Source organism: Heptranchias perlo, chromosome 20 (genome assembly GCF_035084215.1).
Source record: "Heptranchias perlo isolate sHepPer1 chromosome 20, sHepPer1.hap1, whole genome shotgun sequence".
Taxonomy (NCBI): domain Eukaryota; kingdom Metazoa; phylum Chordata; class Chondrichthyes; order Hexanchiformes; family Hexanchidae; genus Heptranchias; species Heptranchias perlo.
In genome coordinates, this window is record NC_090344.1 from 5,075,205 (window position 1) to 5,126,527 (window position 51,323).

A 51,323-nucleotide genomic window follows, 5' to 3' on the forward strand; every position below is an offset into this window, starting at 1 on the left:
AACGTAACGGTTCGCACTGCCGTTTTCCCCAAGACACTTCAGATTCATGTGGAATGATTTCGCTTTGGGGGTTAAAACCATTCCCTCTTCACAAATCCGCGTTTGACCCCGTGTCTTTTAATATTTTTGATAAGCGATACCAAATCGGTTTGCCCCGTAGTGTACATTACTTTTTAAATATTACAGATAAGCGGAGCACTTGAGCTGTCACAGCTGTGACTTTGACTTTTCTCCCTCTCCTCTCGATCTCACCGGCAACTGTCACGAACCACAATCTTCTGTCACACTGCTCCATCAGAAAGTTCCGAGCCTCGGTTTTCAAATGAAATAACTCCCATCTCTTCAATCAACGACATCCCAGGGAGAGTTTCCCAGTTTCGTCTCACACTTTCCCCAAATCCTCCTTAAAGTACCATCAAAAATTGTCCCAAGTTAATAATAATACAATTAAAAGTTCTTATCTTCTGGGGTTTTGTTTCAGATTCCATGGCTTTTAAAGGTCACTGCGGATATTTATCGAAGTGCATCTTGATTGGAGGCTTCTTGGAGAAATCGGAGAAAGATCTCGAAGCTCTTGTAGCGCAAGCGGTCAGCGTGCGGCACTTTTATCAGCTTCAGAAATGCCCAGGTTGTGAGTTTCAGCCTCACCGAGAACAGACGAACATTTTACTCCGAACATTTTGACCGGAGTTCAAGGTACAACTGGTATGTTCCATAAAGCATCAACTTCTTAGTGTTCCCATGTCGGCACTTGGGTTCCTCTGGCCTACCGTCTTACAACAGGAGGTGCGAGTTTACTTGTTTACAGGGGAAGAGGGGGCGATTAGCGTCAGCTGATATGGCAAAGGCGCCGGTACGAAATCTTTAAATCTGAAGAACCAAACACACAATTCTTTTTTTCGTTAAGCGGATATTCATCGGTTGGAAGTTTCGTGTGGGGAAAATTTGGAAGGGAAATCTGCTGCCTGGTGTCGCTGTGCAACGGGTGAAATTATTCAGCTTACAGATGTTAATACATGAAAGGTCGAGAGGCCTTTTCCAGCTCCAGAGTGGGACAAGATTAGCTTTTGAGCCACTGGGTAAAGTGTTATTTTAATTGTTGCTAACGAATGACAAGACATTTGGCACAAACAAGAAGAATTGTAAACTCACGAGTTCACTGTCTATGTTTCTTACATCATGTTCAACAGAAACAACGATTCTCCTCAACACGTTACTGAGAATTTTATAAAAGGGAACTTCAACTCAGTTCGACGTTCACGAAGGATAATTCAGAGTCCTACCATAAATCTGTATAATGGATCCTTTTCGTATATTGAGCCTGGGTAGCTCAGTCGGTAGACTCTGAGATTTCTATAAGCGGCTCGTGATTTGAGTGTGCAGAAATCAAATTCTTGTTCAGGCAATAAACTTTGAAACAGCTGGCAAGTGTCGATGTTTGCGGGACAGATGATGCCTGCGATGTGTTGTCAAAGCTTCGGTGGTATATTGTTTCCCAGGGATCGGTAGTATTTCGCTGTCTGAGGCGGGATTTGCTGCTTTCCGCCAGCAACCTGTGATTGGAGGGAGCGGGGCCGGACAGGCGGCCTGAATGTCGTTGCTGTCGTGGTCTCACTCAATCCGGGAACCGTAGGAACATCGAACTTCGAAAAACGGATGTGTTTGTTGCCGCGGCTGCCATGCTGTTTAGAACTATAGTTATTAACCGAGGCAGCTCTTCAGGGTCCTTTAATAATCTCTCACAAATCAACAAAAACCAGTCGCAATGAGTAGCTTTGAGAGGAGATTTCTGCACTGGCAGGGCAGGAAACTGAAGTGAGGGAGAGATATTTTCGGTATCTGTGTAATGTTTGAGTGTGTGCAGAACTGGACAGAGAAAGGAAAATATACCGGTTCTGTATTTTATTCATATTTCACTTCAGAGTGAAATCTTGCGTGTTTTCATATTTATTGATTTTTAGTGGATGGCGTTTTGAAAATGTTTCCGCCCGGTTTCGAACCGGGGACCTTTCGCGTGTGAGGCGAACGTGATAGCCACTACACTACGGAAACTCTGCTGTGCAAACAGTCATAGGAAATGCTTGGAAGATAATTGCCGTCTTCAAATGTTCTCAGTGCTGGGAGACGGGGCCGGGTTCCCTTCGGGGGATTAAGTTTTACAAAATAGTTTGTTGTATTAATTTCGCAAAACTCATTAAACTCAGTAAAAAGACGAATAGTTGTTCAAATCGCCATTAATCAACCAATAACTTTCTGTTTCAGACTGACGGAAATCCAGCATGTTTTTCATTCATTCATTCACCAGGCTGAATATGGAAAGTTCAGAGGGGAAGTGAAAAAGGAAATGACGGGCAAAGAGAGAGTGTGAGAATAAACTGGCGGCCAACATAAACTGGCATGTAAACATTAAACGGGCAGTAGGAGCCGTACTCTGATAAGGGACCATAAAGGAGAGCTATTCATGGAGGCAGAGAGGATGGCAGAGATATTAAATGAATACATTGTACAGGTCTTTACCAAGGAAGAAGATGCTGCCAGAGTCTCGGTAAAGGTAAATACAGTTGAGATCCTGAATGGGCTAAACATTGATAAAGAAGAGGTACTCGGAAGGCTCGCTGTACTTAAAGTACATAAGTCACCCGGTCCGGATGGGATGCATCGTAGGCTGCTGAGGGAAGGAAGGGTGGAAATAGCAGGAGGTACTGACCATAATCTTACAAACAGCCACAGATACGGGGGTGGTGCTAGAGGACTGGAGAATTGCAAACGTTACATCCTTGTTCAAAAAAGATGTAATGATAAAGCCAGCATCTATATGCCAGTCAGTTTAACCTCAATGGTGGGGGAACTTTTAGAAACGATAATCCGGGACAGAATTAACAGACGCTTGGACGACTGTGGATTGATTTGGGAAAGCCGGCATGGGTTTGTTGAAGGCAAATCGTGTTTAACTAACATGATAGAGTTTTTTCTTGAGTTAACTGAGAGTGTAGATGAAGGCAAAGCAGTTGATGCGCTGCATATGGACTTTCAAAAGGTGTTTGATAAAGTGCCGCACGGTAGGCTTATCAGTAGGATTGAGGTCCATGGATTAAACGGGGCAGTAGAAACATGGATGCAGAATTAGCTAAGGGACAGGAAGCAGAGAGTAGTGGTGATTGGTTGTTTTTTGGACTGGAGGGAGGTGTACAATGGTGTTCCCCAGGGGTCAAAGCTGGGACCACTGCTTTTCTTGATTTATATTAATGACTTGGACTTGGGTGTACAGGGCACAATTTCAAAATTTGCAGATGACACAAAACTTGGAAGGGTAGTGAACAGTGTGAAGGATGGTGACAGATTTCAAGAGGTTATATATTGGCCTGTGGCATGGGCGGACACGTGGCAGATGAAATTTAACACAAAAAATGCGACATGATACATTTCGGTAGGAAGAACCAGGAGAGGCAATATAAACTAAAGGGCGCAACTCCAAAATGGGTACAGGCCCAGAGAGATCAGGTGGTTTATGTGCACAAAGCGTTGAAGGCTTCAGAGCAGGTTGAGAATGCGGTTGCAAAGGTATACGGGATCCTGGACTTCATAAATAGAGGCATCGAGTAAAAAAGTATGGATGTCATGATGAACCTTTATAAAACACTGTTTCGGCCACAACTGTGGTATTGTGTCCGGTTCTATGCACCGCAGTTCAGGAAAGATGTGAAGGCCTTACAGAGGGTGCAGGAGAGATTTACAAGAATGATTGCAGGGATGAGGGATTTTAGTTACTTAGACAGACTGGAGAAGCTGCGGTTGTTCTCGTTGGAACAAAGAAGGTTGCGGGGAGATTTGATAGAGGAATTCAAAATCATGATGGGTCTAGACAGAATAGATAGAGAGAAACTGTTCCCAATGGTAGAAGGGTCGAGAACCAGAGGACATAGATTTCAGGTGATTGGCAAAAGAACCAAAGGTGACATGAGGAAAAACGTTTTTAAATAGCGAATGGTTAGGATCTGGAATGCACTGCCCGAGGGGGTGGTGAAGGCAGATTCAAAGGCAACTGGATAAGTGCTTGAAAGGAAAAAATGCAGGGCTACAGGGAAAGGGCGGGAGAGTGGGACTTGCTGGATTACGATTGCATGGAGCCGAATGGCCTCCTTCCGTGCTGTAAACATTCTACGATTCTATGAGATTTGAGCGTCGCTGGCAAGGCCAGCATTTATTGGCCATCCCTAATTGTGCTTGAGAAGGTGGTGGTGATCCAGCTCCTTGAACCGCTAAAGTCCGTGCGTTGAAGGTTCTCCCACAGTGCTGTTAGGAAGGGAGTTCCAGGATTTTGACCCAGCGACAATGAAGGTACGGCGATATATATCCTCGGTAGGATGGTGTGTGACTTGGAGGGGAACATGCAGGTGGTGTTGTTCCTATGTGCCATATGCCCTTGACTTTCTAGGTGATAGAGGTCGCGGATTTGGGTGGTGCTGTCGATGAAGCCTTGGCGAATTGCTGCAGTGCATCCTGTAGATGGTACACACTGCAGCCACGGTGCGCTGGTGGTGAAGGGGGTGAATGTTTAGGGTGGTGGATGGGGTGCCAATCAAGCGGGCTGCTTTGTCCTGGATGATGTCGAGCTTCTTGATTGAAGCTGGAGCTGCTCACATCCAGGCAAGTGAAGGGTATTCCGTCACACTCCTGACTTGTACATTGTAGATAGTAGAAAGACTTTGGGGAGTCAGGAGATGAGTCACTCGCCGCACAAGACCCATCCTCTGACCTGCTCTTGTCGCCACAGCATTTATGTAGCTGGTCCAGTTAAGTTTCTTGTCAATGGTGACCCCCAGGCTGTTGATGGCGGGGAATTCGGCGATGGTAATGCCGTTGAATGTCTAGGGGAGTTGGTTAGGTTTTCTCTTGTTAGAGTTGGTCATTGCCTGGCACTTGAATGTTACTTGCCACTCATCAGCCCAAGGCTGAATGTTGTCCAGGTTTTGCTGCACGCGGGCACGTACTGCTTCATTAGTAGAGGGATTGCGAATGGAAATGTACACTGTGCAATCATCAGCGAACATCCCCATTTCTGACCTTATGATGGAGGAAAGGCTATTGATAAAGCAGCTGACGATGGTTGGGCGTCGGACACCGCCCTGAGGAACTCCTGCAGTGATGTCCTGGGGCGGAGATGATTTGCCTCCAACAACCACTACCATCTTACTTGGCGCTAGGTAAGATTCCAGCCACTGGAGAGTTTTCCCCCTGATTCCCGTTGACTTCCAATTTCCTAGGGCTCCTTGAAGACACATCGGTCAAAGGCTGCCTTGATGTCAAGGGCAGTTACTCTCACCTCACCTCTGGAATTTAGCTCTTTTGTCCAGGTTTGGACCAAGGCTGTAATGAGGTCTGTCGCCGAGTGGTCCTGGCGAAACCCAAACTGAGCATCGGTGAGCAGGTTATTGGTGAGTAAGTGCCGCTTCATAGCACTGTCGACGACACCTTCCATCACTTTGCTGATGATTGAGTGCAGACTGACGGGGTAATAATTTGCCGGATTGGCTTTTTCCAGCCTATTATGAACAGGACATCCCTGAACAATGCTCCACTTTGTTGGCTTTCCACCTTGGTTAACAAGTGACAGTCTAAACTTAAATGAGTTTGCTGTGTTTTCCCTGTGTTGAATTGTCACCCGTTCTCATCTTACAGGCGGTATTTTAGGACTTGGTTAAAAATGTTCCGTGCTTGTGATACAAGTAGTCTGGATTCCCACCTTAGTAATACAGAAGGGCAACGGCTGCTACACTCTATCATACAACCCCAACTAGTGCCGCCTCAGTTAAAGTACATTAACTAGTGCCCCCCACTCTTGTACAACCTCAAGTGAGTAGATACAAAGAGTGTGTGTTTGTTTGACTGTGATGTTTATGCAACAGCATCCGCCATTCTTTCCGTTGCTATGGAAATTTTGTTAGAGACGAAAATCGAATCCCACCCTGACAGTCCTGAAGCATCAATGTCCGGACTCAGTGCACTCGGCCATGCTCTATGTCAGTGTTGTCCAAGAGAAATTGCTGACTAGCCGCAGGTGTGGCTATGGTGGCATTGTTTTAGTCACATGAACGAATTTTAGCAGAAAACATCTTGCACACGCACAATATACAGTGAGATATACTTCATATGTGTCTGTTTCATAACAAACATCTCCCACCATTCAGTAACCGAGGAAGTAAAGGACTCACAACGATCAAAAACATTCGCACTCTGCTTTTCACCATTTTATCAACAACACACAAAAAGTTTAAAGTCCACATGCGAATATGAGTATTGAGACCATAGGCCTAAAGGCCGTGTCCATGACTCATTTTTATTTAATAATCGCAATTGCAATGAGCCACATCTGGATTTCCATTTCGCCAGATGAGTCTCGTGGCAAAGGAATTGGAATAACTGGTCAATGTCACAGTGGATTGATTCCACGGGCCGTGTTCTACTGACCCCAAACACTACACATTCTTACAACCAATAAAAATAAACCTGACGGGGACGGATGTCGGGTTGGTTTTCTGGAAGTAGCAAATCAACTGTGCAGAAAAAAAACACCTCCAGCCTAAGGCACAAGAAAGAATTTCGTACAAGCAAAGGACTGATTGTGAAGATTGAGGATTCAAAACCACAACACCAGGGAAACTGCGATCTGAATACAGCGACCTCAACCGCTGGCTCATCCTGACTCCAGAATCTCTAATTTACTGACCCCGATTTTCTCAGTGAGGCCCAATGGCAGTTTCACTCTCTCTGATTCTCGCTAAATCCTGCTGGAAGGCCGAGTGATCAGTATATAAACTCCCCGGAGTTTCCTCTGCCTGTGCTCGGTGTATGGGGACGTTTGGTCGGGCCGTGGTATCCAGTTTCCCAGGGAAGGGCAATATTGCTCGGTCTGAGACTGCATTCGCTGCTTTCCATCGGCAGCCGGTGATTGGAGAGGGCAGGGCCGGACAGGCGGCCTGAATGGTGCTGCTGTCACGGTCTCGCTCACTCCGGGAGCTGGGGAACAGCAAAAAACTGATGGGATTGTTGCTGCTTCTGAGATGCGGCTCAGAACTGCTGTTGCTAACGGAGGCAGCGCTGCAGGATCCTTTAATGACCCCTCACAAATCAACTGAAACCTGTCGGAATGTGAATACCATTTTACTTTTCTAAAGTAAGGGGAGCGACATTCATCACGGAAAAATGGGAAACAGTTTGCCTCTCGCTCACTGCAGAAATATCCACGTCACAGCGAGACAGCTCTCCGGCAAACCGTGAGCATTCTCTTCGGATCTGGTCTGTCACGAAGAATTCTGATTACCTTGAAGCCAATCTCGGTTTTTTATTTATTGTTCGTGTGCCTGCTCTCCAACCGCAGGCGAAATGTTGGAATATCAGCCGTGCTCAGCTGACAGCAGCACTTTAGAAACCCGGCAATGCGAGACAATGAATGTTCAGGTAACAGTCACCCTCTGTGAGTGGAATTGAACCACCAACCATTATTAATTAACAGGAACCAATTGCGCTATAGAAACACGATGTTTTGCGCACTGAACCATTAATTCACCGAGCGAAAGCTTCAGCTTGTCGTGATCAATGTAACAGCGGTCTTACCATCAGTTTACTTTTCCAAAATAAAGGGTGTGCAGCTTGCACGAGTGAAAATCTGTGTTGTGTTATTTCTGAACTTCAAACTCCCCTTGCCCCGAAATGTCTGTATGTCTGTATGTAGGAAGACTCAGTCACCCAATGATAGACAACATTGATTTTTCGAGCTGTTATTTACCATCCTCTATTTCAGTAACGTTCTGGTTTGCTGAAAATGAGATGAGTTGAAATGAGAAGGTCCAACGAGCCGGTGTCTACAAAGTTGTCTCTTGCACTTCCAGTGAAACGGACGGCAGTTTTCTCTTTTAAACCAGTGGTTATGATGTTAATGTGCCCGAGAAAGACTGGATTACAGCGGGTGACTCTGGGCCAGAGTAAAGTTCAATTAAAATTTATGATTGCCGAGTGGCTGGACGGTGGATTTATCCCAGTTTGAACTCGGTGAAGTTACAAATCTAACGACAAGAGTTTGGGCTGGAGACGGAATAGACTAAATAAGCAAATTTAATTACGCTGATTCCATAAACATTGCACACCACAGCCCTTAAAAATTGAGACCTGTTTCTATATAAAACTGGAGAGGGTCTAAATAGAAAGTTACAGAAAAAACAACATTGAGGTATCAAATTTAATTACACTGATTCCACAAACATTGCTCAGCACATCCCTTAAATACTGATATCTGTTTCCATATAAAACTGGAAAGGGTCTAAACAGAAAGTAACAGAAAAAAAACATTGATGTATGAAATGTAATTTTGCTTTACTGCGCAAATGCTGAACAGCCAATCCCTCAAACACTGTCCCGACATAAAATCAGTCGCAGAGCCCTGAGCCGCAGTGAAAATGCTGCGACCCAACGTAATTCAAACACTTAGTTTTCGGATCTGAAGTCAGATGCTGCAGTTCTGCCACCAGCTCCACAGGAAACTTGTGGATCCTAAATCCATATGGATGGCGATCGGTACTGACCACCACCGCGCTTCTGGGAGTGCAGGGGACGAAAGCAGCAGCCAACCACACTTCCTCACCAAAAGCGCAGGAATCCTACTCCTGAGAGATTCACTTCTTCAAACGTTGTTTGGATTCAGTGAATTGCGATATAATTCAATCTTTAATTGCCCTCCGCTCTGTCAGTTCAGGATTTTATTTAAACCGATAATTGGAGTTCTGTTTTACAGAGTGCCGGTTGTTTAAGCATTTCTCAGTCCCACCATTACCATTAATAACACTTTTTGCTGCTAACTTCTGTTTGATACAAAGCACCGGTCCTGTGGAATTGATCAGCGGTTGCACCAGGTTACTGGTGTGATAAACACTGAGCATTTTTTAAAATACTTACCGTGTTGCGGTTTCTGTATTATCGCGATTATTACGTTTGCCTCACACGCAAAAATCCCCCGATTCGATCCCGGGCAGAATTTTTTCATTATATTGGAACTTGCTCCAGATGTACCTCCAGGGGGCGAGTTTCTTCTCCTGTGTTGATAGGTCGACAATTGGCTGTTCCTGTTCAATTTAACAACGGCTGCACCAAACTCCTGGTCTCACACACACTGAACATTTCCAAACAGTCTCCTAAAATGCAGTCGGAAAAGCGTTTCAAATACAAAACAAATCATTATTAAACTAGTGAGTGTCATTCGGTAACCATGTTAGGGTTTCTTTCAGTCTGCAACAAAATGTTATAGGTTGGTTAATGGTGTTTACAGAAATATTCCTCTGTTCGTAGAGTTTATTTGGTTTCATGTAATTAATTATATCAGTGTAAGCGCCGAATCATAACCACGAGCCCACCAGGCACCTGTACGGACAGTTCACCCAATCCGTTTACTTTGATCATCTGCCCTAATCTGGCAGAAAAACAATAGGATGAACAGCCCTTGCCTGTGAAAAGGTGTCCTCTCCCCTTGATCAAACTAATATCTGCAATTGATGGACTGGAGCGAATTGCGCTCGAAGCAGATCTGGAAAATGCGCAATGCAGCAGCACAGGAATTCCAAATGAACTCTCCGTGGAGGAAACGGAGTGACAGAAGCCGAAGGAGATGCCACGTGAAAGATTTGGGCCCAGAACTGCTGCATGAGACTTTAAATGTTGTCAGCCTTTAACTGTAGCTCACAGTGTGAGAACAGTCATTATTATCATTAGCCTTTTATGTATCTTCTTGCACTGCATCTCCTCAATAGCCCCGGGTTATCACAGCATCGCTTTCTGCAAATTAAATCCCAGTGTGAAAACATATACGATTTCAAACCTAAGCAAAGTGTTTGAGATTGGTAGGAGAGTGCGAGTGGGGATCATGGGCCTGGGGGGCAGTGAGATCATCTCTGAATGCTAAGATATTCCGCAAAGCAAAGAAGCAGGGAGATGAGACATTTGCGTCTATTTTTCCCGGTATGTGCAAAATCCATCCCTTCTCAATGGCCAGCACCATCCTTTCCCTCTCCCTGCTGACCAGGTCAAGATGGGTTTCATGTATTCGCTGTGTTTGCATCAAGCATCTAATTCAACTGGCAGCTGGAGGTGCAGATGAAGCAGGAAGGAAAGAAGATTCAGAAACAGGAGATTCCACGTGAAACGGGCCGAATCTTGTGTGTGCCAGTTGCTTCAAATGATCCACGGCAGCCCTGCGTCGCCTCACAGATTTCCCAGGAGCTGCATCGATTCGGCCCGTGCGTGCGTGTATTTTGGAAATGGAAACAGAGACACCCGCTGCTTGTGGGAGTATTTCACCTCAATTTTCCATTTCACGCGCAGGCCTATCCGCACTCGGTACTGTCATGGCCTGAACACGTCTTTCGTGTTCTCACAGAAAATGCCACTTTTGCGAGCAGCTTGTCTGGACTGGACTGCAATGAGCTGGGACACTGGGAGTATTCAATTAATGAAATCAGTACTTCAAACAGCAAACATTCTTCACTCACTCATCCTGATACATTCGGGTCTCCATACTTGAATTATTCTTTCATTTATTGGAACATAGGAACAAGAGTAGGCCATTCAGCCCCTCGAACATCCAGGTTCATGCATCCTTCCTGAGGTGGGGTGCCCAGAATTGAATGCTGTCCTCCAGATGGGGTCTTGCCAGAGCTCTGTGCAGCTTTAACATAACTTCCACCCCTTGGTATTCCAGCGCTCATGAGATAAACGGGGAGAGTGAGAGCTCAAGATGGAAAGCGAGAGTGAGCAAATGGGAGAGAGAGAGAGGACTATGCATTGCACAAACCGTCGCTGAGTCGCTTTCTCAGGAGCTGCTTTGAATCTCCACTGAGCTTTTGAACCACTTACTGCACCGCAGCAAAAGTTCCAAAGCAGCATATGGGTAACGTGAAATAACCTAATCGATAGCCGATTTGTGGCGCCATGGGTAGCACGTGGGACTTCTTCTTATCACTGCAAAAGTTGTGTGTCCAAATCGCACCATCGTTGAATTTTAGCTCAGAGTTCGGTGATTTCGGCGCTGGGAAGTGAAATTTTGCATCAAAACCTCAACAGGATCATTAATGCCCTTCAAGGAAGGGAAACAACCCCCTACACTTCATCTTATACAAGTGGCTCCAGTCCCACCCGAATTTATAATGCTTAATCCACTCTGAGTTGGATTGGCGAAACACTCTCAAGAAGGAGGCTCATCATGTGCTCACCGCAAAAGTCAATCTGCTGGACTTCCGGTTCTATCAGACTGCATGTTCCATCAGACAGGTTTCCAACTGGACAAATGCATCCGGCTGCCGTGCAAGCATTGGTGCTTCAGGGGTAGAATTCTTGCTTGCAGTAATTCTATGCTGTAGAAGTAGCTCCTGAAGATCGCAAGATGAAAATTATCGTGGCTGAGCGGTCTAACGCGCTGGTTTAAAGCTCAAGCTAAATCCCATAATTTACAGATGGATCAAAATCATCGTGCGTGGCTCCAATTCCGCAGTCTACCTCCTGTAAACTGATAACACTAAATATCACATCTGCTATTGCAACAAGAGGAACCACGTGACGATACAAATAATTGATGCATTTTGGAACACCTCAATTATTCCTTTTGCTCCGTTCGAAATGTTCAAAAGGAAAAAGATTCGTTTATCTAGATGAGACTCAATTAACAACCTCGCCATTTCCCGACCCTGTACATTCATATAAGGACGACGCACTGACTGATTGCGCCGCTAGAGCCCGGTCACTCTGATCAACTGTCCCACTCTGCTGGAAAGAATCTTAAGGTGAGAGACGCTTACCTGTGGAAACGTGTCCTGTCCCCTTGATGAAAATAATATCTGCATTTCACTTTTAGCTTCTTTCACATCCTCTGCTCCATCGCACGACAATCGGGTTTTCTGTGAACAGATCAAAATAAACATTGCCAGAAATTCTAGCATCAGTGGGATTCAAACCCACGCCTCCATCGAAATTTGACGGAACACTTTAGACCGCGAGGCCACGCTACCATAATGTCACAGTAACGTTTAAAGAGCTGTTTAATGCTCAAATTAATGAATTGAAGCTGATTGATCGCATTTACCCCGTGCTGGGGTTGTTCTCCTTCGAGCAGAGAACGTTAAGAGGAGATTTGATAGAAGTGTTCAAAGTCATGAAGGGTTCAGATAAAGTAAATAAAGAGAACCTGTTCCCATTGGCGGAAGGATCGAGAACCAGAGGACACAGATTTACGGTGATTGGCAAAAGAACCAAAGGCGACATGAGGAAACACTTTTTTACCCAGCGAGGAGTTATAATCTGGAATGCGCTGCCTGAAAGGATGGTGGAAGCAGATTGAATCGTGGGTTTTAAAAAGGAATTCGATAAATACTTGAAGGCATAAAAATATAGAGCGACCGGAAGGAGCGGGGGAATGGGACTAACTGGATTGCTCTTGAAATGACCCGGCACGGGCTCGATGGGCCGAATAGCCTCCTTCTGTTCTGTAACCATTTTATGATTGTATGATTCTATTGAAAACCTATATTCTCTTTGCATGCATTTCTCTTTCTCTCCCTATCTCTATCTCTTGTGTTGTTGCCTGATGGGCTTTTTAGGCTTCTAATGAGACCCTAATGTATCAGGATGAGTGAGTGAAGATTTTTTTCTGTTTGAAGTACTGATTTCATTAATTGAATACTCCCAGTGTCCCATCTCAGTGCAGTCCGGTCCAGACAAGCTGCTCGCAAAAGTGGCATTTTCTGTGAGAACACGAAAGACGTGTTCAGGCCATGACAGTACCGAGTGCGGGTAGGCCTGAGCGTGAAATGGAACGGCGACGACTGATCGAACCTGCAACACCAGCAGAGAAGATTAAAGAAAGACTGAGACGGTAGGAAAAGTAAAGGTGCAACCCAGCTGCTGCAGCCAATGTCTACACATTTATGTATCGTCGCTCTCACAGTGAATCAAATCACCAATTTGATTAAAGTATTCTTATGGTAGAGTGTATGTTATCACCATGCCGAGACAGACGGCAATCATATCAGAGAATCAGACAATCTGAAAAATTTACGCCAGTGGAGGCCATTCCGCCGATCGTGTTTGTACCGGCCGGAAAAGAGGTATCCAGCATCGCCCGACTTACCAGCGTTTGGTCCGTAGTCTTGTCGGTTATGGCTCTTCAAGTGCATATTGAAGTGCTTTTTAAATCCGATGAGGGTTTCTGCTTCTCCCACCCTCTCAGGCAGTGAGTTCCAGACCCCCACCACCCGCTGGGTGGAAAAAAATCCCCTCTGCTCCACTCTAATCCTCGACCAATTACCCTAAATCTATGCGCCCTTTTTATTGACCTCCCTGCTAAGTGAAACAGGTCCTTCCTTTCCACTCTATCCAGGCCCGTCATAATTTTGTACACCTCAATTAAATCTCCCCTCAGCCTCCTCGGTTCCAGAGAAAACACCCTCAGCCTATCCAATCTATTCTCATAGCTAAAATTCTCCAGTCCACTAAACATCGTCGTAAATCACATCTGTACCATTTCTCGTGCAGTCGCATCTTTCCTGTAATGTGGTGACCACAACTGTATGCAATACTCCAGCTGTGGCCAAACTAGTGTTATATTCATTTCAAGAACAACCTCACTGCTCTTACATTCTATGCCTGGGCAACACATGTAAAGTAAATAAAATGTCTCAAGATGATGAAGAGATTAATGCTGAATGTGAATTTCCCCAAGGTCAGGCGGTCTAATTGATATTGTATAACGGGATAGAGAACGACATATCGAAGTTTGCCGATGGACCCAAAATGGGAAGCGATGTAAGCAGTGTAGATGAAAGCATAACATTCCAGAGAGACATTAATATAATAAATGAATGGACAAAACCGTGGCAAATGGATTTCAATTTTGGCAAGTGTGAGGTCATCCACTTTGGACTTCACAAAGATAGATCAGAATACTTTACAAAAGGTGAAAAATTCGAAACTGTGGAGTTCCAAAGGAACTTAGGTTTTCCCTGTACATAGATCAATAACATGTCATGGACAGGTACAGGAAATAATCAAAAAGGATAATGGAATGGTGGCCTATATATTTAGAGGACGAGAATACAAGGGAATAGACATTATTCTACAGCTACAAAAAGCTCTGGTTGGACCACACCTGGAGTACTGTGTTCAGTTCTGGGCACCGCACCTGAGGAAGGATATTCTGTCCTTGGAGGGAGTGCAGTGTAGATTTACTAGAATGATGCCTGGGCCCGATGCGTTAAATTACGAGGAGAGATTACACAAACTATGGTTGTATTCCCTGCAATTTAGTAGATTAAAGGCTGATGTGATCGAAATTATCAAGATATTATTAGGAACTGATGGGGTAGTTACAAAGAAACTATTTCCGCTCGTTGGGGTGTCGAGGACTTGGGGGCAGAGCCGAAACATCCGAGTCAGGACTTTCAGGAGTGAAGTTAGGACACACTTCTACAAGCAAAGGGAGGTAGAAGTGTGGAAATCTCTTCCACAAACGGCAGTTGATGCGAGCTCAATTGTTAATTTCAAACCCGGATTTATAGATTTTTGTTAACCAAAGGTATTTCGAGATATGGGAGGAAAGCGGGGACAGGGAGTTCGGTTACAACTCATTGAGCAACGGGACAGGCTGGAAGGATCAAATACCAAACTCCTGTTCCGAAGTTCCTCCTTGGTGCAGAATGCAAAACGATCATGCATTGGCCGGGAATCGAACCCGGGTCTCCCGCGTGGCAGGCGAGAATTCTACCCCTGAACCACCAATGCTGGCTTGTGTAGAATTTGCATGTTTCTAAATGGAATCCTGTCTGAACTAACATGCCGTTTCCAGCTGCGATGGACGAGTGGTTAAAGCTGTTGTCTCAAAACCCCAATGGAGTTTTCCTGCCTTGGTTTGAATTCGGCTCGCAGTGCTCCGGTTTAAAGATCTCTTCAATGCTCAAATACATAAATTGGAATTAATTGACCGCATTTACCTCTGTCCCAGCATGAGAGATACTTCAACGTGGCCGGTACTTTTAATTGGGCGTCCAATCTTCTCTTCCAAGATTTCAAGACCGAGAAGCAATATTTCCCAATCTGTAACTTAAATTCCGCTAGTTTTCAAAACCTGACATTTATACTCTTTATTTTCTTTGCATGCATCTCTCTATCTTTCCCTGTCTCTGTCTCTTGTCTCTCTGTGTGACCCCTGATGGACTTCTCAGGCTTCCTTGAACGGCAAAGGCTGACCGAACCTGCAACACCAGCAGAGGAGGGGAAAAAAATGGGCTGAGACGGTAGGAAAATAAAGGTGCAACCCAGCTGCTGTAACAAATGATTACACACTTATGTCTCTGCTCTCACAGTGAAACAAAGCACCAACTTGATTAAAGTATACTTATGGGAGAGTGTATGTTATCACGATGCCGAGACAGACGGCAATCATATCATCGAATCCTAGAAAGTTAGGCCACAGAAGGAAACCATTCTGCACATCGTGCTTGTGCCAGCCGAAAAAATCGATACTGAGCCTTATCTCACTATCCAGCGTTTGATACCTAATACTTTTAGTAACGGATCTTAACATGCAGATTGAAGTTTTTATTTTTTCAATGCGATGAAGGTTTCTGCATCTCCCACCCTTTCGGGCAGTAATTTCCCGACCCCCACCGTCCACTGGGTGGGAAAAAAATCTTCCGCTCCCCTCTAATCCTTCTACCAATTACCTTAGATCTATGTACCCTGATTATTGACCTCCCTGCTAAGGGAAATAGGTCCTTGCTATCCACTCAATCTCGGCCCGTCATAATTTTATAAACCTCAATAAAATCTGCCAACAGCCTCCTCATCTCCAAAGCAAACAACCTCATCCTATCCAATCTAATCTCATAGCTAAAATTATCATGTTCTGGCAACAGTGTCGTAAATCTCCTCTGCACCATCTTTAGTGCAATCACATCTTTCCTGTAATGTGGTGACCACAACTATATGTTGCTTTCTTGCTGAGGCTGAACCATTGTTTTATAAATTTCTACCATAACCTCCATGCTCTTACATTCTATGCGTCAGCTAATAAAGGAGAGTATCCTGTATGCCTTTTTAACCACTTTAACTACGTGTCCTCTTCCCTTCAGGAATCTGTGGACATGCACTCCAACATCCCTCTTTTCATCGATACCTCTCAGTGTCCTCCAAAGCAATGTAGTTTCAGAGCAACTAATTCTGAAACGTCTTGCTTGATAATAAACGTCGCACAGACGAAACCAATTTAGCAAAGGGAAAGTAATATTGGCGACAGGAAATAGTTAGTGTACAGCTTGATATTAGTGCACACCGGAATGGAAAACGAGATTGGATGCACAGAAGAGGTCTGAAAGGATGGCCGATCGGCTTTGGAAGACAACGAAACTTGTCACTGGCTGCACAAAGCAAGTAACAGCGCCTGGTTGATCCAAATGCATGATTCTCGCTTTGGGGCTTTAGTTAATTAAAGTCCGAGAAGTTCCGCGTTCAAATCCCGGATGAGCCTTGCTATTCCACAACTTTGAGTGAAAAGATACCAATTGGCTTCTGACATCTTCTCAGTATTGCTGTTGGTAGGATTGAATTGCATGTTTGAGCTCCAGAAGACAGAGTGCTGAGTTTCCCAAGGCGCAACACATGTAAAGTAAATAAAATGTCTCTGGATGATGAAGAGATTGATGCTGAATGTGAATTCCCCCAGTTCAGGCGTTCTCATTAATATTAGATGACGGGTTCGAGAACGACATATCGAAGTTTGTGGATGGCTCTAAAATGGGCAGCGTTGTGAGCAGTGCAGATGAAAGCATAACATTCCAGAGAGACATTAATATAATAAATGAATGGCCAAAACCGTGGCAAATGGATTTCAATTTTGGCAAGTGTGAGGTCATCCACTTTGGACTTCACAATGATAGATCAGAATACTTTACAAAAGGTGAATAATTCGAAACTGTGAAGTTCCACAGGAACTTAGGTGTCCATGTACATAGATCAATAACATGTCATGGGCAGGTACAGGAAATAATCAAAAAGGCTAATAGAATGGTGGCCTGTATATTTAGAGGATGAGAATACAAGGGAATAGACATTATGCAACATCAACACAAAGCTCTGGTTGGACCACACCTGGAGTGCTGTGTTCAGTTCTGGGCACCGCACCTTAGGAAGGATACACCGTCCTTGGAGGGAGTGCAGTGTAGATTTACTGGAATGATACCTGGACTCTAAGGGTTACATTACGAGGAGAGATTACACAAACTTGCAATTTAGTAGATTAAAGGCTGATATGATCGAAATTATCAAGATATTAAGAGGAACTGATGGGGTAGTTACAAAGAAACTATTTCCGCTCGTTGGGGTGTCTTGGACTTGGAGGCATAGCCTAAACATTAGAGTCAGGACTTTCGGGAGTGAAGTTAGGACACACTTCCACAAGCAAAGGGAGGTAGAAGTGTGGAAGTCTCTTCCACAAACGGCAGTTGATGTAAGCTCAATTGTTAATTTCAAACCCGTGATTGAGAGATTTTTGTTTACCAAAGGTATTGAGAACTATGGGACGAAGGCGGGGACAGGGACTTAGGTCACAACTCAGCCATGATCTCATTGAGTTGCGGAACAGGCTGGAAGGACCAAAAACCACAATCCTGTTCCGAAGTTCCTCCTTGGTGCAGAATGCAAAATAATCGTGCATTGGCCGGGAATCGACCCCGGGTCTCCCGCGTGGCAGGCGAGAATTCTACCCCTGAACCACCAATGCTAACTTGTGCTGAAATTGCATGTTTCTGAATGGAATCCTGTTTGAACGAACATGCCGTTTACAGCTGGGATGGCCGAGTGGTTGAAGCGGTGGTCTCAAAACCCCTATGTGGTTTTCCTGCCGAGGTTTGAATTCTGCTCGAAGCGCTCCTCTTCAAAGATCTCTTCAATGCTCAAATATATTAAATGGAATTAATTGACCACATTTACCTCTCTCCCAGATGCTTCAACGTGGCCGGTGCTTTTAATCGGGCGTCCAATCTTCTCTTCTAAGATTTCAAGACCCGAGAAGGAATCTCTCCCAATTTGTAACTTAAATTCTTCTAGTTTGCAAAACCTGACATTCATACTCTTTATTTGATTTGCATGCATATCTCTATCTTTCCCTGTCTCTGTCTCATGTCTCTCTGTGTGTCCCTTGATGGACTTCTCAGGCTTCCTTGAACGGCGAAGGCTGATCTAACCTGCAACACCAGCAGAGAAGGCTGGAGAAGAGGACTGAGACGGTAGGAAAAGTAAAGGTGCAACCGAGTTGCAGCAGCCAATGTCTACACACTTATGTCTCTTCGCTCTCACAGTGAAACAAAGCACCAATTTGATTAAAGTATACTTATGGTAGAGTGTATATTATCGCGATGCCGAGACAGACGGCAATCATATCATCGAATCATAGAAAGTTAGGCCACTGAAGGATGCCATTCTGCACATCTTGCCTGTGCTTACCGAAAAATCGGTACCGAGCCTCATCTCACTTTCCAGCGTTTGGTCCCTAATCTTGGATGTTACGGATCTTCACGTGCATGTTGAAGTTTTTATTTTTCAATGCGATGAGGGTTTTCTCCTCTCCCACCCTTTCTGGCAGTGAATTCCCGACACCCACCGCTCACTGGCTGGGAATTAAATCTTCCGCTCCCCTCGAATCCTTCGACCAATTATCTTAGATCTGTGTACCCTGATAATTGACCTCCCTGCTAAGGGAAATAGGTTCTTGCTATCCACTCTATCTAGGCCCGTCATAATTTTATACACCTTAATTAAATCTCCCAAAAGCCTCATCAGTTCCAAAGCAAACAACCCCAGCCTATCCAATCTATCCTCATCGTTAAAATTCTCCAGTTCCGGCAACGTTGTCGTAAATGTCCTCTGTACCCTCTCGAGTGCAATCACACCTATCCTGTAATGTGTGACCACAACTGTACGCAGTATTCTGGCTGTGGCCTAACTATTGTTTCATACATTTCTTCCATAACCCCCCTGCTCTTTTATTCTATGCCTCGCAAATAAAGGAGAGTATCCTTTGTGACTTCACAACCACCTTATCTACCTGTTCTACTACCTTCTGGGATCTGTGGACATGGAGCGTCTGTTAATGAAGGAGAAATGGTGATCGGTCAGGGAGCGTCTGTCAATGAAGGGGAAATGGTGATCGGTCAGGGAGCGTCTGCAGATGAAGGAGAAATGGTGATCGGTCAGGGAGTGTGTGTAAATGAAGGAGAAATGGTGATCGGTCAGGGAGCGTGTGTAAATGAAGGAGAAGTGCTGATCGGTCAGGGAGCGTCTGCAAATAAAGGGGAAATGGTGATCGGTCAGGGAGCGTCTGCAGATGAAGGAGAAATGGTGATCGGTCAGGGAGTGTGTGTAAATGAAGGAGAAATGGTGATCGGTCAGGGAGCGTGTGTAAATGAAGGAGAAATGGTGATCGGTCAGGGAACGTCTGCAGATGAAGGAGAAATGGTGATCGGTCAGGGAGTGTGTGTAAATGAAGGAGAAATGGTGATCGGTCAGGGAGCGTGTGTAAATGAAGGAGAAATGGTGATCGGTCAGGGAGCGTCTGTAAATGAAGGGGGAAATGGTGATCGGTCAGGGAGCGTCTGTAAATGAAGGGGAAATGGGGATCGGTCAGGGAGCGTCTGCAGATGAAGGAGAAATGGTGATCGGTCAGGGAGTGTGTGTAAATGAAGGAGAAATGGTGATCGGTCAGGGAGCGTGTGTAAATGAAGGAGAAATGGTGATCGGTCAGGGAGCGTGTGTAAATGAAGGAGAAATGGTGATCGGTCAGGAAGCGTCTGTTAATGAAGGGGAAATGGTGATCGGTCAGGGAGCGTCTGTTAATGAAGGGGAAATGGTGATCGGTCAGGGAGCGTCTGTAAATGAAGGGGAAATGGTGATCGGTCAGGGAGCGTCTGCAGATGAAGGAGAAATGGTGATCGGTCAGGGAGTGTGTGTAAATGAAGGAGAAATGGTGATCGGTCAGGGAGCGTCTGTAACTGAAGAGAACTGGTGATCAGTCATGGAGTGTGTGTAAATGAATGAGAAATGTGATCAGTCCGGGAGCATATTTGAATGAAGGAAAAATTGTGATCCGTCTGGGAGCATCTGTAAATGAAGGATAAATGGTCATGGAATCATAGAATCATAGAAGTTTACAACATGGAAACAGGCCCTTCGGCCCAACATGTCCATGTCGCCCAGTTTATACCACTAAGCTGGTCCCAATTGCCTGCACTTGGCCCATATCCCTCTATACCCATCTTACCCATGTAACTGTCCAAATGCTTTTTAAAAGACAAAATTGTACCCGCCTCTACTACTGCCTCTGGCAGCTCGTTCCAGACACTCACCACCCTTTGAGTGAAAAAAATTGCCCCTCTGGACCCTTTTGTATCTCTCCCCTCTCACCTTAAATCTATGCCCCCTCGTTATAGACTCCCCTACCTTTGGGAAAAGAATTTGACTATCTATCTTATCTATGCCCCTCATTATTTTATAGACTTCTATAAGATCACCCCGAAACCTCCTACTCTCCAGGGAAAAAAGTCTCAGTCTATCCAACCTCTCCCGAAAAGTCAAACCATCAAGTCCCGGTAGCATCCTAGTAAATCTTTTCTGCACTCTTTCTAGTTTAATAATATCCTTTCTATAATAGGGTGACCAGAACTGTACACAGTATTCCAAGTGTGGCCTTACTAATGTCTTGTACAACTTCAACAAGACATCCCATCTCCTGTATTCAATGTTCTGACCAATGAAACCAAGCATGCTGAATGCCTTCTTCACCACCCTATCCACCTGTGACTCGACTTTCAAGGAGCTATGAACCTGTACTCCTAGATCTCTTTGTTCGATAACTCTCCCCAACGCCCTACCATTAACGGAGTAGGTCCTGGCCCGATTCGATCTACCAAAATGCATCACCTCACATTTATCTAAATTAAACTCCATCTGCCATTCATCGGCCCACTGGCCCAATTTATCAAGATCCCGTTGCAATCCTTCTTCACTGTCCACAATGCCACCAATCTTGGTGTCATCTGCAAACTTACTAACCATGCCTCCTAAATTCTCATCCAAATCATTAATATAAATGACAAATAACAGCGGACCCAGCACCGATCCCTGAGGCACAATGCTGGTGACAGGCCTCCAGTTTGAAAAACAACCCTCTCCAACCACCCTCTGTCTTCTGTCGTCAATCCAATTTTGTATCCAATTGGGTACTACTGCACAGCCCTCATCTATCTTCTTGGTTACCCCTTCAAAAAACTCAATCAAATTCATGAGACGTGATTTTCCTCTCACAAAACCATGCTGACTGTTCCTAATCAGTCCCTGCCTCTCCAAATGCCTGTAGATCCTGTCTCTCAGAATACCCTCGAACAACTTACCCACTACAGATGTCAGGCTCACCGGTCTGTCGTTCCCAGGCTTTTCCCTGCCGCCCTTCTTAAACAAAGGCACAACATTTGCTAACCTCCAATCTTCAGGCACCTCACTTGTAGCTGTCGATGATTCAAATATCTCTGCTAGGGGACCCGCAATTTCCTCCCTAACCTCCCATAACGTCCTGGGATAAATTTCATCAGGTCACGGAGATTTATCTACCTTGATGCGCGTTAAGACTTCCAGCACCTCCCTCTCTGTAATATGTACACTCCTCAAGACATCACTATTTATTTCCCCAAGTTCCCTAACATCCATGCCTTTCTCAACCGTAAATACCGATGTGAAATATTCATTTAGGATCTCACCCATCTCTTGTGGTTCCGCACATGGATGACCTTGTTGATCCTTAAGAGGCCCTACTCTCTCCCTAGTTACTCTTTTGCCCTTTATGTATTTGTAGAAGCTCTTTGGATTCTCCTTTGCCTTATCTGCCAAAGCAATCTCATGTCCCCTTTTTGCCCTCCTGAATTCTCTTTTAACTCTACTCCGGCAATCTCTATAATCTTCAAGGGATCCACTTGATCCCAGCTGCCGATGCATGTCATATGCCTCCTTCTTCTTTCTGACTAGGGCCACAATCTCCCGAGTCATCCAAGGTTCCCTGCTTCTACCGGCCTTGCCCTTCACTTTATAAGGAATGTGCTTACCCTGAACCCTGGTTAACATACTTTTGAAAGCCTCCCACTTACCAGACGTCCCTTTGCCTGCCAACAGACTCTCCCAATCAACTTCTGAAAGTTCCTGTCTAATACCATCAAAATTGGCCTTTCCTCAATTTAGAATTTTAACTTTTGGGCCAGACCTATCATTCTCCATAGCTATCTTAAAACTAATAGAATTATGATCACTGGTCCCAAAGTGATCCCTCACTAACACTTCTGTCACCTGCCCTTCCTTATTTCCCAAGAGGAGGTCAAGTTTTGCCCCCTCTCTAGTCGGGCCATCCACATACTGAATGAGAAATTCCTCCTGAATACACTCAACAAATTTCTCTCCATCCAAGCCCCTAATGCTATGGCTGTCCCAGTCAATGTTGGGAAAGTTAAAGTCCCCTACTATTACCACCCTATTTTTCTTGCAGCTGTCTGTAATCTCCTTACATATTTGCTCCTCAATTTCCCGTTGACTATTTGGGGGTCTGTAGTACAATCCTATCAAAGTGATCTCTCCCTTCTTATTTTTCAGTGATGGGTCAGGGAGAGTCTGTAAATGAAGCACAAATGGTGATCAGTCAGGGATCGTCTGTAAATAAAGGGCAAATGGTGATCGGTCAGGGAGCTACTCCAACCCCCTTGCAATAAATTCCAACATTCCATTTGCCTTCCTGATTGCTCGCTGGACCTGCAAGTTAACTTTCAGTGTTTCTTGTACGAGGACACCCAAATCTCTCTCAACGCCAACATTTCATACTTTCTCACCATTTAAAAAGTATTCTGTTTTTCTGTTTTTCCTACCAAAGTGAATAACCTCACATTTCCCCACATAATACTCTATCTACAACCTTCTTGCCCACTCACTTAACCTGTCTATATCCCTTTGCTGACTCTTTGTATTCTCCTCACAGCTTATTTTCCCACCTAGCTTTGTATCGTCAGCAAACTTGGATACATCCTTGTGGCACCCCACTGGTTACACGTCTAAGTCATTAATATATCTCAAAAAGAGTCATGGTCCTAATACCAACCCCTGCGGATCATCACTGTACACTACCTTCCAGTCTGTGAAACAATGGTTCACCACTGATCTCTACATTCTGCAAATTTTGTATCCATGCTGCCATCGGCTTCAATTTTACCAACAGGTCCATTCGGTGGTACTTTAGCAAACGCCTTTTAAATGTCCGTGTACACAACATCGAGTCACTACCCTCATCAACCCTCTCCGTTATTTCATTGAAGAACTCAGTCAAATTCGTCAGACATGATTTTACTTTTAACAAATCTATATTGACTGTCATTTATTAACCCACGTTCTTCCAAGTGAGAATTAATTTTGTCCCGGATTCTGGTCTCTAGAAGTTTCCCACCACCGACGTTAGGCTGATTGGCCTGTAATTGCCGGGTTTATCCCTCTCCCACATTTTTGAACAGGAGTGTAACACTTGCAATCCTCCAGTCCTCAGACACCACTCCCATACCAAGAAGGATTGGAAGATTGTGGTCAGAGCCTCCGCTATCTACACCCTTACTTCCCTCAGTAATCCAGGAGGCATCCCATCTGGACCGAAAGACTTTTTTACTTTGAGCACTGCCAATCTTTTAAGTACCTCCTCTTTATCTATTTTTAATCATCTCCAATATCACGACGACCTCCTCCTTTACTGTACAATGGCAGAATCCTCTTCTCTGGTGAAGACAGATGTAAAGTACTCATTTAGAGCCTCAGCCATGCCCTCTGCCTCCACAAGAAGATCTCCTTTTTTGTCCCTAATCGACCCCACCCTTCCTCTGACTCCCCTTTTACTATTTGTATGTTTATAAAAGACTTTTGGATTCCCTTTTATGTTAACCACCAATCTATTCTCATACTCTCTCTTTGCACCTCTTATTCCCTTTTTTAGATCTCCTCTGTACTTTCTTTGTTCAGCCTGGTTCACTACTGTATTATGAATCTTACATTCATCACAAGCCTCCTTTTTCTGTTTCATTTTAATCTCTATCTCTTTAGCCATCCAAGGAGCTCCAGCTTTGGATACCCTTCCTTTCTCCCCCGTGGGGATCTGTCTGCTCTGAACCTGAACCAACTCCTCCTTCAAGGCCTCCCATTGTTCAATTACTGTTTTGTTGCCAATTTTTGATTCCAATCCACCTGGACAAGATCCCTTTTTAACTCACTGGAATTAACCCATTTTCACATTTGTTTGTTCCTTGTCCTTTTCCATAACTATTCTAGACCTAATGAGATTATGATCACTGCTGCCCCACTGAAACATGCTCCACCTGCCCCACTTCATTCTCCACACCGAGCCCACTGCTGTACTCACATTCACTCTCTCACATTCACTCTCTCACATTCACCCTCTCACATTCGCCCTCTCACATTCGCCCTCTCACATTCGCCCTCTCACATTCGCCCTCTCACATTCACTCTCTCACATTCGCCCTCTCACATTCGCTCTCTCACATTCGCCCTCTCACATTCACTCTCTCACATTCGCCCTCTCACATTCGCCCTCTCACATTCGCCCTCTCACATTCACTCTCTCACATTCACTCTCTCACATTCACTCTCTCACATTCACTCTCTCACATTCACACTCTCTCACGTTCACTCTCTCACATTCACACTCTCTCACATTCACTCTCTCACATTCACACTCTCTCACGTTCACTCTCTCACATTCGCTCTCTCACATTCGCCCTCTCACATTCACTCTCTCACATTCACTCTCTCACATTCACTCTCTCACATTCACTCTCTCACATTCACTCTCTCACATTCACACTCTCTCACATTCACCCTCTCACATTCACTCTCTCTCACATTCACTCTCTCTCACATTCACTCTCTCACATTCACTCTCTCACATTCACTCTCTCTCACATTCACTCTCTCACATTCACTCTCTCACATTCACCCTCTCACATTCACCCTCTCACTTTCACTCTCACTTTCAATCTCTCACAATCATTCTCTCACATTCACTCTCTCACATTCACTCTCTCACATTCACTCTCTCACATTCAATCTCTCACATTCACTCTCTCACTTTCAATCTCTCACATTCACTCTCTCACATTCACTCTCTCACTTTCACTCTCACTTTCAATCTCTCACAATCATTCTCTCACATTCACTCTCTCACATTCATTCTCTCACATTCACTCTCTCACGCACTCTCACATTTAATCTCTCTCACAATTATTCCCTCACATTCACTCTCTCATGCACTCTCACATTCACACTCTCTCACATTCACAATCTCTCACATTCACAATCTCTCACATTCACAATCTCTCACATTCACAATCTCTCACATTCACTTTCTCAGTTTCACACTCTCTCAGTTTCACACTCTCTCACTTTCACTCACTCAGATTCAATCTCTCACAATCATTTTCTCACATTCACTCTCTCATTCACTCATGGTTTAGGACCACTGAAAGATGATGCGATGTGTTTGGATTTCAGCACAGGGAGGAGGGAGAGTGTGTGGGGCGGGGATTTACAGCTTTGGGGAACAAGAGAGGAAAGAATGTTCCATAGCATCTAGAATTGTCTGTTCTGAATTTCTATCCTGTATTTACAGTGATGACTTTTATAAACACCTTTTACAGGGTATGAGAAGGGGAGGATTTGCAGACAGGAAACTCAAACCAAAGATCACGTCAAGATCTGACAAGAGTCATTTGATTCATCAGGACTTGAATATCATCGGCCTTTGAATGTGGAAGGAGAAATGTTTGTCTGTTCTGTCTGTGGGAGAAGATTTCAAACATCAGTGTGAGTGGAAAAGCACCGAGACACACACACCCGAGTGAGAGTGTTCCAGTGCACTGACTGTGGAAAGAGCTTTAACCAGTTACACAGCCTGAAAAATCACCGCACCATTCACAGCGGGGAGAAACCGTACACGTGTTCTGTGTGTGGACGAGGCTTCAACTGATGTGTCTCTCCAGGTTGGACTAAGGACACCCGGACCATGGAGAAACCGTGGAAATGTGGGGACTGTGGGAAGGGATTCAATTACCCGTCACAGCTGGAAATTCATCGACGCATTCACACCGGGGAGAGGCCATTCACCTGCTCCGTGTGTGGGAAGGGATTCACTCAGTCATACGACTTCCTGATACACCAGCGCACTCACACTGGGGAGAGACCATTCTCCTGCTCTGTGTGTGAGAAGTTATTCATTTGGTCATCCAACCTGCTGAGACACCAGCGAGTTCATTCTGATAATGGACCTTTCAAATGTTCTGACTGTGAGAAGAGGTTCAAAAGCAAATGTAATTTGCTGGAACACCAACGCACCCACACCGGGGAGAGGCCGTTCATCTACGCCGTGTGTGGGAAGAGATTCACTCAGTCATCCACCCTGTTGACAAACCAGCGAGTTTAATCTGATGAGAGACCTTTCAAATGCTCTGACTGTGGAAACAGCTTTAAAAGCACAAACAAACTGCTGACACACCAACGCACTCACACTGGGGAGAGGCCATTTACCTGCTCCGTGTATTGGAAGGGATTCACTTGTTCATCCCACCTTCTGACGCACCAGAGAGTTCACTCTGGTCAGAGACCTTTTAAATATTCTGACTCTGAGAAGAGATTTAAAAGCACAAACGAATTGTTGGAACATCAACGCACTCACACTGGGGAGAGGCCGTTCATCTGCTCCGTGTGTATTAAGGGATTCACTCGGTCATCCCACCTGCTGACACACCAGCGAGTTCACACTGATGAGACCTTTTAAATGTTCCGACTTTGGGAAGAGGTTTAAACGTAAAAGGAATCTGCTGACACACTAACCCACTCACACTGGGGAGAGGCTGTTCACCTGCTCCGTGTGTAAGAAAAGATTCACTCGATCATCCCACCTTCTGTCACGCCAGCGAGTTCACTCTGATGAGAGACCGTTTAAATGTTCTGACTGTGAGAAGAGATTTAAAAGCAGAAACGAACTGCTGAGACACCAACGCACTCACACTGGGGAGAGGCCGTTCACCTACTCCATGTGTCAGAAGAGATTTACTCGGTCATCCCACCTTTTGTCACACCAGCGAGTTCACACTGGGGAGAGACCTTTAAATGTTTTCACAGTGAGAGAGCTTTAAAAGCACAAATGATCTGCTGAAACACCAACACACTCACGCTGGGGAGAGACTGTTCACCTGCTCCCTGTGGGAAGGGATTCACTAATTCATCCCACCTTCTGAGACGGGTTGCACCAAAGCAGAACCGGGACCAATATCCTCGAGGGGGCATTTGCTAGTTCTGTTGGGGAGGGTTTAAACTAGTATCGCAGCGGGATGGGAACCAAAGGGCAGGTAAAGATAGGACAAATTCAGAACAGGAAACGGTAAGTAGAAAAGCAGTTAGTGACGGAGTTAGCGACTCAGAAAGGCAAAAGAAGCAAAGGTTAAATAGTGTTCAGCACAGGAATTTGATGGGGTTAAAGGGTATATACGTCAATGCAAGGAGTATTACAGACAAAGCAGATGGGGTGATATAAATCGTGTACAAAATTATGAGAGGCCGAGATAGAGTAGACAGGAAATACCTGTTTCCCCTAGCGGAGAGATCAAGAACTGGAGGACATCGATTTAAGCTGATTGGCGGAAGGATTAGAGGGAACATGAGGAAAACCTTTTTTACCCAGAGGATGGTGGGTGTATGGAATTCGCTGCTTGAATTGGTGGTGGAGGCAGGGACCCTCAACTCATTTAAAAAGTAACTGGACCTGCACCTAAAGTGCTGTAAGCTGCAGGGCTACGGACTGGGTGCTGGAAGGTGGGATTAGAATGGGCACCTCGTTGTTCTTCGAGCCGGCGCGGACACAATGGGCCGAATGACCCCCTTCTGTGCTGTATTTTTTCTATGTTTCTATGGTTCTATGAGCTGAGGGCATAGATAGACACATGGCAGCATGATACCGTTGCTATAATGGAAACCTGGGTTAAAGAGGGGGATAATTGGCAGCTCTGTATCCCTGGATATAGAGTTTTCAGGCAGGATAGAGTGGGTGATAAAATGGAGGGTGGTAGCATTATTGGTTAAAGAATCAATTACAGTTGTGAGGAGGGATGATATGCTAAATGGATCATTAATCGAGGCCATATGGGTTGAGCTAAGAAATAAAAATGGGGCAGTCACACTACTAGGAGTGTACTATAGACCCCTGAATAGTGAAAGAGAGATAGAAGAACAAATAAGTAGGCAAATTTCTGAGTGCAAAAATAAGAGGGCGATAATAGTAGGGGACTTCAACTATCTTAACATCAACTGGGATTCAAACAGTGTGAGGGGCACAGAGGGCGCAAAATTCTTGATCGGTGTCCAGGAGAACTTATTAGCCAGTACGTGACAAGCCCAACAAAAGGGGATGCAATTCTAGATTTAGTCCTTGGAAATGAAGATGGGCAAGTGGGTGAAGTGACAGTGGGTGACTATATTGGGGATAGTGACCACAATTCAGTTAGTTTTAGCATTATTATGGAAAAGGACAGAGTTAAATCAGGAGTAAACATTTTAAATTGGGGTAAGGCAAATTTTACAGCACTAAGAGGTGATTTGGCAGAAGTGGGCTGGACACAACTGCTTGAGGAGAAATCAGTTGCAAGCCAGTGGGAGGCTCTAAAAAGTGGAATTTAACGGGTACAATGCAGACACGTCCCCTCAAAGAAAAAGGGTGACACTGCCAAATTTAGAGCCCCCTGGTTGTCTTGAAGTATTCGGGGCAAGATAAAGCAGAAAAAGAAAGCTTATGACTGTCACAGAAAACTAAATACTGCAGAAAGAACATAAGAACATAAGCAATTGGAGCAGGAGTAGGCCAATCGGCCCCTCGAGCCTGCTCCGCCATTCAATAAGATCATGGCTGATCTGATCCCAACCACAAATCTAAAGAACACAAGAAGTCGGAGCAGGACCCGGCCACATAGCCCCTGGGCCCTCTCCGCCACCCACAGGGCATTGACCGATCCGAACTCAGCTTCATGTCCAATTTCCTGCCCGCTCCCCATAACCCCTAATTCCCTTTACTTCTAGGAAACTGTCTATTTCTGTTTTAAATTTATCTAATGATGTAGCTTCCACAGCTTCCTGGGGCAGCAAATTCCACAGACCCACTACCCTCTGAGTGAAGAAGTTTCTCCTCATCTCAGTTTTGAAAGAGTGGCCCCTTATTCTAAGATTATGCCCCCTAGTTCTAGTTTCACCCATCTTTGGGAACATCCTTACTGCATCCACCCGATCAAGACCCTTCACAATCTTATATGTTTCAATAAGATCGCCTCTCATTCTTCTGAACTCCAATGAGTAGAGTCCCAATCTACTCAACCTCTCCTCATATGTCCGCCCCCTCATCCCCGGGATTAACCGAGTGAACCTTCTTTGTACTGCCTCGAGAGCAAGTATGTCTTTTCTTAAGTATGGAGACCAAAACTGTATGCAGTATTCCAGGTGCGGTCTCACCAATACCTTATATAACTGCAGCAATACCTCCTTGTTTTTATATTCTATCCCCCTAGCAATAAAAGCCAACATTCCGTTGGCTTTCTTGATCACCTGCTGCACCTGCATACCAACTTTTTGATTTTCTTGCACTAGGACCCCCAGATCCCTTTGTACTGCAGTACTTTCCAGTCTCTCGCCATTAAGAAAATAACTTGCTCTCTGATTTTTCCTGCCAAAGTGCATAACCTCACATTTTCCAATATTATATTGCATCTGCCAAATCTCCGCCCACTCACCCAGTCTGTCTATATCCCCTTGCAGGTTTTTTATGTCCTCCTCACTCTCTACTTTCCCTCCCATCTTTGTATCATCTGCAAATTTTGATATGTTGCACTCGGTCCCCTCCTCCAAATCGTTAATATAGATTGTAAAGAGTTGGGGACCCAGCACCGACCCCTGTGGAACACCACTGGTTACTGGTTGCCAGTCCGAAAATGAACCATTTATCCCAACTCTCTGCTTCCTGTTCGATAACCAATCCTCCACCCATGCCAGAATATTACCCCCAATCCCGTGATTTTTTATCTTAAGTAATAATCTTTTATGTGGCACCTTGTCGAATGCCTTCTGGAAGTCTAAATACACTATGTCCACTGGTTCCCCTTTATCCACCCTATACGTTATATCCTCGAAGAACTCAAGCAAATTTGTCAGACATGACTTCCCCTTCATAAAGCCATGCTGACTTTGTCCTATTAAATTATGCTTATCTAAATGTTCCGTTACTGTCTCCTTAATAATAGACTCCAAAATTTTACCCACCACAGATGTTAAGCTAACTGGCCTATAATTTCCAGCCTTCTGCCTACTACCCTTTTTAAATAACGGTGTTACATTAGCAGTTTTCCAATCTGCCGGGACCTCTCCTGAGTCCAGGGAATTTTGGAAAACTATCACCAAAGCATCCACAATCCCTACTGCCACTTCCCTCAAGACCCTAGGATGGAAGCCATCAGGTCCAGGGGATTTATCCGCCTTGAGTCCCATTATTTTACTGAGTACCATCTCCTGAGTGATTTTAATCGTGTTTAGCTCCTCCCCCCCGAGAGTCCCCTGTTTGTCCAGTGTTGGGATATTCTTAGTGTCCTCTACTGTAAAGACTGAAACAAAATATTTGTTCAGCATTTTTGCCATCTCCATGTTTCCCACCATTAATTTCCCGGTCTCATCCTCTAAGGGACCTATGTTTGCCTTAGCCACCCTTTTTCTTTTTATATAACTGTAGAAACTCTTGCTATCTGTTTTTATATTTTTTGCTAATTTCTTTTCATAATCTAACTTCCCTTTCTTAATCAATCCTTTAGTTACTTTTTGCTGTCTTTTGAAGAATTCCCAATCTTCTATCCTCCCACTAAGTTTGGCTACCTTATATGTCCTTGTTTTTAGTCGGATACTATCCTTGATTTCTTTACTTAGCCACGGATGGCTGTCATTTCTTTTACACCGTTTTTTCCTCAGTGGAATATATTTATTTTGAAAGTTGTAAAATAACTCCCTAAATGAACACCACTGCTCATGTACCGTCTTACCCTTTAATCTATTTTCCCAGTCCACTTTAATCAATTCCGCTCTCATACCATCATAGTCTCCTTTATTCAAGCTCAGTACGCTTGTTTGAGAATCAACCTTCTCACCCTCTAATTGGATATGGAATTCAACCATGTTGTGGTCGCTCGTTCCAAGGGGATCCTTAACTAGGACATTATTAATTAATCCTGACTCATTACACAGGACCAGGTCCAAGGTTGCCTGCCCCCTTGTAGGATCAGTTACATACTGCTCAAGAAATCCATCCCTGATGCACTCAATGAACTCGTCCTCAAGGCTGCTCTGCCCAATTTGATTTGTCCAGTTAATATGATAATTAAAATCCCCCATAATTATGGCTGTTCCCTTATTACATGCCCCGACTATCTCCTGATTAATACTTCTTCCAGCAGAGTTGCAACTATTAGGAGGCCTATATACTACGCCCAATAATGTTTTTTTTCCCTTATTATTCCTTATCTCCACCCAAACTGTTTCATTATCTTGATGCTTTGTCCCAATATCATTTCTCTGTATTACAGTGATTCCTTCCTTTATTAACATAGCCACCCCACCTCCCCTTCCTTCCTGCCTGTCCTTCCTGATTGTTAAATACCCTGGCATATTTAATTCCCAGTCGTTGTCACCCTGCAGCCATGTTTCTGTAATGGCCACAAGATCATACCCATACGTAGTTATTTGTGCCGTTAACTCGTCCATTTTATTACGAATGCTACGTGCATTCAGAATAAATTACATAAAGGCACCGCTGGGAGTTGAACCCAGGATCGCCTGTTTACTAAACAGGCGGTTTAACCAACTAAGCCACGAAAGCCTAGGGGAGTATAGAAAGTACAGGGATGATGTAAAAAAGGAAATAAGGAAAGCAAAGGGAGGGCATGAAAAATATTAGCTGGTAAGATTAAAGAAAACCCAAAGATGTTTTATCAGTACATTAAGAACAAGAGGCTAGCTAAGGAAAAGGTGGGACCTATCACAGATGATAAGGGTAACTTGTGTGTAGAAGCAGAGGATGTGGGTAGGGTTTTAAATGAATATTTAGTCTCCGTATTCACAAAGGAAAGGGATGATCCAGAGGTAGTGGTTGAAGAGGAGAGGTGTGAAATATTAGACAAGGTAAACATAACGAGAGGGGAAGTACGAGAGGGACTGCAATCCATGAAAGTTGATAAGTCATCATGGCCGGATGGATTGTTTCCTAGACTATTGAAGGAAGCCAGGGAGGAAATAGCGGATGATCATTTTCCAATCCTCATTAGATACAGGGGAGGTACCGGAGAATTGGAAGACTGCAAACGTAAGACCATTGTTTAAAAAGGGTACGAGGGAAAGGTCGAACAATTATAGGCCGGTCAGTCTTACCTCGGTGGTGGGCAAACTATTAGAATCAATACTGAGAGATAGGATAAACTGTCACTTGGAAAGGCATGGTTTTATCAGCGATAGTCAGCATGGATTTGTTCAAGGAAGGTCATGCCTTACAATTCTGATTAAATTCTTTGATAAAGTGACAAGGAGGATTGATGAGGATAGTGCAGTGGATGTTGTCTACATGGATTGTAGTAAGGCATTTGACAAGGTCCCACATGGCAGACTGGTCAGAAAGGTAAAAGCCCATGGGATACAGGGAAATGTGGTGCATTGGATCCAAAATTGGCTCAGTAACATGAAACAAAGGGTAAAAGTCGATGGATAACTTTGTGAATGTAAATCCACTTCCAGTGGTGTGCCATAGGGCTCAGTGTTGGGTCCCTTGCTGTTTGTGGTATATATTAATGATTTGGACTTGAATGTAGGAGTGCATGATTGGCAAATTGCAGAAATTGGCTGTGTAGTTGATAGTGAAGAGGATAGCTGCAGACTCCAAGAAGATATCAATGGGTTAGTGGAATGAGCGGAAAAATGGCAAATGAAGTTCAACCCGGAGAAGTGTGAGGCAATGCACTTCGGGAGGGCAAACAGTAAAAGGGAATACGCAGTAAACAGGAATATATTGAGAGGGGTGGAGGAAGTGATAGACCCTGGAGTGCATGTGCACTGGTCCCTGAAGGTGGCAGTACAGGTAGATAAGGTTGTGAAGAAGGCATATGGAATGCTCTCCGTTATTAGCTGAGGTATGGAATACAAAAGCAGGGATGTAATGATGGAACTGTATAAAACGCTGGTAAGGCCACAGCTGGAGTATTGTGCGCAGTTCTGGTCACCACATTACAGGAAGGACGTAATTGCTCTGGAGAGAGTGCAGAGAAGATTTACAAGAATGTTGCCAGGGCTTGAAAATTGCAGCTACGAGGAGAGATTGGATAGGTTGGTGTTGTTTTCCTTGGAGCAGAGGAGGCTGAGGGGAGACTTGATTGAGGTGTACAAAATTATGAGGGGCTGAGATCGAGTAGACAGGAAGTCCCTGTTCCCCGATCGGAGAGTTCAAGAACCAAAGGACAGAGATTTAAGTTGATTGGCGGAAGGATTAGAGGGGACACGAGGAAAATCTTTTTTACCCAGAGGGTGGTGGGTGTATGGAATTCGCTACTCGAATTGGTGGTAGAGGCAGGGACCCTCAACTCTTTAAAAAAGTTCCTGGAGCTGCTACAGACCGGGTACTGGAAGGTCGGATTAGAATGAGCACCTGGTTGTTCTTCGAGACGGCACGGAAATGATGGGCAGAATGGCCTCCTTCTGTGCTGTATCTTTCCTGTGGTTACCTTATATCCATTAATACCAGGTTTTAGCTGTTGTCAGGAATAGTCCCTTCATGGTCGCCAATTGTAGGATTTAAACCACTATTTTCAGGATTATAATCTGATCCAATCTAAGGACTGGTTCCTGACAACAACAAGATCACCACTGGTACTGGTATTATAGTTAAAGGCAAAAGAGATTGAATAAGCACATCACAATTAGTACAAAAAGGTGATACTTAACATAGAAAAATGGTCAGTGTTCCTTGAAACCTCGGAAGTATCCCTCCAAGTGACTATGGCGCGGTCTCTCTCTCTCTCTTGCTGTGATCTGTTGACTGAAGAGTTCTCTTCTTCCTTGCCAGAATCTTGCGCGCCTTCCTCAGCTTTTGAGGTCTATTCGAATCCCCTTTTTCAGTTTATGAGCAGTTCACTATCACATCCACATCTCTCAGCCTTACCATTATTCATGTCTCTCAAGCTTCGGAAGTTACATTCCAAGCATAACTCCTGGTACCATCCGTGCCTTGTTGTTACAGACTGAACAGAACCTTATCTTAGAGTTTACATTGTCAGCCTTCACAGAACCGTTTCTATAAACAGACTTCTATTCACTAGCTTGCGGAGGCTCGAGATAGAGAGACCGAAGCCTGCGTGATTACTTGATTTAATTAACCTCCAGTCCCAGTTATCTACATGTCTTTTAGACATTGTGCTATTACAGCACATTCCTCCCTTAGTGCCTGTGATTTCCCCAAGGTCTGTTACTTCCCACTTTACTGTTGTCAGCATCCTTTTAGTTTTAACTGCAAACTTGACTATAATAACCATCATGCATCCTTCTCGGCCCACCAGCACTTTCTTATTGAATACACGTGACATGGTTCATACTATATTAATACACAGTACAGTTTACATTTATAGATACATAGATTCATAGCACATTTCATTCTACTTCCACTATTGATTATAATTGGACTGAATTATATCTGTTAATGGGATAATCCTTACACGTTATTCTTCCTGACTCGAAACACCATAGTTCAGTCCTGGATGTGATTAACTGCAGAATCCAACCCCTGCAGTAATATGTGAACTCGCTGGTGTCTCAGCACATGTGATGACTGAGTGAATCCCTTCCCACACACTGAGCAGGTGAACAGTCTCTCCCCAGTGTGAGTGCGTCGATGTCTTCACAATTTATATCTGTATTTAGAGCTCTTCACGCAGTCAGAACATTTAAATGGTCTCTCATCAGAGTGAACAAGTTGGTGTGTCAGCAGTTTGGATGAAATAGTGAATCCCTTCCCTCACACTGAGCAGGTGAACGGCCTCTCCCCAGTGTGAGTGTGTTGGTGAGTCAGCAGATTAATTTTGCTTTTAAATCTCTTCTCACAGTCAGAACATTTAAAAGGTCTCTCATCGGAGTGAACTCGCTGGTGTATTAGCAGGGTGGAAGATTGAGTGAATTTCTTCCCACACACGGAGCAGGAGAACAGCCTCTCCCCAGTGTGAACTCGCTGGTGCATCAGCAGGTTGGATGACCGAGTAAATCTCTTCTTACACATGGAGCAGGAGAATGGCCTCTCCCCATTGTGAATTCGCTGGTGTATCAGCAGGTGGGATGCCTGAGTAAATCTCTTCTTACACACAGAGCAGGAGAACGGCCTCTCTCCAGTGTGAGTGCGTTGGTGTGTCAGCAGATTAATTTTGCTTTTAAATCTCTTCTCACAGTCAGAACATTTAAAAGGTCTCTTATCAGAGTGAACTCGCTGGTGTGTCAGCAGAGTGGATGACTGAGTAAATCTCTTCCCACACACGGAGCAGGAGAACGGCCTCTCCCCAGTGTGAACTCGCTGGTGTATCAGCAGTGTGAAGGACTGGGTGAATCCCTTCCCACACACAGAGCAGGAGAATGGCCTCTCTCCAGTGTGAATTCGCTGGTGTGCCAGCAGGTGGGATGCCCAAGTAAATCTCTTCTTACACACGGAGCAGATGAACGGCCTCTCCCCAGTGTGAGCACTTTGATGTCTCAGCAGATTAATTTTGCTTTTAAAGCTTCTCTCACAGTCAGAACATTTAAAAGGTCTCTCATCAGTGTGAACTCGCTGGTGTCTCAGCAGGGTGGATGACTGAGTGAATCTCTTCTTACACACGGAGCAGGTGAACGGCCTCTCCCCAGTGTGAACTCGCTGGTGTGACAAAAGTTGTGATGACAGTGTGAATCTCTTCCCGCTCACAGAGCAGATGAACGGCCTCTCCCCAGTGTCACTGCGTTGATGTCTCAGCAGTTGGTTTCTGCTTTTAAAGCTCTTCCCACAGTCAGAGCATTTAAAAGGTCTCTCATCGGAGTGAACTCGCTGGTGTATCAGCAGGTTGGATGACTGAGTGAATCTCTTCCCACACACAGAGCAGGAGAACGGCCTCTCCCCAGTGTGAACTCGCTGGTGTGCCAGCAGGTTGGATGACTGAGTGAATGTCTTCTTACACACGGAGCAGGAGAACGGCCTCTCCTCAGCGTGAATTCGCTGGTGTGCCAGCACGTGCGATGACTGGGCGAATCTCTTCTTACACACGTAGCAGGAGAACTGCCTCTCCCCAGTGTGAACTCGCTGGTGTGCCAGCAGGTGGGATGACCGAGTAAATCTCTTCTTACACACGGAGCAGATGAACAGCCTCTCCCCAGTGCCACTGCGTTGATGTCTCAGAAGTTCATTTCTGCTTTTAAAACTCTTCCCACAGTCAGAGCATTTAAAAGGTCTCTCATCGGAGTGAACTCGCTGGTGTATCAGCAGGGTGGATGAATAAGTGAATGTCTTCCCACACACAGAGCAGGAGAACGGCCTCTCCCCAGTGTGAACTCGCTGGTGTCTCAGCAGGTGCGATGATCGAGTGAATCTCTTCTTACACACGGAGCAGGAGAACGGCCTCTCCCCAGTGTGACTGCGTCGATGAGTTTCCAGCTCTGACGGGTAATTGAATCCCTTCCCACAGTCCCCACATTTCCACGGTTTCTCCATGGTGCGGGTGTCCTTGTCTCTCTCCAGGTTGGACGATCAGTTGAAGCCTCGTCCACACACAGAACACGTGTATGATTTCTCCCCGCTGTGAATTGTGTGATGTTTTTTCAGGCTGTGTAACTGGTTAAAGCTCTTTCCACAGTCAGTGCACTGGAACACTCTCACACGGGTGTGTGTGTCTCGGTGCTTTTCCACTCACACTGATGTTTGAAATCTTCTCTCAGACAGAACAGACAAACATTTCTCCTTCCACATTCAAAGGCCGATGATATTCAGGTCCTGACGAATCGCGTGACTCTGTCAGATCTTGACGTGCTGCTTGGTTTGAGTTTCCCTCTGAAAATCCTCCCCTTCAAATACCCTGTAAAAGGAGTTTATAAAAGTCATCACTAAGTACAGGATAGAAATTGAGAACAGACAATTCTAGTTTCTACGGAACATTCTTTCCTCTCTTGTGCCTCAAAGCTGTAAATCCCCGTCCCACACACTCTCCCTCCTCCCTGTGCTGAAATCCAAACTCATCGCATCATCTTTCAGTGGCCCTAAACCATGAGTGAAAGGGTGAGAGAGTGAATGTGAGTACAGCATTGGGCTCGGTGTGGAGAATGTTTCAGTGGGGCAGCAGTGATCATAATCTCATTAGGTTGAGAATAGTTATGGAAAAGGACAAGGGACAGTCAAATGTGAAAATTCTTAACTGGAGGAGGGCTAATTTCAGTGAGTTAAAAACGGATCTTGTCCGCATGGATTGGAATCAAAAATTGGCGAGCAGAACAGTAATTGAACAGTGGGAAGCCTCCAAGGAGGAGTTGGATTGGGTACAGAGTAGACAGATTCCAATGAGGAGGAAAGGAACGGCATCCGAAGCTAGAGCTCCCGAGATGAATGAAGATATAGAGATCACCATTGCTCCTTCATTTACGGACGATCACTGACCGATCATCATTTCTCCTTCATTTACAGACGTTCCCTGACCGATTACTATTTCTCCTCCATTTACAGACATTCCCTGACCGATTACCATTTCTCCTTCATTCACAGACATTCCCTGACCGGTCACAATTTCTCCTGCATTTACACTCTCCCTGACCGATCACCATTTCTCCTTCATTTTCAGAAGCTCCCTGACCGATCTCCATTTCTCTTTCATTTACAGACAATCCCTGACCGATTACCATTTCTCCTTCATTTACAGATACTCCCTGACCGATCACCATTTCTCCTTCATTTACAGACGCTCCCTGACCTGTCACCATTTCTCCTTCATTTACAGACGCTCCCTGAGAATTCCCAGTTTACACCGCGCATGCGCGGGGCCGCGGCCTTTTGTTGAGAGTTGGTCCGGAGCGAAACGGGAGAAACCGGAAACCGGCGGGTAGTGAGGGGGGATAATGTTCACTGTTTTATATTCGGGTCTGGGGCCGCACTCGGGGTTTGTGAAGCCTGAGCCTGGGCCTGAGCCCGGACCCGGGCCCCGGGGTTTATTGATCCTCTTGCTCCGATCCTCTCACCTGCACCGAACGCGCTCCTCCCGCAGCCTCGACTGACCGCGCATGCTCAGGACACAGTGAACGATAATGAGTCAGACTGCGCCTGCGCGCTGTGCTCCACTGATTCAGATAGGGCACAATCTGTACCGCGCTGCATGCTGGGTGGTACAGCCGCCATTGATGATCTTAATATGTGGCCGAAAAGCAAAGACATTGGAACCAGGGAGAGCGCGTTTGGACCAAAGATAATAAAATAAACTGAAACCCCAGCTCCTCGTGCCATTTAAACCGGCAAAAACACACAGCGCAGACGCGCCCCCACTTTGGTGAACTCCAAAAAATATTTTTTTCGTAAGTTTTATTAATTTCGTTGTACTAAATGTTGCAACTGACGGGTTCAATTAATGTTTATTTTCCAACTGCAACTCAGGATCACCAGTCTCACTATTAACCCCGCCCTGATGATTAAGGGGAGTTCTGGACCAATAGCAGGAGCGGAAATTGGTTGGATGGATGCCGAACAGTTGGTCCTCCAACCAATCGGAGTGCGTGAGGGGCGGGAGTTGCGGCACCCAATGGGCGGGTCGAAGCCCAGATGTCCGTCATTGTCTGAAGCATCATTTAAAAAAAATATTTTTTCTTCAACTCCAGGAGAAAACTCGATCTTTCTGTTGCGTCTTGAAACAGATGAAATCCGATGAGGTGGAGCAAACATTTCAACATTTGTTAGAAAAACACATTAATTAAGAACAGGCAACATTGATTATTTGAGATAATTCAAGTCTACTGATAAAGGGAATGTCGTGGATGTTGTGTAGTTGGATTGTGAAAAGGTGTTTGATAAGATGCCGGACAGGAGGCTTGTTGATTAAATTAATACTCACGGTATTAAAATGAATGGGGCAGTATGGATAGGAAGTTGTGTCAAGGGCAGAAAACAGAGAGTAGTGGTTAATGGATGTTCTTCAGACTGGAGGGATGTAAACAGTGGTGTCCCCCAGGGTCAGTGTTGTGACCATTCCTCTTCTCAATATAGAGAATGATCTCAGCTTGGGTCTGTGGGACACATGGTGAAAATCTATGCCCTCTATCTATTGACTTCTCTGCTAATGGAAATAGGTCCTTCTTATCCACTCTATCCAGGCCCCTCGTAATTTTATACACCTCAATTAAATCACCCCTCAGCCTCCTCTGATCCAAAGAAAACAGCCCCAGCCTATCCAATCTTTCCTCATAGCTAAAATTCTCCAGTCCTGGCACATCCTCTGTACTCTCCTCTGTACTCTCTCTATTGCATTTACACCCTTCCTGTATTGTGGTGACCAGTACTTTATGCAGTATCCGAGCTGTGGCCTAACCAGTGTTTTATAGAGTTCCAGCATAACCTCCCTGCTCTTACATTCTATGCCGTGTCTAATAAAGGAAAGTATTCCATATGCCTTCTTAACCACCTTATCTACCTGTCCTGCTACCTTCAGGGATCTGTGGACATGCACTCCAAGGTCCCTGACTTCTTCTACACCTTTCAGTATCCTACCATTTATTTGTGCTCCCTTTGCCTTATTTGCCGTTCCCAAATGCATTATCTCACACTTCTCCGGATTGAATTCCATTTGCCACTTTTCTGCCCACTCAACCAGTCCATTGATATCTTCCTGCAGCCTACAGCTTTCCTCCTCACGATCAACCATACGGCCAATTTTGTCTCATCTGCAAACTTCTTGATCAAGCCCCCTACATTTAAGTCCAAATAATTAATATGTATCACAAAAAGCATGGGACCTAGTACAGAGCCCTGCGGAACCCCACTGGAAACAACCTTCCAGGCACAAAAACACCCATCGACCATTTCTCTTTACTTCCTGCTACTGTGCCAATTTTGGATCCAACTTGCCACTCTCCCTTCAATCCCATGGGCTTGTACTTTTTCCACCAATCTGTCATGTGGGATCGTCTCGAAAGACTTGCTAAAATCCATGTACACCGTGTACAAATCCATGTACAAATGCACTTCCCTTATTGACTCTCCTTGTTATCTCCTCAATAAATTCAATCAAGTTAGTCAGACATGACCTCCCCTTAACAAATCCATGCTGACTGGCCTTGATTACTCCATGACTTTCTAAGTGATGGTTTATACTGTCCCTCAGAATTGATTCCAATAATTTGCCCACCACCGAGGTTAGGCTGACTGGCCTGTAATTACTCAGTCGATCACTCGCTCCCTTTTTAAACAATGGTACAACGTTCCCAGTCCTCCAATCATCGGCACCATACCTGCATGAAGTGAGGATCGGAAAATGATGGTCAGAGCCTCCGTTATTTCCTTCCTTGCTTTTTTAACAGCCTGAGATACATTTCATCCGATCCTTGTGATTTATCTACCTTCAAAGATGCTAAACACTTTAAAACTTCCTCTCTCACTAAGGTTATCCCATCCAATTTTTCACACTCCTCCTCCTTAACTGCAACTTCTGCATCGTCCTCTTTTGTGAAGACAGACACAAAGCATTCATTAAGAACCACACCTACATCTTCCACCTCCACACACAGGTTACCTTTTTAGTCTCTAATAGGCCCCACTCTTTCCTTAGTTAACCTCTTGCTCTTAATGTATTTATAAAACATCTTTGGATTTTCCTTGATTTTACTTGCCAATACTGTTTGATGCTCTCCCTTTGCTTTCCTAATTCATTTTTAATTTCACCCCTGCATTTTTTATACTCCTCTAGGCTTTCTGTAGTATTGAGCTCTCGGTGTCTGACATAAGCATTTCTTTTCTACCTATCTTACCCTATATGCCCCTTGACATCAAGGGATATAATTTCCTACTCATTGATCCAAACATCACACATTACAATCTAATCTACTATATTACTCACTCTGGTTTAAGTTTATATTATGGTTGATAACAGACAAAGTCTTTTCTTTCTCCTTATCTGATTAAAGATTCCAACTAGCCGATTCGATGGAATGGAATGTCTGATCAGTGTTGCCATGGCGACCTGCCTGCAGCCAAATGCCTGTTTGAGTTTCTAATTCAGACTAAACCTCTCCTCCCCATAATACACATTATATCATACATTTGATGTCAATGTATTTTAGCCATGTTATGTTAATATCTATAAACCTGCAAAGTGTTGAGATACACAAACCTTTAAAAGTGGGAGCTCAAGTTGATAAAGTGGTAGAAAAAATACATGTGATCCTCGGTTTTACAAATAGAGGTCCAGAGCACAAAAGGACAGAGGCCATGTAAACCTGTACAAGTTATTGGTTAGGCTGCGGTTAGAATATTGTGTCAAGTTTTGGGGATCTTACACTGGGAAAGATGTCAAGGCCATGGAGAGGGTGCAGAAGAGATTCACTGAAATGTGAAATATCAGTGACGAGAGACTTTAGTTATGAGGAGAGACAAGAGAAACTGGGACTCTTTTCATCAGAACAAAGAACGGTAAGTGGGATCTGAGGGCGGTGTTCAAATTTTGATCATGGGCATTGTCTAAATGTGTTAGGGACACTCAATGTCTCCTAAGGTCTGTGTACAGGGGAGGAGCAGATGGGTTTATCTTATCATCATCGGTTTAAATGTTGTTCTCATCGAGGTGAGCACCCAGTGTCAACACTCTCCAGTCTGGTACAGCATGGTTTAGATACAGAGTAAAGACCCTCTACACTGTACCATCAAACACTCCCAGGGCAGGTACAGCATCGCTTCAATCGAGACAAAATCTCCCTCAGCACTGTCCCATCAAACACTCCCAGGGCAGGTACAGCACAGGTTAGATACAGAGTAAAGCTCCATCAGCACTACCCTATCCAACACTCCCAGGGCAACCACAGCACGGGTGAGACACAGAGAAATGCTCCCTCTAAACTGTCCCAACAAACACTTCCATGGTAGGTACATCACGGGATAGATACAGACAAAAGGTCCCTCTTCTTGTCCCATCAAACAGTCCCAAGGCACGACAGCACAGTTTAGATACAGAGTAAAGCTCCCTCCACACTGTACTATCAAACCCTCCCAGAGCAGGTACAGCACCAGTTAAGTAAAGAGTAGAGCTCCCGCTACACTGTCCCATCAAACACTCACAGGCCATACAGAACAGTGTAGGATTTAAACCGCTACTTTCAGGATTATAATTTAATCAAATCTAAGGATTAGTTCGTGACAAGAACAAGATCACCACGGTACTGGTATTATGGTTAAAAGCAAAACAGATTTATTAAGCACATCACAATTCGTACAAAAATCCTCGAGATAGAGAGGCTTAAGCCCGCGTGACTCCTTGATTTAATTAAACTTCAGTCCCAGTTATCTAAATGTCTTTTTGACATTATGCTATTACAGCAAATTCCTCCCTTAGTGCCTGTGATTTCCCCAACGTCTGTTCATTCCCACTTTAATGTTGTCAGCATCCTTTTAGTTTTAACTGCAAACTTGACTATAATAACCATCATGCTTCCATCTCGGCCCACCAGATTAGATCTGTTATTGGGTTAATCCTTACAATTCCCAACCTTGAGGGTGAGGTATTTATGCCGATCCCTCATACTGCATGCGAATATATTTTAGGTTCCCATTTTTTGTTCCTCTCTATTAGGTCTTGGGTTCTGATATCTGATGATCCTGTCAATTCCATGGTGCAATTTAAGCCTTTCTGATTCCAATCAAAACCACACGTGTCTACTGAGTGGTCATATAAATCATCGGGGCAAATGAGGGCATCTTCACTGGAATAGCATCCCTGTCGGTTCGGTTCTATCCAAGTTAACTCTCTTAATTGGAACAACCATTGGGGTGGGGTCCAAAATCGGCGAACAGTAGCTCCTCTCACAACTCCTATATTTTGCACTCTGTAGTGTTTTGTTTTAAACACAGGTTCTGGATCTGAGACAATATAGTACACAGGGGAAAGTAAAAGGTGCTACTATATTGTCACACTTATAACATACAAGTACTGTAATAGACAAACAATCAATCACAAGCTCACGTCCGTCTGCCCGTCGGGGACCCCTGAAGTTGACGGCTGGTCATTGAGCCTGTAGTTTTCCCAGGCACCGGATGCACTCCCAGTCCTGAGTGAAATCCTCCGAGTCTGGGAAGTCCCCGATATTTATACTGGGGCGGAAACAAGTGGACTTGCGGCGGACGGCCAGCTCAAACAGCTGGTGGCCTTGAGGCGTCTTGCGCGATGTAAACACGTTTAGCTGCTGACAACACTTGTGATATGTCATACAGTTCACCCTTATGTTACACACTCTGAACAGGGTATTGGGTATCGTTCGGTTCATACTACATGGGAATTCCTACTCCTAGTACCAACAACTTCTGGCTCCCTACTTCGTGGCATTCATGCTTGATCGGACGAAATTTGATGAATTTTCTGATTTTACATAAATCTGCATCTCCATTGACAAGATTCAGATTTAAACCATATTCTTGCATCTCCATTTTGAATCTGAATGAAACCACTCTGGGTCAATTTTCACCGTAACCCGTAGCCTTAAAACAAAACAAATCAAAATGTTTTCAAAAGAAGAAAAGCAGATTGGATCAAGGCTGATGATTGCTTTTCCTTCTCTATTTCATTTTAAATTATTGAAACAAAATCACCATGCTGTGACATTTGATATCTGCCGATATCTGCAGCTAAGGTCTTAAATTTTTAACACCACTGGATCGCTTCCTGCCCCAAATTCCTCCAGCAAAGGTTGCACCGTAACTTTTTAAAGCCATTTTATGTCAAAGAACGACTCTTGGTAATCCTGCACCATCAACACTCATGTGTTTCTGAAAATCAGGGTCACCTGTTTTAAACGAAACACAGAAAATCCATTGTGGCTCTTCCTGAGAGCCCATGGGGTTAATTTGTCAAATCATCATTTATTATTTCTTTTGTCCAAAGGAATAATCCCTTTACCCGAAACAAATCCAGAAAACAAAACAGGAGAGAGGGACTGCCCAGCCCCCCTCCCTCTCTCTCTCTGGAGTTGGCAGCCTGTCTGTAATAAAGTCTGTCTCTCCCACACACAGATGTCCGTAGGACTGCCAACTGGAATTTCCAACTCCAAATCCTTCTCTCTGTGTTTTCAAGATGTAACCACATTAAGAAAAATGTTTTGTGTTTTTGATTTCATTTATTCCCTCAGGGGAGGAGGGTTTATGGGTCCTCACCATCCACTCCTGAAGAAAGGGGGTGACTTCCTTCGAAATTCACAAAAATAATTGTTTTTATCAAGAGACAATAACACTGTTTACAGTACCTGCTCTTTCCACTTTCAGAATGCTGTGACTCCAAAGGTGTCAGATCAACATCTTAAAAAAACTAGTGCAGTCCAAATACTTAACTTCAGCAATACAGAAGTACGGGTTAGTTACTTCTTGCATGTCAAAACCTTAAGGTGTGGGGGAGGAATCAATCACAATCGCACAAAATGCTTCGAAGAAGTTCAAATTAATTTATAACCAGAGACCATCCTGCAACTGTAACGTGTAATTCTTTAAAGCTGCACTTTATCTTTTCTTTTACAATTAAATCTCATTTTGTCAATTATTTTATATAAATGCAAAGGTTGTTGCTTGGTGAATTGAAAACAGATGTCAGTGTCCTTGGAAGGGGTTAACTTTATTTTTTGCAGAAACAAAACGACGGAGCCAGATATCAGATGCACGCAGCGTTCTCAGCTTATGTCAACACAGCTTTCACGTAAATTATTTAAAAAAAACATTCGTACAGGGAAATAGCATCTCTGTTCGTACATTTTAGTTTTTAGTTAGTCCAGTATTTCCAGACTGTTGTGATCAAAGTTTTGTTGAGGTCCCCCTCAATTTCTAATTGTTTCTTAAGTTTTATAATTTGCTATCATCGCCATAATACAACTATAGCTTTCCAATTCATTGTTTTTTCGCATACTTTCGTGGGTATGATTGTAACCAACTCTCCGAGCTGTTCTAGGTTTCCTGCTTTTCCTATCAAGGTGATATCAGATATCCTTTTTTATCTGTTCCGTTTTTGGGTCACTTTTTTTTCAAACCACAGCCAATCACAAGATAAAAAGGGGTGTGCTGTTGAGAATCCCTACGTGGTCAGTTTTCAGTAAAATATTAAAATGTCTACGTGGCAAAGAAGCAGAATGTAAAATGGTTAGAAAGGGTTAATTAGTTAGTAACTGAGATTGGTACAGGTGGCCTGGCCTCCTGCTGGGCCATATGTTTGCTTAGTCAGCAGGCCTGCATTGTCTTATCAATGATAGGTCTTTGATGTGAGTCAAGGACTGGTCTGAATGTCTCCATGTTTATGGCAGATCAATATAGGGAACGAGCTTAGCCAAAGTTGAAAGACATTCCAGGTTGGGAGATAAGGAACAGAAGGAACAGGGAAGAACATTCCAAGTTGGAAAGTGAGGAAGTTATCCCCTTTGATGTCTAACAGCAACATGGTCAGCACATGATTATCTATGATTGGCCGGAAATAATGTAACCTCGCATGGCAACCTGTGCCCGGCTTATGATTGGTGTTGACCCTCGTTAAGTATGTTCCAACCCCTATTGATTGTATAAAAACGTGTGGATTTCTGTATGTTTTTGTTCTTGCTCTGCCAGCATAGAGGGACTCTATCAGGAGTCCAAATCAATGCTGCAGACTAAGAACCCTGCTATTAAAGTTGTGCTGAACTTTAAAATGTATTCGACTTCAGTTTTTGCTGAACCAGACTGAGGGGAAAGAATCCGGATCGTCACTGTCAGATCTAACAGCTATCACATTTGAGTACAACCAAGATTAATCCCAAAATTATCAAAATTGATGCCCTGTGCTGGATAACAAGATGTCGTTCTTCGATTTACAGTTACACAACATTAATTACTTACACCAATTCACACTCACCAATACTCAACACAACTTAAACTTCAAATCACTTGAATTTAAGAAATTCAAAATGCCAATTTTTCTGTGAAGATCCCATGTCTGGAATTTGACACACTCACATTTTATAAGAACCAGAATTTAATAGGTCACTTAACCTTAATAACTCCAATTTTAATTCAGCAATATCAGAATTAAACACAAGACAAAACAGATACATTACACAAAAGAGGAAAACACGTAAGACGCAGTAAGAAGGGGGCATGGCCCACAACACCAACAGAAAACACTCACAATCAGGACAGGCTTTTTAAAGAGACAGTACACTGGAAACAAAAGAGCACATTCTGTAGTTATTATCCCTCCCTTTTTAAATCATTTATCCTTCATCTCTGCACTCCATTTTCAATCTCTAATTTTTCCTACTTAACTTAATTCTAAACTGATTTAAAATCTCATGTTGAAAGCCCTTTTTACCAGGCTTGTTTTTACTCCCATGTTGAAAAGCTTTCTTGTTTCGGGCAGCAGCTTGGTTAAAGACAATAAACGGAAGGCCATCTCCCAAGTCCGAAGTGAGAGCGGATAAAATAACATTCTTCATATCACTGTCTTCAAAATTGGGGTGGTAACTCGGAAACGTCTGTCGACACTGTCTTAATTCTGGGGGGCACGTTTGTGGACTAATTGGTCCTAATTGTTGGACACATGCTTGTAGTTCGGAATAATCTAAGGGCTGAGACCGTTGGGATGCACCTGCCCAGGGGACCCCAGGTGGAGAATTTGCTCCTCCCGCTGCTGGTGCTGCACCTGGTACATTGGGAACTACCTGAGTTCTGATAATAACACTCACCGGGTTTTCTGCACTTGGGGAATCAAGTGGGCCTTGTCTTCGTCAGGGACCTTTCCCTCAATTTGAGCAACGGAAACCGGTTTCTCCTCACGGTTCACATGGGGCGGAGGATCTCGTGCAGGGAGGGGTGGCAGAGGGGGATATAAGTTCTCACTATACTCATTTCTTTCTTGACCATAATCCACGTCAGGGTCCCCCCAGGGTCATTGCCGCTACCACTGTATGTTACACACTCAGTTGTTTTTCCAACTGGCTAACTCTGGTATGGCATTGACGATGATCCACCTCTCTCTGGGGGCGCTTGAGAGCTTCTCTCAAAGCATCTCTTGCATCCTCAAAATGTTTCGTGAGGCGAGTATTGTCTTTCATTACAGTTTCTAGCTGACATCGTATTTCTTCTAAATTATATAATGCTGATCCAGCATGAACAGCCTTAACACTTTGATGTTGCATGATTGCAGCTGCCGATGCAACTTGGTATTTTAGACCATCAACCTGACTATCTTTCTCGGCAAGTTCTTTCTGCTGCCATTTTAACTGGTCATCAATCTGACTATCTTTCTCAGCAAGTTCTTTCTGCTGCCGTTTTAACTGTTCATTCTGTACCAGGATAATGTGCCGATCTTGTCCCGTGCAATACGAGGGTGCAGAAGTGATCAAGCGGATCGCCCTATTCCGCCTCCATTTTTTACGCCACGGCGTCCTTCAATGTAACTTCCGGGCCTTTACCCAACCATTCTAACAATAAGACCTGTCCATCGGTCCCACTACAGTTTTTCTTGATCCGGGTACTATACTCCTTCCAAAGATCCCCGTTCGGCATCTTAGTGTACTTTAGAGAGCCACTATCCGTTTGTTATTACTAATCCCCCACAAGGATTGACTGGTGATCAAGTGATAACCCTCGCGTCCGTTACCTTATATCCAGTAATACCAGGTTTTGGCTGTTGTCAGAAATAGTCCCTTCGTGGTCGCCAATTGTAGGACTTAAACCACTACTTTCAGGATTATAATCTAATCTGATCTAAGAACTGGTTCCTGACAACAACAAGATTACCACGGTACTGGTATTATGGTTAAAGGCAAAACAGATTTATTAAGCACATCACAATTAGTACAAAAAGGTGATACTTAACAAAGGGGAATAGTCACAGTCTGTTCCTTGAAACCTCGGAAGTATCTCTCCAAGTGACGATGGCGCGGTCTCTCTCTCTCTTGCTGTGATCTGTTGACTGAAAAATTCTCTTCTTCCTTGCCAGAATCTTGTGCGCCTTCCTCAGCTTTTGAGGTCTCTTCTTATCCGCTTTTTCAGTTCATGAGCAGTTCACTATCACATCCACATCTCTCAGCCTGACCATTATTCATGTCTCTCAACCTTCAGAAGTTACATTCCAAGCATAACTCCTGGTACCATCCGTGCCTTGTTGTTACAGACTTAACAGAACCTTATCTGAGAGTTTAATTGCCAGCCTTCACAGAACCGTTTGTATAAACAGACTTCTATTCACTAGCTTGTGGAGGCTCGAGATAGAGAGGCCAAAGCCTGCGTGACACCTTGATTTAATTAACCTCCAGTCCCTTTATCTACATGTCTTTTAGACATTATGCTATTCCAGCACATCCTCCCTTAGTGCCTGTGGTTTTCCCCAAGGTCTGTTAATTACCACTTTAATGGCTTAATCCTTACACATTGTTCTTCCTGACTCTAAACACCATTGTACAGGACCCTTCTGTTCCATTCCGAGGAGCTCTGAACCATGGAAGGGAGCGGCTGCAACACATTTCTTACACGCCTCAAGATTAACCCGCACGACGACTTTGCTGTCAGTGAAGAGAGACGAGAAAGACCAAAGTGCCGTTTATCCCTCTCAGTGTGGCCCTGAAGGACTGTGTCCAGGCTGAAGTTCTGTTCCCACCGGACGATCAGGTAATGCTAAACACTCAGGTGGGAAAGACCAAAATCTACAACGTGTTTAAAACAAAGCTGATTTATTTAACAGATATCCAGAATATTAAACTCCAGCCCAGTTATAGGGGTTATTAACATCAGCAGAAACAATCCCCAACTGTCAGAATGAACATGTTTCAGTCCTGGATGGGATTAACAGCAGAATCCAACCCCTGCAGTCAATATGTGAACTCGCTGGTGTCTCAGCACGTGTGATGACTGAGTGAATCCCTTCCCACACACGGAGCAGGTGAACAGTCTCTCCATAATGTGCGTGAGTTGATGTGTCAGCAGTTCATTTCTGATTTTAAAGCTCTTCTCAAAGTCACTGCATTAAAAGGTCACTCAATAGTGTGAACAATTTGATGTCTCAGAAGGTGGGATGAATGAGTGAATCTCTTCCCACACACGGAGCAGGTGAACAGTCTCTCCCCAGTGTGAGTGTGTTGGTGTTTCAGCAGATCATTTGTGCTTTTAAAGCCCTTCACAGTCAGAACATTTAAAAAGTCTCTCCCCAGGGTGAGTACGTTGGTGTGTCAGCAGATTCCTTTTGCTTTTATATCTCTTCACACAGTCAGAACATTTAAAAGGTCTCTTATCAGTGTGAACTCGCTGGTGTCTCAGCAGGTGGGATGACCGAGTGAATCTCTTCTGACACACGGAAGAGATGAACGGACTTTCCCCAGTGTGAGCACTTCGATGTCTCAGCAGATTAATGTTGCTTTTAAAGCTCCTCTAACAGTCAGAACATTTAAAAGGTTTCTCATCAGTGTGAACTCGCTGGTGTCTCAGCAGGTTGGATGACTGAGTGAATCTCTTCCCACACAAAGAGCAGGAGAATGCCCTCTCCCCAGTGTGAACTCGCTGGTGTGACAAAAGGTGCGATGACAGAGTGAATCTCTTCTTACACACGGAGCAGATGAACGGCCTCTCCCCAGTTTCACAGCGTTGGTGTCTCAGCGGTTCATTTCTGCTTTTAAAGCTCTTCTCACAGTGAGACCATTTAAAAGGTCTCTCATCGGAGTGAACAAGTTGGTGAGTCAGCAGGGTGGATGACTGAGTGAATCTCTTCCCACACACGGAGCAGGTGAACGGCCTCTCCCCAGTGTGACTGCGTCGATGAGTTTCCAGCTGTGACGGGTAATTGAATCCCTTCCCACAGTCCCCACATTTCCACGGTTTCTCCGTGGTGCGGGTGTCCTTGTGTCTCTCCAGGTTGGACGATCAGTTGAAGCCTCGTTCACACACAGAACACATGTACGGTTTCTCCCCGCTGTGAATGGTCTGATGTATTTTTCAGGCTGTGTAACTGGTTAAAGCTCTTTCCACAGTCAGTGCACTGGAACACTCTCACTCGGGTGTGTGTGTCTTGGTGCTTTTCCACTCACACTGATGTTTCAAATCTTCTCCCACAGACAGAACAGACAAACATTTCTCCTTCCACATTCAAAGGCCGATGATATTCAGGTCCTGATGAATCAAATGACTCTGTCAGATTTGACGTGATTTTTGGTTTGAATTTCCCTCTGCAAATCCTCCCCTTCCAATACCCTGTAAAAGAAGTTTGTAAAAGTTATCACTGTAAGTACAGGATAGAAATTCAGAACAGGCAATTCTAGTTTCTATGGAACATTCTCTCTTGCACCCCAAAGATGTAAATCTCCGTCCCACACACTCTCCCTCCTCCCTGTGCTGAAATCCAAACCCATCACATCATCTTTCAGTGACCCTAAACCATGAGTGAGAGGGTGAGAGAGCGTGAGAGTGAATGTGACACAGTGAATGTGAGAGAGTGAATGTCAGATAGTGAGTGTGAGAGATTGAATGTGAGTGTGAGAGAGAATGAATGTGAGAGAGTGTGAGAGAGTGAATGTGAGTACAGGTGTGGAGAATGAAGTGGGGCAGGTGGAGCATGTTTCAGTGGGGCAGCAGTGATCATAATCTCATTAGGTTTAGAATAGTTATGGAAAAGGACAGGGGTCAGTCAAATGTGAAAATTCTTAACTGGAGGAGGGTTAATTCCAGTGAGTTAAAAAGGGATCTTGTCCAGGTGGATTGGAATCAAAAATTGGCAACAAAACAGTAATTGAACAATGGGAGGCCTTCAAGGAGGAGCAGCTTTGGGTACAGACAAGACAGATTCCCATGAGAAGGAAAGGAACGGCATCCAAAGCTGAAGCTCCCTGGATGACTAAAGGTGTCGAGATCACTA

General features: G+C 44.4%; 1 protein-coding gene, 1 long non-coding RNA gene and 3 other non-coding genes across 5 annotated transcripts; all 5 read right to left on the reverse strand.

Moving 5' to 3' along the window:
- Window positions 1-1,979: 1,979 nt before the first annotated feature.
- Window positions 1,980-2,052, reverse strand: trnav-cac (transfer RNA valine (anticodon CAC)). Its single transcript has one exon. It is a non-coding gene; the product is annotated as a tRNA-Val (tRNA).
- Window positions 2,053-14,743: 12,691 nt separating this feature from the next.
- On the reverse strand, window positions 14,744-14,814 carry trnag-gcc (transfer RNA glycine (anticodon GCC)). Its single transcript has one exon. It is a non-coding gene; the product is annotated as a tRNA-Gly (tRNA).
- Window positions 14,815-17,738: 2,924 nt separating this feature from the next.
- On the reverse strand, window positions 17,739-17,809 carry trnag-gcc (transfer RNA glycine (anticodon GCC)). The gene has a single exon. It is a non-coding gene; the product is annotated as a tRNA-Gly (tRNA).
- A 16,361-nt stretch (window positions 17,810-34,170) lies between these two features.
- On the reverse strand, window positions 34,171-36,699 carry LOC137335582 (zinc finger protein 271-like). Its single transcript, XM_068000892.1, has 3 exons — window positions 36,673-36,699; window positions 36,425-36,580; window positions 34,171-36,328 (listed from the first exon to the last, which is right to left on the reverse strand). Exons 1-3 carry the CDS (start codon window positions 36,697-36,699, stop codon window positions 35,243-35,245), a joined length of 1,269 nt encoding a protein of 422 aa, XP_067856993.1. The 3' UTR covers window positions 34,171-35,242.
- Window positions 36,700-38,900: 2,201 nt separating this feature from the next.
- Window positions 38,901-49,882, reverse strand: LOC137335605 (uncharacterized). Its single transcript, XR_010966458.1, has 3 exons — window positions 48,316-49,882; window positions 43,440-43,951; window positions 38,901-39,119 (listed from the first exon to the last, which is right to left on the reverse strand). It is a non-coding gene; the product is annotated as an uncharacterized lncRNA (long non-coding RNA).
- Window positions 49,883-51,323: the final 1,441 nt, after the last annotated feature.

What these genes read in the sequence shown, in the direction of transcription:
- LOC137335582 (XM_068000892.1), bottom strand. Translation starts at nt 36,699, where the DNA reads ATGAGAGACCTTTTAAATGCTCTGACT. An exon ending in ACCTTTTAAATGCTCTGACT is followed by an intron (nt 36,581 to 36,672) that starts GTGGGAAGAGTT and finishes GTGTGTAAGAAG; the next exon opens with AGATTTACTCGGTCATCCCA. An exon ending in AGAGGCCGTTCTCCTGCTCC is followed by an intron (nt 36,329 to 36,424) that starts GTGTGTAAGAAG and finishes GTGTGTGGGAAG; the next exon opens with AGATTCACTCAGTCATCCAA.